At 39.5% G+C, this 72089-nt stretch overlaps 1 protein-coding gene across 1 annotated transcript; it reads left to right on the top strand.

Annotated features, from left to right (window-relative positions):
• Positions 1–1738: 1738 nt before the first annotated feature.
• On the top strand, positions 1739–19340 carry cxcl14 (C-X-C motif chemokine ligand 14). Its single transcript, XM_003223937.4, has 4 exons — positions 1739–2069; positions 3011–3116; positions 9995–10105; positions 18192–19340. The coding sequence occupies exons 1-4, from the start codon at positions 2006–2008 to the stop codon at positions 18205–18207; spliced, it is 297 nt and encodes a 98-aa protein (XP_003223985.1). The 5' UTR covers positions 1739–2005; the 3' UTR covers positions 18208–19340.
• The last annotated feature ends 52749 nt before the right edge of the window (positions 19341–72089 follow it).

Consider the following 72089-nt stretch of genomic DNA (forward strand, 5'->3'; position numbering starts at 1 on the left):
TTCATTAGTGGTCATTAAAGAGGAATAATATTCTTCCCAAGAACAATGCTCTCATAGACGTTCTTGAACTGAATAATTATCAGAATTATATCTGAGTCTATTTTTTTCATTGAAGCTTGGCTTACTCATGCAGTTGGCAGTGTGGCAGCTTCCTTTAAACACCACTGCTGGTTCATGTTGCAAGCTATTGATGCAGCTGGCCACCCATGTGATTTGCAGTATTGTGGCAACATATATGGGGAGAGTTCACAAACTGATGGCTCGATAACAGAGTAGCCACACCATAGCCATGCAAGGATTTCTGGCACAACACTGACTATATATTTGAACTTATATACGATGACACTGACTGTTTGAACAAAGTTTCTTGTTGGTATATTAAAACAGCAAGCTTCATTATAACAAGTCAGACCATAGATCCATCTAGCTCACTATTGTTCACACTAATTAATGCTCCAAGATTTCAGAAGGAGTACTTTCTTTAGACTTCTCTGCAGATACATGAAAGTAAACACGAGATCTTTTGCATGCATATCATAAGCTCTATCAAATAATTATTCCTTTTTATATAAAACTAGATATGTCATCTCTCTCAATGATTGTGATAACATTTAGGAGAAAGAAGTTAATAATCAACAAATAATCCCATATCATGGGTCAAAACCAGACTCCTGAGACATGAAAGTGCCATGCAGAAATTGTTATATCATATTTATGGCCAATTTGAAAATAAATAAATTTCAGATTCTTAGCAGCAATTTTCTCCATTGCAATTGGATTGATTATCATATTAAAATATTCAAACTAAAACCTGCATTTCCATGATATCTAAGGAGCCGAAACACTTCTAAAATAAAGCAAAGCTTATCTTATGGGGAATACAGTGAGCCCTCCAATTCCATAAATTCCATTATCCAGGGATAATTTTTAAAAATATATATCATAAAAACAAACCTTGATTTTACCATTTTACACAACAGACATCATTTAACAACATCATTGTATACTATGGGTCTTGAGCATCCACTGCTGATGGTATCAAGAGTGAGTCCTGGAACCAACCCCCAGCAGATATCAAAGGCCCACAGCATATTTGAAGAATCGTCCAGCATTCTGGGTCACCAAAACATATTGCAATATGCTAGTGACTCTGCCTTAAAGTTCTCAGAGGACTTTTGTTGTTTTTGCACATTAAGCAAGCGGGGTTTGCCTAAACACAAACATTCTGCATGTTCACCCCTACAAGAACCAGATACTGTCAGATTTTAGAAGCTAAATAAGAGCAGCACTACTTGGATGGGAGATGGCTAACAAATACCAGGTGCTGTAGACTATATTTCATAGAAAGGTCTGACAAAACTATCTCTGAATATTCCTTGCTAAGGAAAACTCAATGAAATTTGTGGGATCACCATAAGTTGACAGCCAAATTGAAGGCACTGACATAAACAAGCATATTGTTCTTAACAGCACCTTGTGAAGTTTTGGCCCTGCTTTTTCAAAGATGCAGTCGTGGTGGGAGATAGGGAGATGGGTAGGTAAGAGACAACTCTTACCCACCCATCCACTCACTCTGCCTCACCTTCTCTTTCTCTATAATGTGTGTTATTATCCCTCAAAATGCTCAGCAGTCTTCAGCAGAATCAGCTATTTTCCACTCCCTGTAAGTCCCTCCCCTTTTGTGGGGATTGCAAAATTGCTGAAAGTAATTGAGTCTCTCTGCATATTAATGAGCTTTAGGAAAGGGCAGAAGGAGCTGTTTTAAAAGAGGAGCAAAGCGTCCGTGCTCAGGCAAAGAGCAGCTGAAACTGACAGACTGCCAGAGCACAGCAACCGGGAGAGCAGATTAGAGGCAGTGACTTCCACATTCATAGCCTGGCTGGCAACACCAAGCCTCACTCTGACCACTGCCTCAGACCTTTTGAAAAAGAGAAAGAAGAGAAAGCATCTCATTCAAGGGAGAGCTGAGTGAACATACTTTTAGGGTCCCTGAGATCTTCGCATCATGAAGCTCTTGACAGTAGTTTTCCTCTTGCTGTTCATTGTAATCTGCTTTAACAGCGTAGAAGGTAAGTTACAGGTTCCTGGCGGACACCCATTTTATTATTCTCTGTCTGTCTTTTCATCTTCACTGCCTATTTATGTAGTTGACTGAAATGTATTTCTGTCCTTGAGAGTTGCATCTAGGCATTTAAAACAGATTTATAAAATGAAAAGTGCAAGGGGAAAAGGGCAACTTCTATATCTCGTCCCACTTAGTATTTTACTTTTTGAGTTTAAGGGAGCATTGTGAGCTAGAATTCCCTGCATTTAGTCTGAACTCTTTTGGATATCTATTAATCCTAACACAGAAATTCAGAATTCCCAAAGTGAATGGATTTAAACTGCAACAGCTAGATTCAGCAGTCTTCCCAAGTTTCAGTTCCATGACTTCAGAGGAGGTTTTGAGTTTATCACAGGTTCAGTTTTGATAAAGATTTGGGAGGTTTTTATTTGTTACCATTCGTAAATGAAAGAGGGCTAAGGAACTTTTTATGCTTCTTTTAAAAAGTGACAAAAGTAAAGAAGTGAAAAACAGCCAAAGGCATCTTTAATTAATCTGATTATATATGTCCTTAACATGGTTTTATTTTTCTTAATTTACCCTTGCCATTAAGTTTGATCACAGCAGGTGTAGTTTTAATAGGAAGGATTGCCACATGACTTCAAGCACTAAAGCTGAAACTCTGAGCATAATTAATTCAATGTTGGTCCTAATAAATCCAGTGGGTCTTACCTCTGAGCAGACACACATGAAAAAGGTGCATACCCAACTGACTTCAGTTAAATTTAAGGTGCCTCTAAGATTGCGGCATTAACATCTTGCTCAGATAGAACAACTTTTTCTACAGATGTTAAAAGTACAGTAGTTCATCAATATGATTAAAAGAGTTGAAGTGGGAGCTATATTAAGTGTTTGTGCAATGCAATGCTTTCCATATATAAATAAGGAAAAACTTTTTTCTTGTAGGATCAAAATGCAAATGCTTACGAAAGGGCCCCAAGATCAGATTCTCTGATATACAGAAACTTGAAGAGAGGCCAAAGTATCCATATTGCAAAGAAAGAATGATCATGTAAGTCCTGCTTTTTATGTGGGTATTGCATTTGCATTCAGGCTTTTTTCCTGTGCAATTTTTTTAAAACAATATTTTACAGTTTGCTAACACATTCAGTAACTATTCTGAAAACATCCCACCTTATAAGAATAATAATGCAATGCTATGCTTGCTTGTTCAAAAATATGTTGCATTGATTTCAGTGAACTTTACTCTCGTATAAATGGAATGCACTCTGAATTGGCTTAATGTGGAAATTGTGAATTAATTCCTGCAATTACAGATAACATTAGAATGCACATACAACTATCAATCAATATCTGTCTGTCGGGCACAATTCCATAAGCTGATCTTATTTACACAGCAGAAAAGTAACCAAATAATCTATTATAGAAAGCTGGAGCACAGTGTAACTCTTTAATCCCATTTTATTTAATGGTATTAAGGCAATTTAATTATGTGCAGGATGTTATTAATGCAATTTCTGTGTTGCAACCCTGAGCCCAGCTCTGTAAGAATAAATCCCATTAATCTCAGTGGGACTTTCTTCTACAGAAATATTGGGCTGTATCTAAGAAACTTTTCTTGATTGGGCTGAGTAACTGATTGTAATAAATCAAAGCACTTATTCTGAACTTCAGCATTACCTCTGCCTCTTTGGGGACATGTTTTAACATGTACCACTTTCAATGAGATCATTCCAATTCACCGTGAGACATGCTAATTAAAAAAAAAAAGATAAAAACTCTACCACACACACACGCATTACCATGTCATTTGTGTAAATGTGCTAAGCAAAGGATGTTAAATAAAAACAATTAGGATTCCAGCTCCAGCGGATGCTGCCTTCGGAACTAGTTACATAACAAGGGTAGCCAACTTGTTCTCTGCTGAGAAAGAGAGTGAATGCTGTGGTTCACCGTCATAGCTGGGTCTTGTTTCTGCAAGCTGATCCTAGAAACACCGCCACTCTGCTTAGGCACTCTCAGCAATAGCAACGCTGCCTGGAATGAGACTGTTCCCTTCCAAATTCTAAATCAAGTGGAGAATGGGAACAAACGAGGAATGGCTCCATGATCTTTATTGCTACATTTGACCATGTTGCCCCTGCATGGCAAAGGTCTATGAAATTGCGGACTGGCTGAAGAATGTTATTCCAAATAACCAGTGGCTTCTTGTGTCTTGGGCATCTTCTACAACCGTGTAACTAGAGCCAAGCTCTGGTTCAGAACAAAGCAACAGATCTGGAAAAGAAACGCGCCGGCTATAGGTCCCATATTCACTCAGGTTATACACAGTACAGAGAGATCCAAAAAGTATCTCTATTCAATAGAGGCTGTGTTCTAGCTTGGCTCTAGTCATTACTATGTGGAATTGATTGGGGAACCATTTGTTTGTCAGCCAAGTGGGATTCTCCAGGAATTCAGGCACCAATAGCTGGTGCATGCTTGGTATAAAACTGAAAAAGATAATTATTGGATGGCATGTTTTTCTCTACTGAATTTTGTCAAGGTCTGTCTCTGCAACATAGCAAGTGCCTGTGGTTTTATAGCTGAACACTGTTAAGAACCACTGAAATGATCAGTTCTCCGTGAATGAATATGAGAGAAACCTGACAGATACTGGACCAGCTCTACAAAAGGATCTTATAGGATCTTAGAGATTCACTGAGAGATCTGAAAAAGTAGACTGGGTGTATCTGAACTATAAAATTAATGAATTTTTAGAATTAATACAATTATTAATTAGAATTTTAGAATTAAAAGAACTAAGGACACCAATTTAACTGATGGCTCAATACTATAGAATCCTGATATTTGTTGTATGGTGAGGCACCAGCACGCTTTAGTAGAGAAGGCTAAAAACCTTGTAAAACTTCAAGCTCCATGATTCTGTTGCAGTGAGCCATGGCAATTAAAGTGGTGTCAAACTGCATTCATTCTACAGTATCAATACACCCTAGAGTCTGTGAAAACTTATGCTACCTACTATGTTCTCTCAGTATTTAAGATGTCTTTGTATGCTGATATTCCAGACTGACTCTGTTTGCCTCAGTTTTCTTGTTTGCCCTGAAGTTTCTGTCAAAAGCAAACACTTTTATACATGTGAGGACTTAAAACAAACACCTCAGGGTATTCACTTAATTTACAATGGTTCTCCTACCATAATGGAAGTAGAATTAGTTGATCACATTGATCATTATTCTCGTATAGAATTGTATGGATAGAGAAGTACCTTTTTTGAAATCTAGGCAATTCTAACCATTAAGATAGCCTGAATTTTCCTATGAGAAGTCCCAAGATCAATGTTGCCGTTAGGAACGTTGTAACTGTTCAATACTATATTTTCCACTTAAACTTATCCGATTCCACATTGTTATCTTTATCCTACTGTGTAAAAGATAGTTTCTAAATCTAGGGCTGCTGGAGTGTATTTATTTGCCTCAGTTCCTGAGCAGATCATTGGTCCTTTTTTGTACCCTTCCACATGCAGGGAGTAGCAGAACAAAAAGCATCACATCTGCCAGTGGCTCCGTAAATCTTCTGGGAAGTGCTGTTTAAAGAAACAAAAGCTCCTTACTAGATATTTTCTGTGGTCTTTCCATTTGTTATCTGCAGTTGGACTACCATGAAGAACAATGTTAACCAACATAAAGTTATCAGTATTTTGATGGGAAGTGTGGGCCTGCTTTTGGCTGATGAGATAGTCACATTAATTAGGATTCTTGTTGTTGTGCCTTCCAGTTATTTCATACTTAGGGCAAATCTAAGTAAAATTTAGCATGGGAGCCGGTAAATGACCTTGGAAGGCCACATCCAGCCTGTGGCCCACAGTTGGGAGATCCATGATTTATAGCAATGGTTATCTATCTTCTGATTTATTTCAGCTTATGATGACCCTATTGTAGGTTTTTCTTGGCAAGACTAATTCAGAGGAGGTTTGACATTGCCTTCCTGTGAGGCTGGGAGGCTCAAGTGTGACTTGCCAAAGGTCACCCAGTAGATTTCCATGGCCAAACAGAGATTAAAATCCTAGTTTCCCAACAATCTAATCCAACATTGAAATTACTAAACCACACTGACTCTTAATTATAGTTATAAGTTTGTCCTAAAATTACATGTTTAAGATTCTGTAAGAGCTGAAAGTTGAATTCAAATTGGGTCAGTTTTAAAAAAACATGAAAGTATATTCTCTGCACAAAAATTGTCCCTGAATCTATCTATACTAATATAACAGTAAGAGCCATCAGATATAAAAATACAACAATACAGCATGCAATCAAGCACATCAATGGGCAGTCATAAAACCAACACACCTAGCAACATAACTGAAAAGCATAGTGATAGCAGCCATACCACTGTTCAATGAAACAAGGGGATCAGTAGTCAGGAAGTGTTTTCTAAACAACCACCATTAAACAATACCCAACAAAAATACAGATTGAATATAAATCTGCATAAACCCAACAATCTATTACACCTTTGTCATGAGTCACTAAGATCTGGTACTCAGGTTATATTTTATCTGTGGATATGGTATGTCACAAAATTAAGTGTTTTATGATTTGCATCACATCATACACTTTGTTTATCATGAAAATATAGCACTATATATATACACACACACACACAACATAGCATTCAGAGTAACAACACAGCAGTTATGATAAGTTGAAATTTCATGAACAACTAGTGCAAAATGGGGAGAAGAAAAATGAATTTCAGAACATCTTTGACTTCATGATCTACTAAGCATTCATCTGGAGACAGAATTATCTTCAGACACCAATAGAAAGAGAAGCTCAGAAGATGAAAGTAGTGTTTCATTGGCATTTTAAAAATGGGCTCCTTAAGACCTGAGTGTGGGATCTGAAGCCAGAAAAAATATTTGCATCACTATTTGGGGACTGGAGGGGAACAATAGGAATTGACGGCTTTCAGGGAAGTAGTGTAGGAAGTTCATGAATTATTTCTGGTGTTTAGTCTCAATTGTGAAGGTGTTATTTGAAGGGCTAAATTCTAGTTCCCAAAATATTTCAGCACTTTTATTTTGTAATAAATGTTAGAGGTGCCATTGGATTGGGGGAAGATGTTCACACAGAGCTTTTCGGCTGCTTTGTACCAGCTCCCAACACTCACTCCATGGCCAAGAAAGCGGGCAACCCTTCCCTTCTTGTTCCCTCCTCTCCTTAACACAAGAATATGAGCCAAAGCTTCTATGGGAGTATCAGGAAATGGATGTTCCAACCGCCCTCCTCGCTCACCAGTGTGCCAGTGACCTCCTTTCCTGACAGGTCCTTACAAATTACCAAGAACCCATAAGGTACAGAGGTAGCCATTTTCGAGTCTGGTTGCATACACAGTTATGTCTCCATTACATCAGTAACCCATCAACTGACAAAGAGTTCAGAAATGTGCATCAGCATAACAAAAGCAGTGTGAAGCTTTCCTGCCCAAGCATGGGCTGCCAAGGACCGAAGTCTGAGCCTCAAAGTTTGCCTGCCTGATGGGAAAACCAAACAGCCCTATGCTCTCACAAATAAGGTGCCAGCAGAAGCTGGATCCTGAAAGGCCGTCAAGAAAACAATCACAAGCTTTTCCAGGATGAGTATGGGAGAGACGTGTGCTCCAAACCTTTAGAAGCTCAGCCAGATTTGGCAGTCGAAGGAAACGCAGAAGCCGTGAGGTACAAATGTAAATGAAATGCTCATTAGGAAACTTTCCACTCTCAGAGAAAAAGCAAGAAAACACACATGATTAAGGCTCTTTCAGTGTGAGATACACATCTCTCCTCCCCAGCTTTCATTACCCACTTTCCAGTAGCTATTAGGCAATCCAAAAAAAGTTGTTATCTTTTAGTGTCCCATCCTCCCTCCCTCCCTCCCCCTCCCCCCTTTCTCTCTCTCTCTCTCTTTATTTTGTTCAGTCTTTCTGTCATGGTCTAATCTCAGCATGGCTACTCAGAAGTAAGCCTCGCTGTGTTCTGCAGGATTTGCTTCCAGGTAACTATATACAGGATTGTAGCCTTAAGGTGAGACTATGGCCCCATCTACACCACCATCTAATGCAATTTGAATCCACATTCCATGGCAGCGTAGATGGAACCTAATTCCGTGGTTGTTCTTGCATATAAATACACATATAGTTACTCTGTAAATGCTTTATGAGATTGCATTTAAGTCTAATTTGAAAAATAAAGTTTGACTTGGTGTGAACAGCTCCAGATACCTCCCGAGTTATTAGCTTTATTACTGAAATGCTGTATGAATTCATGCATGGGATCAATATCCAGTTCCATTCTCTTGCATTCAAAGATATTATAATACAAAACCTTTTGTGAATAAATTCCAAGTCTTAGATAACAATATGCTTTTCATTTAAGCTGGAGCTTTTGTTCGAAAAAGAATCACATTTGGTAACATATGGTAGATTTAACATTTGATGGTAAAAAAAAAATCAGCTATCCTAAAAACTATTTAAATTGATATAACTACAGAATGGAGGGAATTTTATAAAATTGACTCAGAGTGCACCTATTTAAAACCATGTGTCTTGTCATGAAGTGGCCATTGTTCACAGGTAATGTGAATTGCTCTGCCATTAAGATGTTCTACATTCCATCCCAGGTAAGGAATTTTAAGGAGTACAGCTGGAATATAGATATATATGGGGCAGAAAACCTGTTACCAATAAATTCTGAAAAAGTCATCAAGTATAATTATATATCTGTTCAATGTAAGGCCGTGTGAGGATGCTGTACCACAGAAAGGCAAGAAGGCTAAAGCTTGAGGAAAGACTTAGGGTGAGAATGAGCAAGACAGGCAGACAGGAAAGCTGGAAGGAGAACAAGTCCTTACAGGACAAACCGTTAACTCCTGGCACAGATTCAGTCAAGACTGATGGTTTTCCAACTTGGCAAGGGCCAAGTATGACATGGAAACACGCATCACTTTAATAAGTCAAGTGAAGCTAAAGGGCTTTCTGTTAGGACAGAGTGACTCAAGAGTCTGAAAGGACATGACAAGTCCAAAAATCTTTGGCCAGCAGCTCTAGTAACCTGTCTACATGGAGCTCCAGAATCCAGATGTGAGTCTTCTTATTTCTAGCCCTGTCAGTTTCTGGCCTTTTACACACAGCTATCTGAATCCATCAAGAATGAACTGAAAGCATAAAATAGCATACTGGTTAAAAATATCCCCATACCAATCGTCAAACCTGCCTTAATGACCAGCAGCCATAATGATCAAGGGAAGTCTAGTCTGTTGGTGATCAGGGTGCAGGAGAAGGATCATTCCATGCCCCTTCTCCCAATGATCGGTGGTGGGAACAGGAGTGGCAATGGGGCCCTGCTTCTGATTGTTGCACCAAGGATTGCTCTTGGAGGGGCGGGCTGAAATGTCATTCTGCTCTCAGCATAACAGACCTCCATCATTCATTTTGGTTGCTGGCTCTTAAGGCAGGTCTATTGGACATTTGCAGTTGTGGCAGTACATGAGTGCTGAACATTTACCCAGCATGGCAAATAATTTTTCCAACCAAAGAAGACTGTAGCAAGACTATCCTCCCACCTGCAAAGCCTTTGGTCCCACCTACATCTCTTTGATGATGTCTGAGCTAATAACACATAAAAACAATTTGTTCAGCATTTCTGGTACTCCAAACATGACTGCAGCTGCTCAAACACTGTACTATTCATAAACATGTCATGACATCACACACAGCTCAGACAAACCAGTTTATGGGTGGTTAAAACCATAGCAATATAACACAAGGGGAAGGAAACATATCTGAGATCATTTGTACCCAACATCTCTAAAGACCAGGCTATTATGGTGTTTAAAAGTTGCTTAAAAGTAGAACAGCTAGTCTGAACTGACCATTTGTCTTTCATTTCAGAGTCACAATGAAATCAAGGTTCCGAGGTGGACATCAGTACTGCTTGCATCCTAAACTCCCAAGTACAAAAAGATTACTTAAGTGGTACACAATATGGAAAGAGAAAGAGAGGTGCGTATTAATCAGACCCTGCATGGGATAACTGAAATCAAATGTGTGCATTTAGGCAGTGATGATGCATCTTGAATGCTTGACCTGAAATCACAGTGACAGGCATGTTGGTGTTCCTGGCTTTCATTCTGTGAGTTCAATCTAGCTTGAAAGAAATAAGGCTCTGCTACCAAGTCAAACACCAGATTTTTAAAAAGGAAGAAAAAGAAACCTAACATTCCAGGTTACCATGGCCCAGTATATTTCTGCCAAAGGAGGTTCTGTTTAAAAAATTAAGTATGTTTTGGAATCTACAGATCAAACATACTCATGCATTCAACTCAGTTCAAGGTTTTAAATACATGATCTAACAAGTTTAAGACAAATTTGACGAAATGAGGTAAGACAAAATTAATTGCTGAACTGAAATTATGTTTGCCATTCCTCCCAAATTCTTGTTTTCCTTGAATGAAGGTCTTTATGACCTTCCCTGTGAGTGAATATCCTGAGGTTGTTCCCCTGACTTGTATTGTGAATGTACAGCTGCCGATATACATAGCTGAACTGTTAAACTGAACAAGCCAGCAAGGATACCCACTGTTCAAATTATTAACTTTTTCAAATTCTGTTTCCAACCAGAAATTTGCTTGATACTCTCTCTGCCTACTCCACCTCATGGGTTGGGGAAAACAACATGAGATTAAGTCCTACGTATGGTATTCTGAGAGAGCCAGTGTGGGTTGAGCATTGGAATATGGTTCAGGAGACCAGAGTTTGAATCCTCACTTGGCCATGGGAACCTGCTGGGTTAACTTGGACAAGTCATACTCCTTCAGCATCAAAGGAAGGGAAAGGCTAACACCCTCTGGACAAACCTTACCAAGAAAACCTTGTGATAGGTTCCTATAAATTGGAAAGGCCTGAAGGCACACAATAATAATGGTGTTCTGAGCAGCTTGCATGACAGAAGGGAATTTCAAGACTCATACCAAAGCCAAAGCAGGTAGCATACTATTTTCTGTTACCTTAGAAGGCACCAACTTAAATTCTTGAACAGCAGGTGAGCTTGTCCCTGAATTGAAGGTGTTTGCTTAGAGATACATTCCCTAAAGTTCAATGAGATTTACTTCCCAGTGAGCCTTGTTTTTCATTCTTCTCGTCATGTTGACATTCTCTCTCTCTCTCTCTCTCTCTCACACACACACACACACACACACACACACACACACACACACAAGATTTCCTTGTGGCAGCCCTTTAGAAGCTGGAGAGAATGATTTGTACTGCTAAATGTCAACTGTTATGTAACTTCATTTTTCCTTGCTTATTTTTGAAAGGCAACTATTTATAACAAATAAAAAGAAGATTCAGATTAACAGATTAATTAATGCTAAAGATTTGCCTTAGGGTAACAAAAAACCTTAGGCTCTTCAGATTTAAGCCTGCCTAGACAATGTCCAGATGCCATGCATCATACCACCGGCTGTGGTGTCAGTGATAATAGCTGGGGTCTCCAGCTTAACTCTTTAATTTTATTATTTTTCTGGCTTGCCAGATCTATAATGTCACTCTGACTCTGATGGATCATTGTGACTAGCTGAAAACAAAATCCGCAAATACAACAGAAGCTCCATTCGCTGATCTAAAGCTGCTCACATTATTACCTATGTCTGCAGAACACAGATACACCCAGCCCTGTTATTTATCCCAGCATCAGAAGGCACATTTTTACTTTCTCATTTAAGTTCATAGGAGTGCTTAAATATGCCATCTTTTATTTTTAAATACTGGGTGAAAACAATGAAATCCAGTGACCAGAATTCTGTATCAACTTTTGACAAAGTTGGGAGATACTCCAGAGCTTAGTGGAAACTTCAGAGTACCCTGGACTGTGCATCAGTCTAAACAGCTGGATTGCTATCCTGACAGACACAAAAGCATTGCCCTGTCCCCACTTACTAGAAAATCTGGTTCAAAGGGGTCTGGAGTTTCTCCAATGCAGCCCCGGAGTTTCCCCTTTGCTGTCCACCCAGCTGACCAGTCTGAGGGTATATCAGGGCTTCCACATTGCTAACAGCAAGCAGCTCTCTCCCAGGGATTTGTTGGCAATGTCACATTTCCGGCCTCCAATAAGACATAGTCAGAAATCTGACACTTCTAGCTAGCCATTGGGAGAGAGTTTGTTGCTGGCAGTGATGCAGCAGTTGATCAATTGGCAGTGTGAACAGTGGGTCAAGCTGGATTCAAGCTGGATCCACTTGTCTGCACTTCTGAAACTGGGATCACTCTGGAGCTTCCAGGAAGATCCAGGGTAAATCTTTTATTCCACTCATGTAGATTAGCACTTGAATGCAGCAATTTCATTGTGAATCCAGCCATGTGTCATGTGGTTCACTAAAGCAGCTAAACGCCCTAAGTAGTTAAGGGACTGAAAAAGTTGACATTATTTTTTGCCATGTAGGCCTAGCCTTACTTTTGAATAGTGGATATTTTCATTTATATGAGTAGAAACCATTGTTACTGATCAGCATCACCTGATTAATTAATAAAGAGTCTCTCACAATCATTAATGAAAAATTGTCACATTTCTTAAAAATCCCAAATGTCTTAGCATTTTTTTCTGAGTAGACAAAAATGCTCTATAGAAATATAACCTGTAAACCAATATCAGATATATCGATATTCGGAATAGCAAGCTATTTGAGTCAGAAGAGATCAATACTGACTAGGCTGGCTAGAAAAACTTTGAACCTCTGTAAAGAAGCAGAATGACCTAAATGTTTTTATATGGGAGAACATGATGCAATGGCTGTTTATGGGCAATATACTAGTTGAAAGGCTTCAGTCATTCTAACTTATCCTCCTGTAATTCTCTTAATTGTATGGGTTGGATCTGCCCCTGACATATCCAGGTGCTGTATTCAAGAGCTGATCTGGGGGTCAGTTTTGGAAAATAAGTTAGGTTGGTTAAGATACCCAGTCTGTAAGGATTTACCTATGTATGTCCAATAAAGAACAACTCGAATTGTGGTGCTTCATGCTCAACAGAGGAAGCCCAGTGGCGAAGTGCATTAAAGCACTGAGTGGAGACCGAAAGGTCCCAGGTTCAAACCCCGGGAGCGGTGTGAGCGGCCACTGTTAGCTCCAGCTCCTGCCAACCTAGCAGTTTGAAAACATGCCAATGTGAGTAGATCAATAGGTACCTCTCCAGCGGGAAGGTAACGGCGCTCCATGCAGTCATGCTGGCCACATGACCTTGGAGGTGTCTACGGACAACGCCAGCTCTTCGGCTTAGAAATGGAGATGAGCACCAACCCCCAGAGTCAGACATGACTGGACTTAACGTCAGGGGAAACCTTTACCTTTTACTATGCTCAACAGAGAAAACCTATTGCTCCTTTTATGGTGTAGGTAAAGGTAAAGGTTTCCCCTGACGTTAAGTCCAGTCATGTCTGACTCTGGGGGTTGGTGCAGAAGAGCACCTTCAGTCTGCAAGTTCAGCAGCTCAGCGCTTTAACGCTCTTTGCCACCGGGGTGTATCATGCCAATAAGCACCTATGACACTAGTCACTAGTAGTGGCCAGCCATTTTAATGATGCAAACCCAATATTCTGAAATGGGTTTTCAAAGGAGATCAAATATTAGTCATTGGAAACTCCTGCTTGCAGGAACATGACATCTCACTCCTGCATTTTTCTTATGGTACAGCCGTTCCGTTGTCATTTCACCTGCCAGCTTGTGTCTCTGTCTGAGGGCTTGTGTACTGGTGCACAAATCCAAGACAGTGTTAATATTTAACACCCCCCCCCCAAAAAAAAACAAAAAAAAAAACAAAACAAAAACCATTGCACAACTTACTCAGAAGACGTTTGTGGCATAAGAACAAAGTAAATGCTTAGTTATCAGACTAAATAGCCCAAATATTGCTCATAGGAGCACCCTTGCTTTTCTGCAGCTTGGATGAATAGAAGCTTATGTAAATAGCCCTTTGCCTTTAGCATCAGGGCTCATTGAACTTCTGCACACCTGCCCTGGGGTGGAACAGCAGAAGCAGATGAACTCTGAAGAACAAAGAGCCAGCTCGCATGCAAGCCTCTCTGGTAATACAGGCTTAAGGGACTGACAAAGCACTAAACAGGCAGTTCATGGCATCCAGTCCTGCTACCATAGAGGTCAGCAGGGATCTTGCCAGGAGAGGCTGGACTGAGTCTATTGGTTAGTTCTTAAATTAGGTGTTAAAGGTTTTTAAAGATCAATGCTATGGAAGTCCCTCTTTCCTTTCCCAGAAAGAATGCTGAACCTAATTATCATTCTGCTGTTGTAGTTTATTCAGATAAATGGTGGTGGTTGTTTTTTTGCATTTTCAAGTCATTTCTGGAGACCCTAAGTTAAGTTTTTCATGGTTTTTTGTGGCAAGATTTGTTCAGAGGGGGTTTGCCAAGATCATCCTGTGAGTTTCCATGGCTATAGTTGAGAATTTCAACCCTGGTCTGCATAGTCCTTTGGCATTATCACACTAATGCATTAATCCATTTAAAAGGCAAAGGTTTTCCCATGACATGAAGGCTAGTCGTGTCTGACTCTGGGGGTTGGTGCTCATCTCCATTTCTAAGCCAAAGAGCCAGTGTTGTCCGTAGACACCTCCAAGGTCATGTGGCTGGCATGACTGCATGGAGTGCCATTACCTTCCTGCTGGAGCAGTACCTATTGATCTACTCACATTTGCATGTTTTCAAAGTGCTAAGTTGGCAGAAGCTGGGCCTAACAGCGGAAGCTCACCCCGCTCTCTGAATTTGAACCGCCAACCTTTTGGTCTGCAAATTCAGCAGCTCAGCGGTTTAATCTGCGGCACCACCAGGGGCCCCATTATTCCATTACAGTCACATTATCATTGATAGCGGATACATATTACATTGAGCACCTCTGATATCATGTTTCTCTTCATTACTGCAGTTGCACCAATTTGCCATTTAGTGGTCCCACAGTAATACCTCCACAAATCCTTGAAATCTTCTTGAACTAATGCAGTCCTATTATATTTCAGTCCGATCATTATCATCATCACCACCATTATTATCACAATTGTGGAAATCTTGTATTTAAACACACAATAAATATAAAATGAAAGGAGAACAGCCAGCTTGGAAAAAACAAGGAGGAAGGGAGAGGGGGAGAATCCTTTCCCTGATACCACTTTACTGCCAGTACGCAAACATAGAAGCAGAAGGGACCCATTACACCAATATAAGTGAGGGGATTTTTTTCAGGATTGGGAGCTCCTGATGTAAGAATCACAGGGGCAGAATGCACACAGTGATGTGTGATAGGGGCTGTCACTAAAGATGATTATCCAGCTGCAGTGCCAATCTGCCTGCTTTGTGTGATAAAGTCCTTAGTCAAATACTCAAATCACTAGAGCACTTCTGGCTCTCATTTACATGAATGTAGTATCTCAAATTTTGCAAGCCATGTATGAAATACAGATAGTTCATATTTAAAACCACAATTCTATGCATATTTGCCTAGGACTATGTTTCAAGAGAACAAGAACTTGGAAATAACATTTTATCAAAAGTAGCTTTTTCTAGTCACTTGTCAAAGTTTTCAAAGGCATGTTTAGAGACATGTCACAGAAACTTTTCTATTGTAATGTTGCTTTTGTTTCAGTCTGAAGTTTCTTTTGTTTTTAAAAGTATCAAAAAGCCACTGAGAATAATAATAATATTAATAATAATAATAATAACAACAACTTTATTCTTGTATCCCTCCTCCATCTCCCCCGAAGGGACTTGGGGCGGCTTATACAGGGACTAGCCCAAAAACAACAACATAGCATTACATACAACTGTAATTAAAACAGTAATTTAAAACAATATAACAAAGGTATAAACAACATAACAGATACTTTAAAAGCCTGAGTGTCGATTGCTACATACAGCAGAAATGAAGATTAATGCAAATATGTTTTTGGAGTGAGTAATAACATATCATTTTCTTAAAAAACACACTGTGTAATGGCAACAATTTATTTCTTAAAAGTAACTTTCCATGCTCATCATCTATATATATAAAAGGCTTTTGGCATCACGGCGACTCACAAAACAACAAAACCCAACACCCCCCAAACTCTAAAATTGGCAACACAATCCATCATCCCTGCCTCCAGTAAGATACAACACAATCACACAAAAAACACAATCACAACATCAAAAAAAGGCCAGAACCCACAACAGGCAATGTGCCATGCTTTCTATATTTTGTAATATATATATAAAATACAACATAATAAATACAGCCAGACATTGGAGCTGCAAGGATATTCAGTGCAATTCAACCACACCAATAAAAGATTAACATTCGTAAAAGGTGACCAGGCTTTGAAACAGTGATACTACTCTGAAGCTGACCAACCAAAGATTTCCCCTAGGTAGCAAGCACCCAGGCTTTGAACCACCGAGACTATTCATTACCATTCTACCACCCCAAAAAAACATTCCCCTAAAAGGCAACTACCTAACCTTCCAAGCCGCAAGCCTATTCCTTTCTATTCCACCTCACCAAACAAGGATTCACATAAGAAAATGACCAGGCTTTCAGGCTACAAAGCTATTCACTGTTATTCCACCTACCTAACAAAGAATTCCCATACGCCACAGCAACGCGTGGCCGGGCACAGCTAGTATTATATATACGTAGAGTAATCATGCCTAAGGCTGCTCAGTAAACAGGGAAACCAAATAAACTGTTTCAAGGTTTTTGCAGAGGGCAGAAATGTGTCTGGATTTGTACATTCTGAATATCACTGTAAACTAGAAACGTAAGGAGGATAGAAATCCAGAGCTCTTGTATTTTGTCTGGCCCAGCACAACTCTTGATATATTCTTAAAGAGATATATGCATGATGACAGTAAGGAGCCACATTGCTGAATGTATTAGTGTAGGGATTCTGGGAATTATGATCAGGAATTATAATTATTTCAGGGAGCCCTCAGTGGTGCAGTGGATTAAACCGCTGAGCTACTGAACTTGGTGACCGAAAAGTTGGCAGTTCAAATCCAGGGAGCGGATTGAGCTCCCGCTGTTAGCCCCAGCTTCTTCCAACCTAGCAGTTTGAAAACATGCAAATGTGAGTAGATCAATAGTTACCGCTCAGGCAGGAAGGTAACAGTGCTCCATGCATACGTGACAGCCACATGACCTTGGAGGTGTCTACAGACAACGCTGGCTCTTCGACTTAGACATGGAGATGAGCACCAACCCCCAGAGTCGGACATGACTAGGCTTAATGTCAGGGGAAAAACCTTTACCTAACCTAATCATTTCAGAGAGAAACATCAGGAATGCATCACCAAGCATCATCAAGATGTTGAAAAAAGGGCACAGCCAAGCAACAGAAGGTTCAATGTTATTGATAGAGGAAGAACACATAAATTAGGAGAGGTTGCAACAGGTTTTTATTGCTTGAGCTTACGAAGAAGGGAAGATCCTACCCCAAAATTCATTGAGCGCAAACTACTCTTGCAATTTAAACTCATGGGTGCAGCAATTGCAGTAAGGCAATTTTTTTTTCATGTCAGGAGCGACTTGAGAAACTGCAAGTTGCTTCTGGTGTGAGAGAATTAGCCGTCTGCAAGGACATTGCCCAGGGGGTGTCTGGGTGTGTTTTTTTTATGTTTTACCATGCTTGTGGGAGGCTTCTCTCATGTTCCCACATGGAGTTGGAGCTGACAGAGGGAGCCCATCCATGCTCTCCCCGGGTTGGATTCGAAAAGGCAATCTTCAAGTCAGCAACGCAACCTTCAAGTCAGTAGCTGAAGAACTGGAACAAGAGAGGTTTAATTGTGACTGTTCCTAGTGTATGAGAGTAATTTCTCCAGACCCTAATGTATATTGGCATCGGACAGCTAATTCCCTTCACTTTGCTTGTCTTGACTTGCTGACCCAAGAAAAGAATCCAGAATCTGGAATTCAATTGCTGATCTGAGGAAGCTGCTGGATTGGTCTTATTTACTTCTTCGGTCCTCGTGGAGCTGTTGAGGTTATTTGTTTTTTAAATCAGCCCTGTCTGGAAAGTTCATTCTATTTGTTTCCCTTTTAATTTTTGCAGAGTTTATGAAGAGTAAGCAAGCACTTACTGGAAGAAACAGGATGATTTGGTGAACATGAGAAAGAGGCAGAAACTGGAGGAGATGACTTCTCACAAGACGCGACTCAAAACCTATATTGTTATAAAGCACTTTTTACCAAGGACCACTTTTTACACTTTATAGCTGTAAAAAAAAAATACCAGCCAGATTTCATACGTGTCTTTTACATGTTAGATTTCATACATACCTTCTTTGTAGTGAGAAATATCTTGAGACATAATCTTCATTTACAAGTTATCATTTTTAAAAAAGATCATCGGTTAGTTCATATATCACTATGACTGGAAATTGGGCTTTATAAGCTCATTCAGTGAACCATAATTTGTAAAAAAAAAAAATGTTCTAAAATAGTGCTTCCTCTTGGGAAACTTTCTATGCTATTGTAAAGATTTCTAGTAGCTGAATGTGTCCTTTGCAATAGAAGAGAGGCATGTAAGGTGCAGTTTTTTATATAGGATGATACACACTACGGCACAATTTCAAAAATAAGGTTTTCCAGTGGTTACAAGATAGATATAAGCTGTTTACTTTTAAATCCCTGCTCAGTGTGTGATATACAATAGGATAGCGTTTTCCTCTTCTTTTCTTTTATTTCTTTTTTCCTCTTTCTTTTGTATGTGTGTGTGTTTGTTTGTAAGGAAAAACATTTCTAAAGTGGTTTAATACAAAGAAACCCGCCCCCCTTCTGAGGTTCTTCTTAAAAGTTTGCACCTTCAGTGTCGGGATGTTTTAAGCTTTGGGAATATCATGTATGGTTCTTTAGATATTTAGTTTGAGCCTATTAAAATGTACCTTTTTACTGGTGGAAAAATCTCTGATGGGAAATGGATATATTTGTTTTATTCACATTTCTTCTTCCCTTTGAATGTAATACTTTCAACGGTAAGTAGTGCATTCCTCTTTTTAAAATATAAATAACAAAAACTACCTTTGCAATTGTAAATATACTACAGGAGATTTCCCTATATTCTCTTTCCACATAAAGTATTGTACGGCTAAATTATCATATGCTATTTAAATGTTTGGAATATTTAGGAAGTTGCATGCAGATTTCTTATTTCTTTCTATGACAAATGGAAAAAATAAAGAATAAAATACATTTAAAAGGACTTAAGTGGGTTTTCACTTAATCAAAAAGCCTGGAGCCCTATCAGTATGAATTTATGAAGTATGCTTGCAGTAATTCTCCAACTGAGTACCCTGTATTCATGTTGAAATAAGTAATAAACTAGGTTGCTGTGAGTTTTCTGGGCTGTATGGCCATATTCCAAAAGCATTCTCTCCTAATGTTTCACCCACATCTATGGCAGGCATCCTCAGAGGTTGTGAGGTCTCTTGGAAACTTGGCAAGGGAGGTTTATATATCTGTGGAAGGTCCAGGGTGGGAGAAAGAACTCTTGTCTGCTGGAGGAGCGTGTGTAAGAACCTACTCCAAAGGGAGAAGGCAGTATCTCTCCTGTATCTATATACATACTAAAAGCTTGGTGGGGTAATGGGATGGATCACAATATATGTAAGTGAGGCTCATTTTCTCCCTCTCTCTCACTCACACAAACAAATATTCCACCTATTATTTAACTTTGTCCTTTAGCAAATGCATTCCAATATGCTTTCCTTCCTTTTCCTGGTTCTTTGCTTCACTTTCTCATCCATTTTGCACCTTATTTCCCAATATTGCAGGAAAGATGGAAACATCTGTGCTGCATGCTCAGATAATCCAATTTTCCATATTTCCTAATTCTTTGATTTCTATAGGATACCATTCTCACCCAGAGAGACAGAGACACCAACACACTCACACTAACACACACACATGCTTGAATCTACTTTACCTGTAATTCCACTTTCCATATTTCCTAATAAACTCCTCTCTGCTTTCTATAGGATATCATTCCCACCCAGAGAGACCAACACATTCATGCACACGTACACACATCTACATGCATGTTTCAATCTCCTGTACCTATGGCTGAGTTTGTGTCACAGTCCTTCAAATGTGAAGCTTAAAGTGGATTCTTTTTGCCCCACAATCATAACCTTTTGCTGCTGGTCCTCTTCTGATCTATCACTCTTTCATCTTCCTGAGAAATTGATGGGAAAGCAGCATTAAGCCCCAAATAATGCCATTGTGACGACTCTAAGCTGCAAGAGCACTGGGAACCAGACACGGAGGCCAATAAACAATCTAATATCTTCATTAAAGAAATAAAAGAATCAAACAAAAATAAGCAGAGTATATAGTCCAGCAATAGTCCTTTTAGGAGAGGTCAAATATAGTCCAGTAATATGAAGTTAGATGTCCAGTATTAGAGTTCAAAGTTTTAAATCCAATAACCGAAACACACTCAAACTTCCAAGCAGTTTGAGTGGGGAAATGAGCAAGGTCTTTCAAGAGTCCCAGGTTCAATGTCCGAGGCTAGGATAACAAGGCAAGGCAAAGTTGGTCGTGGTGGAACTGAATCGCAGTCCAGACTTGGCAGGGAGACGAGACGCAACACCCGGTCTACTCGAGAGTAGCGCGCCGCAGGAACTAGAGACGGTGTTGGTTTCCCAACGGACACGTTAACACCGCGATGGCCAGCCTGCGCGCAGAACTTTTAAGGGACTTCGAATCTCCCCTCAAACCAGGTGCCTGAACACTTTTTCCCAAGGGAAATGGACTGAAGACAACAACTTGCCAGATGCAAACCTCCCTGGAAACTCTCAAGGGAATCGGTCTAATTGGCGTCTTCTCTCTCCGCTAATCGTGCACTTTTTCTCCTATTCTCCTTCTCCGAGTGGAATGTTTTCAGAAACAATCTCCTATCAAAAGGAGCACTCTCCGGGGAACCAGGCTCTGTTTCAAGGGCTTTTGTAATTAACTTTGGACTAAAACTGTCAACAGGGGACATCTGGAAGGGAGCAGAATCTTGCTGAGTTGGCACAAACCCCATATCTTCTTCAGTCTGATCCATAATGGCTGCAGGGTCATGACTCGAGGGTCCCTGAGACATCACAGCCATGCACATTGCAGCAATATAATAATAATAATAATAATAATAATAATAATAATAATAATAATAATAAAAATAATACTTTATTTATACCCCGCCACCATCTCCCCGTGGGGACTCGGGGCGGCCTACATGGGGCAGAGGCCCAAACAACACAAGAATAAAAAATAAGCAACATAATACAATCACAATATAAAACAGATAAAACAATACAATCTAGAGCAGTGGTTCTCAACTTATGGGTTCCCAAATGTTTTGGCCTTCAACTTTCAGAAATAGTAACAACCTAACAGCTGGTAAACTAGCTGGGATTTCTGGGAGTTGTAGGCCAAAACACCTGGGGACCCACAAGTTGAGAACCACTGATCTAGAGCCTAATGGAAACATGTGCCATTTGAAGTCCTCACCACTCTTACCAATAATTGTGGGCCTGGGGAGAGGAATCAGGATCCCTAGAAAATGTCAGGAAGGCCACTGGAGCCCCTTCCACACAGTTGTATAAAATCCACATTGAATTGGATTATATGGCAGTGTGGATTCAGATAACTCAGTTCAAACCAGATATTGTGGATTAACAGCCTTGATATTCTGGGTTATATGGCTGTGTGAAAGGGCCCTAGGTTTTTACATGTCCTTGATGAAAAACATAACTGGGAATTCAACAACTTGAAAACAGATGTTGAGTGAACAGTTATCTGTTTTGAAGACCTCAAGCATGTTCTAAATCATATTGGAGGAGTTCTACTATCATTAATAACAGGAAAAAACCTGTCTATATTTAAACATATTACATTAGTCTCATAATGATAGTGAGATAAACACTCTCTATTTCTTCTGATAAGATTTAGATGTAGTTGCTGGATTGTGGCTCCTGATTCTAGCCAAATGTCATGCTACTGCCTTAGCTTCCCTTGGAAGCTTGAGATTGCATTTCTTTAAGAGAAAACCAGATTCCATTGGTAAAATTAAAATCAAGGGATTGCTCAGTCAAAAATTAAGTACAACATTATATAGGGATGCCAATACAGATCCTTTAAAGGTAATTTGAGCCAGTGAACCAAACTGGAACTGCAAGGGAATGGCGCACTGGAGCTGATTTCATAGTGCATTGCAATTTAATATATCTGACTGGCACATGTTTGGTTTAACAACCTCTTTAGCAGTAGAAGAAAGTGCCTAGAAAATATTAGATGGAGTCAATGGATATGAATTTAGGCTAAGAGGTATAAAGGAAGACATATATAGTCTTATAGTCATATTTGCATACACATTGTTCCATGTATGACGACAGGAAGAGGAGGAATTAGTGGTGATGGTGATTTTAAAAATCTGGATTTCTGTTTGGCTGTTGTTGTTGTTGTTGTTGTTGTTGTTGTTCACTGCCATCAAGGACTTTATTACATGAAGCCATTATCCCATATTAATCATATGAAAGCAGATACATACCAGCATACAAGCTCAGATTGTACAAAGTAGGTCATGGGAATGTTGCAGGATTGGCAGCTATTCAGGGGTTTCCCCCCTCAATAGCTGGGGATGGATTCTTCATCGGGTTGAAGGAGAACGTCTGCAATGGTGATGATTCTGCTGCAAAACTGGTTTGCCTCCCTCATGTGATAAAGTCTGAAATCGGCTTTGACATATGCTAACACTATGAATGTGAGTCCTCCAAGTCACCTTGTCTTCAACTTTCCTGCAGACTCCAGACAGCTTTACCTTCTTTTTCAAATGCCTACTACCTTGTTAAGCATAATTGACTAGTGACAATAGATAACAACAAAATATACACAAACACTATTCAAGCACTTTCAAAATAAATGCTTAATTAATGGGGAGCCAAGAAGTAAACAAGCCAGTCTGCACAATCACATCCTTCAGCATTCAAAATCAAATGGAAAGCCTCCACTCAGACAGGAAACCAGAAAAAGAACAGTGTAATCAAAAGAAATCATAGTCATTTTTACTTACAATGTTACTACGGATTACTACTGTTACCCCCGTCACCCTTTGCTTATCTCAAACTAGCCGTTTTCTGCCTTTCACTTGTTGGCTTTGTCACCACAGTCACTCAATTCACAGGAAAAATTGAGAAGCAGACTAAAACTTTAAGAAGTTAAAATGCCATTATTGAGGTTCAGGAGATAAGAAGACAAAAGTAACTTCAGATACTACAGAAATGAATCTTAAATAAAAATATGTTGGAACTTTTGGATTTGTCCTAAATCTAACCTGTTTCTAGGTATATAATTTTATATTATATCAGAAGTGGAAGGATATTAACTGATTATTTTCCAATCTCCCACCATCAAGAGGGTAACCCTTCTGACCAATAAGGGACCAGAGATCACTCACCTTGCAAGCTGGTTCCCTTCTATACAAAGTTCAAGAAGACTGGAGGATTGTTCATGGCACAAAATCTGGATGTATGCTGGTGTTTCAATATAGTTTCCCTCTTTCAGTCCTCCTTTCATTAATTCTCTTAATATTATTTTATCCTCTCTCCCCTTCCCCCACACCTTTCATTTTATCATTACATATCATCTGGGCTGCATTCATTTTGCAATTATGCTATATCAGGTTGCATTTTAATAAGAGTGCCAGAGTAACAGCTGTGCTAAAAGTACACTACAGGATTTTAAAAAGAAGAACAACAAACATTTCCTAGCCTTTTGTCAAGTTTAAGTACTATGTGGAATTAGTAATGGGATGCAGAACCTGTCAGCACTTACATGTCACTTGTTCTTATATGTTCTAGGGCAGGAGTGACCAACATTTTATTAACAACTGTCTAGTGAAGTTTCACTCTTACTCTCCAGATGTGCACCATGCCTCAGCTTACTAGGAAGCCACTGGGACCATGTTGTGAGGTTCGTACTAACACTAAGAATTCATTAAGCAGGGCTAAATTACCATCTTATTGTAGTTACGGGCTTCCCATGGTCCATGGGTGTGAAACCAAAACTCCTAGCAATAACCTCCAAAAGTGATATTTTCTTCTTCTCTTTAAAAACCAAATGAACAAAACTGGCAACAAACAGAAAATTTCCCAGCCTCCTCCAAAAGTAATGTGCCTATGTGGATACATACAAGTAGCTGTCTCAGGGCTTTATTACACAAACTATTATTCCGCGATCATTGTGTTATCATTGACAATAGATACATAATGTGTTGAGCAATTGCCATATCACACTTTTCTTCATTAGTGCAATCAAGCTGATTTGCCACTCCATGGCTCTATGATGGTCCTTCACCACAGCCTTGTAATCCCACCTTCCCAAACTCCTGTTTGGGAATACTGAGGGGGATGGGGGAGAGAAGAAGACTTCTACCTCCTGATCTCACTTTAGTGCCAGCTCATCAGCACAGAAGTAGAAGGAGCCCATTGCACTAAGGTAAATAGTGGAAATGTTATGGGATTAGGAACTATTACCAGGATGGGAGAACCCTGGGAGGGGGTGGCAGAATGGCAGAGGGATGCACATGGTTTACGACTGCAATGCCAGTTTACTTTTCTTGTGCAATAAAATCAGTTCCTAATTTTGCACTTGTGTATGCTAAGTGTGGCTCAGAAAGATTCCCTCAGTTGTTCTGGGTTAAAGTAATTCATATTATACAGAGGTCAAAGCCATAGCACTGATGCCTATAGCACAGAAAAGTAAAGTTTTGATACTTGGACATGCAGAATCTACTGCCAATTTGGCCAGTAATGAAGCTGGCTCAGAGATTCTGAGATATGAAATCCAGGGATGGGCAAAACACAGCCTATGAGTTTGGATAGGAGATGTGGAAAGCAGGGATGGGATGGCATGCAGGGCTTTTCCACCACATTCCCACATATGTTTTAGGCTCAGGAAACGCTTTAAAAAACAGGAAATAAGAAGGAAGTGGGGAGCCAGAGTTGTGTATTGGTTTGAGCATTGGACTACAACTGTAGAACATGGTTCTAATCCCTGCTCAGCCATGAAGACCACTGAGAAAAAGAAACACTTTCTCTCTGCTTTAAAAGACGACAATGACAAGTATCTTCTGAACAAATCTAGCCAAGAAAATCCTGATATCACGATAGGCTGGAAACAACTTGAAAGTGACTTTTAGGCTCAAGGACTGCCCTAAAACAGGATATTAAAATGAATCCAGACCCTCTAGGTCAGGGGTCCTCAAACATTTTAAACTGAGGGCCAGTTCACAGTCCCTCAGACTGTTGGGAGGCTGGACTATAGTTTTGAAAAAAAAATGAACAAATTCCTATGCACACTGCACATACCTTATTTGTAGTGCAAAAAAGCCCTAAAAGATAAAGGCAATACATTTAAAATGAAGAGCAATTTTAACCAACATAAAGTTGCCAGACTTTCAGTGGGAAGCGCGGGCTGCTTTTGGCTGTTGTTATTGTGTTCCTTCAAGTCGGCTCAGACTTAGAGCAACCCTAAGTCTCAAATTTAGGCCAGGGCCGACTAAATGACCTTGGAGAGCTCCATTTGGCCTACAGACCTTAGTTTGGGAACCCCTGCTTTAGGGTATTTTGGGGCAAAACACTTTCTTTGTAAGGTAGTATGCCCCTCGAAATTTCCTAACCTCTTATGGCTGTCTACTCTTGCTGTAGTCCAACAGAGAACCATTTCCAGAGACAGCATTAACAAAGGTTATTCTTACTCTGACTCCTCTTGTGAGAATAAATATGCCTTCACCCAACTGCTTATCTACTTGTTAAATCAGATATAGCATGTTTTTAGCTCTACAATTATGAATTCCTTGCATCTGTTGAATTCTTGACTCTGTTGTTATAGGACTAAAACCAATGTTAGATTTACAATTATCCTGTTTGAATAAATCCATTAAAATAAAAAAGATTTACCTTAGCAGTGACTAACAAGCCTCACTCATTTCACCGGGTGTGCTTTAGAGAACACCAAGGCTAGTTTAAAAAAAAAAGATCTGATTGAGTTTCTAACCCTCTGAAGGGATATAGGACTAATTCCCGCAATATTGGATCAATTGGTACTGACTCAGAGCCCTTCTATACACGCATTAAAACCTGAGGGGAACCGGGTTAAAATGGGAGGGGTGGCTAAACAACATTTAGCCAAGGTGCAAGAGGAATCAGGAGGAATCCAGTTAAGGGCTGGAAAACACGTGTTTAAAAGATGCCCTTTAAACTTGATTCTTCCTGGGAAACACACACCTTTCCATGCCTGTGTATCCCAGCAGTCATGGAAAACATGTGCTTTCCTCCCCCCCCCCCCCCCCCCGGTGTGAACTCCTCCAGAGCATGTGCATTTCTGAAAAGCCCAAAACAGCTAATCATCTGTCAAACGGAGACACAGATGGCTCAGGGAAGCACAAGTGGAAAGCAAATACAACTGTCTCAAATTCTGTTTTTTACACTTGTTATTTTAAACAGAGCTTGAATTAACAATTGGGGGAAGACAGAGATCCGAGGGAAGTTTTTTTTTTATTTTAATGCTCTGTTATGCACATATGTGCATTTCTGGAGTGAATTTTTTAAAAAATCCACCAGATGTCTCCCTTCCACCCTCTATCTTAATCCACTTCAAAAAAAAAAAAAGCTGTGAGGACCGCAGGGGGACTATACAGTGGGGTGGACAGATCTGTGTTTGAACTTCCTTTGATGTACCACATTTTAAAAACCCACTTCTTTGTCCTACATTTTGGCACTGTCTGGAAGCGCCCTTAGTGGAGCTTACATACGTTTAGCTAGTCCCTCTTGATTTAATAGATTTAATAGATCTATCCTAGAGAGAAGTAATAATTGGATTTAAATAATAGAAATTAAATATAAAACAAAACCACATGGCATGCTAGAGTTTTCTATACTTGTTTTTGGAAGATGTGAAAGCATCATCTGGGATACAATTCTATTTACAAAACATATGTCACAAAGTTGGATGACAGGCATTTTCACAAATATGAGGCCCACAGATTAAATCATCACTTCTGGTTTGGTGACCAGTGATCTTACAAAGAAATAACATGTCTCTGTGGTAGGAGTCCTTCAGAACCCCTTTCAGCAAACTTTTTGGTTATTTTCCACCTTATAGCGTCATCCCCATTTTTTAATATAAATGAGTAGTGAAAAATTCTGGAAAAGTCAAGAAGTCATTTCCTTTTGTTGCATTTTAGTTAGTTCTAAAAAAGTATCAGCTAACTAGATTTTTGTCTATATGAAATGTGTGGTGGATATATAGAATAATTTGTATCTTCCTTCAAAATGTCATCGAGAAAAACTTTAGTCTAGCATCATATAGTCAATACAAGCCAGACATAACAAATACCAAAATAGCAACTGCAATTACATTTACTTAAGGATTTAAATGAATTCCAGCCACATCTACAAACCACGACAGGTTTAGTCAAATCATAGATGGTAAAGGCTATCGCACTGAATGGAACTTATTCCCAAGCAAATGCACATTCTTCATCGGGGATGGGCAAAGTTTGCTTTTGGGGCTTTGTGTGATCCTTAAACTGCTTTTATAGCCCATACTGCCTCCAGCCGCTCTGAACTGCCATCTTTCTGGGTTTTGTCTTTTGTATTAGGAGTGACTTGAGAAACTGCAAGTCGCTTCTGGTGTGATAGAAGAGTGAATGATGGGGGGGGGGGGACAAAAGGCTTTCCACAGGAGGAGCTGCTGCTACTGTAAAAAGAGGAGAACAAGCTGAGCCCAGGCTGCTGGCCACGTGGATGGATGAGGGAGAAAGCCTGAATTGTCACTAGAAGCCAACATGACTAAATGGGATTTATTGTATCTTGGACATGTCATGAGGCAACATGACTCATTGATAAGGAAAAAAAACTGCCCAGTAAAGTAGAAGGCAGCAGGAAAAGAGAGAGACCACAATGCAGACCCAATCTAGGAAGCCATGGCACTGAGTTTGCAAGAACTGAGCAGCATCCATGGAGGTTCTTGTTCCTTTTATTTGTGAAGCCTCAGCTGATTTTTGTGGTGAGCCCACTCTTGTTTTATGTAACCAAAAAACCTCTCTTTTTGAAACCCTGACATTTTCACAAAATAATTAAATCAGAATGAAGGAGGCAATACATGATATGTGCATAGCTGTTGGTACTAGTGCATAGATGATCCCCACCATTGTGTACATAGTGTACAGAGAGTAAACTATGAATCTGACCTTTCAAGATCAACCCAGAAGATCAATTTCAACCTCATTGGCTGCACAATGAGTACGGAGGTCTGAAGATAGCACATTTGTCCAAGAGATATTTTGTTTCTCAGAATAGTAACCTGAAATACTTTCTAAATGAGAAAATATGGAACCCTCAGCCCCAAAGCATTTCAAGACAATGCAATGTTGGGCATATGATTGTGTGTGGTTGAAAAGTACCTGTGAAGTCACCAGTGGTGGATGACACATCCCATAGGCTGGTGATATTGTGCTTTGGTGCAGAAGAAGCAGCCCCGACTCTTTCTCTAAAATCCATTCCCCAATGCAAACCCACCCAACTTCAAAATATAGTCCTGGCTACAGCTCAAGGCATCTTTAGCCTTGCTGGCTCACATGTGCTCTCTGGCAATTTCCTTCTGCTGAACATCTGGCTTAATTATAAACTTCACCTTCCCATTAAATGCCTTCCCATTCCTGGCTGGCTAATTAGCCTCAGCTGCTTTTATTAATATTTTGTAGTCCTCCTCCCAGTTTATTTTCCTCCAAGTGTTTAGACTGGTCAGAAAAAGGAAGGGAAGGGAAAGGAAAGGGGGAGAGAAAGAAAGAAGAATATTGTTAAACAAGGCTACACAGTAGCGGAGCCCAGTTACAGATCTCAGCAGGGTCCCATTTTGAAGTGGTTGTTTTTGTGTGGCTAGCAGTCTTTGATTCCCTGTGCTTTGGATAATAATAGCCCAACATTCTTTAGGATGAAATAACTAAATCATAATCAAGAAGCTTTGTTCGGTTTCATTAGGCTTCATTTCCTTACAGAAGGTCATGTAAAGCAAAGTTGATCAAATTAGCCTTCTAGCATTTCCAGCATCTGTTGAAAAAGAGGGGGAGAAATAGGAAATAGGAAATAGAATCTCAGGCTTTATAAGGGGGGGGGGGGGGACAACTCATTAAAATATAAACTAGCATGCTGAGCAAGAGCTGGTGTGATGTAATAATATGAGCGTTGGACTCTGGAGACTAGGGTTTGAATCCCTGCCTGGCCATGGAAATCCACTGTGTGATTTTGGGTAATAAATCTTGTTAAGAAAACATCATGACAGGTTTGCCTTGGGATTGCCACACAGCAGCAGCAGCAGCAACAACAACAACAATGACAATTTGAACACAATTCCTGTACATGTAGGTACAACCACATGCTCAGGAAAAGATCAGCATGGAGGTCAGCAATAAGAACAACTCACTGAGAGACACATATATGTGGAATTTACAGCTATAGCCCTTTTATAGTCTAGTCCACAATTACTCAGTGAGCAAGAGAGAGTGTTCTCTGTTTCCACTGCCCTGCATCCATTTTAAGTTTCCATCACATCTCCATCATTCTGAATCTTTCCGGGTACAGGCAGTCCCCACGTTATAAACATCAAACTTACAAATGACTCATAGTTAAGAGTGTGGGTGAGACAACAAAAAGTGAGAGAAATCTACCCCTTGGAAGGGAAATTCTCTCCTGAAAAAGTTATCATGGGAAAGAGTGTCTCCTCTGAAGCTTTATCACCAATCTGTTTTCACTACAAGCCTTTTTTTTTCAAAATGCAATTATCACATCGACAGAAAGTGAGGTGAAATTTTCTGAGCAAAGGCACAGACAGCCAAACAAACACCACAGGGGTGCTAGCCCTTCCCCATGTTATCCAAATATATATTTTTGGCTGAAGTTATACTTTTTGGCTGAAGTTATACTTTAAAAATGTACCTGTTCCAACTTACATGCAAATTCAACTTAAGAATAAACCTACAGAACCTATCGTATTCGAAACTTGCTGACTGCCTGTAATTGATGGATTGACTGATTGATGAGGCAAATTGTTCTTCTTGATTGCAAGATACTTATATTGTTTGTAGGTTTTTTCATTCCTTCAAAGAAACAAATGTACTTCAAATTGTTTTATAGGCTTCTGATTCAGAGCTGCTATTCTGAATCATCCACTTTTGTTGTATAGATTGGTAAATCCATGCTAATTCAAGCAGAATGCTTTCTCCTGGAGGGGAGGTGGTCAAAAAGCCACTCAGAGTGCTGCCCCCTCCCCTTTTTACAATGCACTCATCCCAAATATGTTGCTTCCTTTTACCCTGGTTTTTTTTAAAAAAAAAATGGAAGAGTTCTATGGCAGAACCAAGAAATTGTTTCAAACAGCTGGAAGCAGCCCCTCAGAAAAATGGAATTAGTGGACACACACCACTTGTTAAATATTTTTATTTATGAATCTTAACATCACACTTCATTCCTAAATTGGAAACCACAATAGATACACCATATATGGTGGCACAATGGGTGCTGGAAAAAGTACTGACTTGAAGGTTGCTGACGTGCAGGTTGCCAGTTTGAATCCAGCTCCCCATGCAGGGACATGAGAGAAGCCTCCCACAAAGACAGTAAAACAACAAAATATCCGGGTGTCCCCTGGGCAATGTGCTTGCAGATGGCTAATTCTCTCATACCATAAGCGACGCAAAGTTTCTCAAAGTCGCTCCTGACACACACAAAAATCTATAAACTACATCCATTATGTTTACTATCCTTCTTTGCAATAAAGAAAGAAAATTGTTCTATATATTTAAACCTATAGTTATAATATCTCCTTTTCCCCTTACATAATCTGTAAAAAGGTTACCATGTTGTTATAATTTTATAGTGCTTTTAAAAATAGGTTTGTCAATTTATTTAATTTATTAATTTTCCATTCATTCTACAATATCTGGACTCTGATTATTTTTCTAGTATTTTGCTTACACTAATCTTGCATCTCTTTTCAAATATTGTATTAAAATTCTATACTCTATTTTGATCTTATTTTCCACATCTAACATACCTAAGAGAAACAACTCAAGTCTAAATGTTATTTCTGTTTTCAAAATTGGAATTTGGGGTTTCATTTATAACACACCTTTCCTCCAACATGGTTGACATGCACACCATTTCTTCCACTAAGGATTTGTCAAAGTTTCACCCTCCTCTTCCTCAAAATAGGAAGATCTCTCCACTATCCCCTCCTCCTCCTCCTCCTCCTTCTCCTCCTCCTCCTCTACAATTCCTCTTTCATCTTTACAAAAAAAATACATTGAGGAGGAGAGTTATTTACTGATCTTAAAAAATGCACTGTTTTGCAGCAAATTTGAACCTGTTTTTTTCCCCACACAGAGCTTGTGGACATTAGATTTTTGATTCATGGAGTCTGCATGGCTAGAATTCATCTTTTCCAATTCACTTCTCCAAATTTTGGTCCAGTACTGCACCCACATTTCACTGATTCATGCAAGCCTTCTGCCTGTTGAGAAAGCAAGAAAAAAAGACAAAGATGTACAGGCAAATGCAGACTTGCCCAGTGTTTTTGGACTCTATCTACAGACAAAGAACCACAAACTTTAACCTTCATGTTAACACCCTGAAACTTAGTTACTGTAATTAGATTCTTGCTGATAAGTCTTAGGAGAGGGAGATTTATCTATCCTATGCCAAAGTGTGGTGATGATGGTGATGAGGGCAGGAGCAGCTCAGGACTTCATGTCAACCATGGACCTGTCCCAAGTAGTATCTGGTGCCACCCATGTTGCTGGACACACCCTTGACTTTGTTTTATTGCTGGGCAGGATGACAGTGTTCTAGGTGTGGAGGAATTTTCCATATTCCTATTGTCACGAATAGAGTGCTACTTGGTCAGATTTAGACTCTCTGGTACGTCAAGCCCTTAAAGGAGCGGGAGTATGGTTAATATAACACCTTGCATGGAGTTTAAGGATCCAGATAGATTCCTTACAACTCTTGGTGAGTAGTACAGGTGATCTATCAATGCCCTGGCTGAACTCTGGAACAGGGAAATTCCCAAAACAGTGGACATGGTTTATTTATTTTGTTTTATTTTTATCCTGCCTTTCTGCCAAAATAGGGACTCAAGGTGGCTAAAAGCAACCATTACACTATACAAATTAAAAACAAAGCAAATGCATGTAAATATGAATATAAAAATTAAAAAATTAAATCTTTGTCATGAAGCATAACATTAAAATACAATTAACATTACAGTTAAAAACTACATGGCCCATCTAAATTCCACTCAAGCAATGCCCAGCAGCTTGACTCTCTTCATTCCCTAAATGCCTGATGTCATTTGCTCACAGTAGAGTCTCGCTTATCCAATATAAATGGGCTGGCAGAATGTTGGATAAGCAAAAATGTTGGATAATGAGGAGGGATTAAGGAAAAGCCTATTAAATGTCAAATTATGTTATGATTTTACAAATTACACACCAAAACATCATTTTTACAACAAACTGACAGAAAAAGCAGTTCAATTAACAGTAACATTATGTAATAATTTTAATAATTTACAAATTTAGCACCAAAACATCACAATGTATTGAAAACATTGACTACAAAAACATTGACTACAAATAAAGATAGAATTGCATAAAATGAACTTATAGTAACAACATTGTCGGCAGTTAAATCTGTAAAAAGTTTAGTCCTGTGAAAATCTTTACAAATCTGTGATCCTTGCCTGCCTAGAGAAGCAGCTGTGGATCCAGGCGGGAGGCAAACTGCATTGGATAATACAAAACATTGAATAAGTGAAGGTTGAATAAGTGAGACTCTACTGTATATGCCCTTTCCCACAGAGTAAAGGCAAGTGAGCACCCTGCTTCATAAGCTGGCAGTGATGAAATGAGTGGGACAGAGACTAAGACTCATCAAATTAGCTGCCGGATTCACCAGGAATTGTGGCAAATCCGTCAGGGCCTGGTGGGGTGTGCAGGGAACCCATCGCCCCACGGCCTGCATTGCCTGACTTACCCCTTACCCCATGCCACAGGGGGAAGCATCCGCTGCCTGGGTTCCCCCCATTGTTGCCAGTGCAACATGGGAAGCCTCCTGTGTTGCCGCAGTGACGTATTATGTTTCCTCTTCACTTTTACCACAGATCCCTACTGGAAGTAGTTTGACATTGTGGGATGGGAACTGGCGGGCTCCATGGAGCAAGTACTTAACATCTACATTAAACTACTGGAGAGGTTATCCAGAGTTTTGGAGTTGGACGTCGCCAGTATGTTGATGCATAGTGTTGACACCCAGAGCATGCATTTCACTTGTCCTAGATGACAACAGAAAAGGACAACCACTTATAGGGTGATGCAAGTTCTACAATTTCAGTTTTTCATGTGGCAGTCATGAAGTGACTTTTTCCATGCTTACAATTTCTGAGACTATAATCTTGAAGGACATCTAGTGGTATTCTGTGGCATTTGCACATTGCTTTCACAAAAATATAGCATCTTGCTTTATTGTTATTATATCTATGGCCCCAACAGATGCTATGAGCCAGGGCTTCTGTGAATACACATGTGGGATTCCGAGGCATTACAGCAGCAGGATGTCCAGTAACAGGGCAGGGTGAGGTACATACAATTTTTATTGTGGGGACACAAGAAAAAGTTGAGTTGGTGGCATGAGGATGTAGGCATTGGTCACTCACTATAAAAGAGATTTCTGTGGAGAAAGGTTGTCATAGCTAATGACAAAATGGCTCCCAATTAATGTATTTTAATTAAAAAGTATATTGTGGAGTTTTCAAGAAAAAATCAATATTTTCCGCATGCATTTGTGTAACCTAAATAATAGTGACTAAAAAGTAAATACATATTATACAAGTTATCCTACTATATTGCATTTTTTTAAAAAAATATTAATTGTAGACACAAGTAGAGTAATCCACATCTCAATAATGAAATTCCACTTACATTTTCATGCAAAATAATGTATTTTATTTACTTAACCTTACCAATCCCAATTTCACCCTTACCAACCACTTGTGCTGAGCAGCTTTTCTTTCTTTTTTTCCCTCACCCTTTGCCCCCCACCCACTGGGAACAGTTGTATCTTCAATTTGAGTATTATTTGAATTGATCAATCGTGAAGAGATAGTGATTTAGTTCTTTATATTTTCTTTTTCCTTTTACTCTAGCTATCAGAGTTCCCTATTTTGAGTCCCAATTCTTCTTACAACCTGTTATGTATTTCATCCTCCTTTAAAAAAATATAATCCTGGAGCATACAGTCTGCTAAATATTCAAACCAATTTTTAGTTCTCATTTTTTCCTGCTCTTTTCAGCCCAAGGGTACTGTTACTTGGGTTGCTTCTATTATATGTTTTATGATATCTGCCCATTTGTTAGTGCTGCTTTTGGGGAGCCACGGTGGCACAATGGGTTGAACCCGTGTGCTGGCTGTACTGCTGACCTAAGGTTGGGTTGCTGACCTGAAGGTTGCCAGAATCTGCAAGACAGGGTTAGCTCCTGTCTGTCAGCTCCAGCTTGTTGGGACATGAGAGAAGCCTTCTAGCAGGATGGTAACACATCTATATCTATTATCATTTCTAATAAGGCTAGCTAATGGTTCAACTGCCAGTGAAAAGATAATTGGGAAAAGTGGTATCCTTGTTTTGTCCCACTATTAATCTTGATTGTTCTTGACCTAGATCCATTGATAAGTAATTCTATTTGATTGCCTTTATATTGTTCCTTAATTACTTCACAAAAATTCCCTCGGAAGTTGGACTCTTTGTTGGAAATAGCAAACTTTCACATTGTGGTCAAGATGACAAAAGTTATTAATAAGGAAGAACATGCGAGCACTTCATTTCGTGATCATAAAATCCTAAGTTTATATGGGTTAGAAATGGGAAATAAAGGTGGAGGAGTAATCAAAGGTAAATTACTGGAAGAAGGTACTGCTCTTTGGCCAGCTGGCACATGGAACTGGAATCTGGTCTATCGAAGAACATTTTTAATGCAGATTTCATATTTTTAAAGATACACCCTTCTAACATTCCCTTTAATGGAAGTGATAGTTTCCAATATAGTATCAATGCCCTGGAATACTTAAGCAAGTACTGAGCAAGTTATTTAACTTGCTATGTTAGGTAAATGATATGTGAATCAGAAGAAACTCTTAATTTTGTCCAGTGATTTAGGATTTTGAACTGCACTCCTGTATACCCATATACCCTGTATACTTTCATTAAAGTTGTTGATGTTATTGGGGTGTTGCTATGAAGGGAGTGTATGAAATGGGAGTGTTTCATCCACAAAATAATTCTGCCTGTTCAAATGCAATTCTCATTTCCTCCCCCCTTCTGGTGATTCTTGCTTACTTCTATGTAGAGATCACCTGGAACTGTGTCCAGTTCTAAGTGTCACAACTTCAGAAGGATATTAACAAGTTGAAATGTGTACAGAGGAAGACAACCAAAATGGTAAAAGGTTGGAAGCCATGTCCTGTGAAGAACTACTTTGGGATCTGGGTATGTTTACCTTGGAGAAGGGAAGGTTGAGAGCTGACATGATGGCTTTGTTTAAATATTTAAAAGCATGTCATACAGAAGATGGATCAAGCACATTGTCTGCCACTCCAGTGATTTGGACATGGAGCAATAGAGTCAAACTACAGGAAAATTAATTTCACCAAAACATTAGGAAGAACTTTCTGCTGGCAAGAACAAGAGCTTTTGATTAGGCAGTTCCCCAGATAATTTTGGAACCAGCTATGGTCCAAAGTCTAATCCTTGCACTTTGCTACTGCTCCCTACCCAGAGATATAGTGCTCTACTTTATATTGCATTCCATTCCTAAATATGTCATCTGGCTCTGTATTTTATCCATCAGCCCTGTCCTTGCTACTGACTTGCACTAGTCCTGTCTGTCCCTCAGAAACTGTTTACTACTCAGGCTATTGGTAGTTTGGTCGATGGTGTTTTATACTGTATTATGTTGTGCATTGTTTTATTTTGTCCTATTATGATGTTGTTTTATTGAATGTATTATGCTATAGTTTAATTATGTTGATCAGGCTTGTCTCCATGTGAGCCACTCTGGGCCTCTTTGGGGAGATGGAGGTGGGATACAAAAATAAAGTTGTTGTTGTTGTTGTTGTTTGTTGTTGTTGTTGTTGTTGTTAAACAGTGGGATATGCTGACTTGGAATGTGGTGGACATTCTCTCCCTCTGGTTTTTAAACAATAGCAAGACTTCCATCTGCTGAAAGTGCTTTGATCCTGTGTTGCCACGTGGCAGGAGGTTGGACTAGATGGCCCTTGTGATCTCTTCCAACTCTATGATTCTGTGATCCTATGATGTGTATAAGACCACGCTCATCCTTCTTCTGTGACTTAAAAGGTTCTCTGTCTGCTTCAATAAGTCAGTTCTGTGACAGAATAGCAGTTCTGGAATAAACAAGTTCTAGAAAAAATGTGGTTTTGGCTAAAGGGAGAGGGAGCAAGGCATCATTCCCTCACCACCACCACCCCGCCCCCCAAAAAGGGGAATGCAAGCAAACACCTTGGAAAGAACTTGCTGTGCCTGTTTAAAATTGATCACCACAAGGCTCCTTATGATCCAGCCTGCTTGTGTAAACCTTGGAATGAAAAATGTTTCTCAAGGCTTGCGGAAGGATTGTTGGATAGCAAGGGGGGAAACTCGCACCACTCTAATTGCCCTCCTTTGTTGCCTTTAATTAAGAATTCCAAAGCAGTTGAACTCTGTGTCTTTTCATGGTCAGAAACCTGCAAGGAAAAGAAATCTTTCTGTGCAGCCACCAATCACTGCTTTGTTAGGTTACTAGGCACTAAGTGTGCAATATCTGAACACTTAGCCCTCCCCAGAAGAAATGTTTGCTAAAAAGAAACCGGGGGCTAAACAACAGCCTCTATTTGCCCCACTAAGGTCTGGCTGTTCAGAGCGCACTTTAATTCCTGGAAGAAAAGTGTGGTTTCTTTCAGCATCAGTATATTTGTTACTCTGTGCTAGGTAATTATTATTCCTTCGTGGTATCATTGATCACATTTTTTCCCATTTCCTGCTGCTATACTCATGTGACTGCATTGAAATTACATTAGAAAATTTAGAAGTCTTCCTTCAGATGGTTTGAAGTATAACTCCCATAAACCCTAGCCAGTATGGCCAATGGATAAGGGGAGTTCTAGTCCGAAAGACTGAGGAGAGCTAACCTCAAGATAATGAGAGTTTTTCTATGAGAATGTTTTCATTGTTTTAGCAATCAAAAGACCATATTAAGTAATCTTGCTGGATCCAATTCCTTGGTTGACCACACTGGCTATAAAGCAAAACTCATTATTTGCTTGCTTGATCATTGTTGCTGTGTTCCTTCAAGTTGTTTCTGACTTATAGTGACCCTGAGACCACATCCACACAGTTACCTTCATCTCAGGAGCTCCCAGTTCAAAATAGAGGGTGGCCAAATAACGTCCCCTAAAAGCATGGGAGGAATTGCTTCAAAGCGCTAAAAATTAGATTTTCAGTTGCAGGAATATCCCAGTTCTGGCTGGAAAATGCAAATATTGGAATCTAAAAGTGTCAGATTCTGTTTACTAGTGTAGCCCTGACTTTGAAAGTAGTGGTCCTACAACAACTTTGTTTGTGTGCCACAAACTTCATTAAACTTGTGGAGGAACTACAGGAAAGGAGATTCCACCTGAACATCAGGAAGAACTTCCTCACAGTGAGGGCTGTTCGGCAGTGGAACTCTCTCCCCCGGACTGTGGTGGAGGCTCCTTCTTTGGAGGCTTTTAAACAGAGGCTGGATGGCCACCTGTCGGGGGTGCTTTGAATGCGATTTCCTGCTTCTTGGCGGGGGGTTGGACTGGATGGCCCATGAGGTCTCTTCCAACTCTACTAGTCTATGATTCTATGATTCTAGGACCAGGTTTCCCTTGCCAAGACAATGTTTTTGCTTTCTAGTCAGCTTTTGCCATCTTTTCAGGATAAAAGCAATAAGGAACAGATATGTATGACCCAGGAAAAGCTCATATGAACGATGTACATATTCATATACACATATATAAAGTTGTTGTTGTTTTTTTTAAAAAAAAGTTGGAATTTCTGTAGGCTGTGTCAAGGTGGGTATCTTGTGGCTTCTAAATCCTGGAACAAAGCAGCAAGTATGGATGTTGCAGGCACAGATCGTGGGATCACCAGGTTTGTGTTTGGACCTACTCTCAGGTCCTGGGGTTTTTTGTCCTACCCATTAAACCTGTGATTTGGTGCTGTTTAGAAGCACCTTGAGCCAATGAATTACAGAGCTTTTTCTCAGCATGAATTGTTCAGAGAGGGTTTCCTATTTCCTTCCTCTGGAGCTGAGAGAGTGTGACTCACCCAAAGTTTATTAGTTTCCTTGACTAACTGGAGAAACCCTGGCCCCAAATCATTGGATCCCATAGCTGTCATAGGAGCCGTGGTGGTAAAGTGGGTTAAACCATCAGCTGAACTGCTGACTTGAATGTTGGTGGTTCAGATCAGTGAGACAGGATAAGCTCCTGTCTGTCAGTCCTAGCTTCCCATGCAGGGACATGAGAGAAGTCCTCCGCAGGATGGTAAACACATCTAGGTATCCCCTGGGCAACATGTTTGAAGACGGTTGATTCACTCACACCAGAAGTGACTTGCCACAATTCGCTTCAGGCACGACAAAAAAAAATATAGCTATCATCTTTGCTAGCATGGATATTTGTTTTATCCTCATTCTAATTCCCTCCTCAGTTGCAACCTGGAGTTATCAGATTGACTTTCACCCACCGTTCCTCTTGGCACTTTTTTGAAATGGTCTTCTTCCTCACAACCTAGCCATTAGCCTAACAGCTAAGGAGAGTGTGTGTCTATATGTCTGGAGGGCATATCTCATTCCAAAATTGAGTAGATGCAGCTCCTCTGTTTTGTTCACGAGGATTACCAGGAGGTGCAAGACTTCCACTGACAGTATTGGCAAGCAGGAAGACTTAAACAAAAGATTACGATTCAGACATATGGGTACTTGGAGGGTCATAGCTGCATACAGGAATACAGGCTTATCTTAGTAACAAAACCTCTCATACAGAAGATCTGTCTTGCAAAATCTTTTGGGGTTTCTCTCCGCTCATCTTCCCAACTGCCAAGACACTATTTGGCAAAGAAGGCCAAGACCTTGTAAAAGTACAATTACAATGATTAAATAGCATTGAGCCATGGCACTTAAAGTGGTGTCAAACTGCATTAATTTCATAGTGTAGATGCACCCTTAGACATGTCATAGGGTTGTCTCATAAAACATCTATGTGGCTTGGACAGAGCATTAATTTAGATCTACTATTCTATTAACTGAACATGACATACAGAAAGATCCCCTTCTTGCCAGTCTGGCAAACCAGACCTTTTCACGGCAATGGAAAAGAAAACAAAGTTGTCAAACTGTGTTGATTCTACTTTATAAAATGCTCACAAGTATGCAAGTCTCGGTGAATTCAGGGCAAAGCTATATGTGTACAGAATATTACATTTTGTGTTAGGTTAAGCTCTCTTCCACATTGCAGTGGTAGTACTTTGATATCACTGTAGTGCTACGGGATTTGCAGTTTTGTGAAATATTCAGAATTCTCTTAGAATCATAAAATCATAGAGTTGGAAGAGACCTCGTGGGTCATCCAGTCCAACCTTCACCAAGAAGCAGGAAAATCCACATCCAAAGCACCCCTGACAGATGGCCATCCAGCCTCTGCTTAAAAGCCTCCAAAGAAGGAGCCCCCACCACACTTCCAGAGAGCTCTAGTGTATCACCAAATTGCAGGGTCCTGTAAAATGAATTTGTGGCAATTAAAGTGATACCAAAGTGTTATAAATGAATTAGCTAACAAAGGCCCTCCTAGCTTTTTGTAGAGGGAAGAGATTTGCAGCCAGTTTGGGGGAAGGGAAGATAATTTTCACAAAGTTAATCAAGACTGCCATCTACTGGCTTTTACATATCACTGTCGTTATTTTGCCAAATACAAAATAGTCAGGAAAATATCAACTGCTATGATATGCTATGTTTGACTTTTATCACACTCTCCAACTGTCCTGACTTGGAGGGAATAGTCCCAACTAATCTTCTGTTGTGCCAGGTTGTCATCTGCATTTACATTGTCTCACTTTCTCTGTTTTTCCCACTTTTCTCTTCAGTTTATTTCAGTTGCTGCAAACTAAGGCCCCTTCTAGACAGGCCCTACATCCCAGGATCTGATCCTAGTTTTTCCGCTTTAAACTGAATTATATGAGTCCATACTGCCAGATAATCTGGGATAAACAGAAAACCTGTCATGTTCAGTCAATAGAAGAGCCTGTCTGGAAGGGCCCTTGGTTCAAAGTGATACAGTAGTTTCCACTTAATTGACTTGGCAGGAGGGAGAAGAGAGGGAGAGGCAGAGTCCTGCCTTTCCCAATCGACTGCTGCAACCTTGCCTGCTCTCCCTGCTTAATAAATTAATTCATCTTGACCACCAATCTGATGTTGCTGTGGGTGCATTTACACTGAAAAATCAATACAGTTTAAAACCACTTTATCTGCCATGGCTCAATTCTATGGAATCATGGGAGTCGTAGTTTGGTGAGGCATCAGCACTCTTTGGTAGGACTGTGCACGGTGCCATTTTTCAAAATGGGATACAGGACATTCGGCAGATCTGGCAACCAAATGTCGAGAAATGGGGCAAGTGACGGGTCTTGAATTTACTTGGCCGAAATGGACTGAAAATTGCTGTTTTCGGTTCCTTTCAGCTGCGCTGTGGCTGCAACCATGCGGCCGGGGTCTGTCCCCCCTAGCCTTTCCTGAGCCAATCAGAGCAAGAAAGCAGATCACATTTCTTTTTGCCAAGCTGGTCTATATATACCAGGGTGAGCTCCTTCATTTTCCTGTGGTGTCCTGGCTTCTGAGATTGTGTGCTAGCTAGCTATTTGTTCTATCTCGCTGCATATTTTATTTATTTGCCATATTTAAACCCTACCCTTCCCATCCTGAAGGGTACTCAGAGTGATTCACATATGTATAGGCAACAATTTGATGCCTTACAACCATAACATTGAGCAAATAAAGGTATACACTAAAAACCCACCGTTAAACACATCAAATATTTAAACCAATTAATTAAAAACCATGCAGTCCAATATCATAATCCGAGGCCATTCCCATTATCATTGCACTGTTCCATTGCACTAAAAATTTTATCTGAAAGTTTGGTCCCACAGCCATATTTTAGTTGTTTTCTGAAGGTCAGTAGGGATGGGACTGATCTATGCTTAGGATTGCCTGCTTTTGGACTCAATTACAGTCTTTTCTTTTGGCAATTTAATTACATTTTCTTAGTTTAATATCTTTCAGTCCTTCTCCTTTGTACTATTTCGCTAGGGAAGTGAGGGTGAGGGTGTGTTTGGGGGTGTGTGAAAGGGCATTTTTGTTTAAATATTGGGGTGGTTTAGTGAAGGGAAGGGATAGCTGACTCCCTTCAGTCCCATTCGGAGAATTCAATCCCTCCCCAGCCCTATCTATCTTTTTGCTTCTTTACTCTGTCCTGCACCTCCTGCCCCCCAAACAATTCTTGGAAAAATTAAAAAATAAAATAAAAGCTCTTCTGAGTTGTTCATTCACCTCTTTGACTCTCTTTTATTTTTCTTATGGCTTCTGTGTGTGTGTTCCTTCTCTCACACAAGAAGCCTGAGGCCTATCCCTGATATAAAAAGTTATATACACTCTCTCACACATAACATTCTCTCTCTCTCTCTATCTATCTATCTATCTATATATATATATATACACACACACACACATACATACACACATACACACACATATATATGCATATATATATTGAGGTGTGGCTGTGTTGTAAGTGTTGCTGGATCAAGCGGCCAGGCTTTCAGTTGAGCGAAAGCCAGAGGGAGAGAGATAGGTACTGAATCTCAATCTAATCCTCCCATAGGATACCTTTTTGTGATTTTTTTAAAGGACATTTTATTTCTAGAAACTTTAAGAATTTCCTAAATATCAGTGGATGATCTAAGGGTTCTGAAACTTAGTGGTCTTGCAGTGGTAAATGTGTCCTCCAAGTGAGGTCATCCTTGTCCTGATGGTATTCCCCAAAATGACAGAAATGGGAGCCTCTGTATTTCCACCATTACCTTCAGTAGTCTGGATCTTCTTGGAGTGAAAACAGAACTTCGGACCAAAGAATGGCATTTTGCCCTCCCAAATTCAGGCAGCTCTAAAAACAAAAACAAAATGGAGCCAACCGAAAATCGGACAATGAAAACAGTATGAGGTTTACCCAAATTGCACACTCTTACTATTTGGCAGAGAAGGCTAAAGACTTTGTAAACAACAACTACTATGATTCCATAGCATGGAGCCAGAGTAGTTAAAGTGGTGTCAAATTTTTAAATTCTACATTGCACATACATTTTTCACTATGTCTCTCCTGATTTTCACCTGTGAGATGTTGGAAACTAAGTCTGATTTATTACTGTGGTTTTAGCTGGTAATACATTTTGTTAGCTAGTTATCATCCACCTTGTTTTTCTTTTGCAACTGAGATGCTGAAAGCAGGTAAACTGTGAAAGCAATGAGCACAATAAATAAACATTTCCATTGGTTACAACAATTGTGTAAACATTGGATTAACTGTAGCAAAAATGTTGGATAAAATGTATCTGAAAAAATTGTCTGAGGGGCAAACTAGCTTCTCATAATTTAAACAGCAACAGAGATAACAACAATAGAAAACTGTTTTCTTCTGAAAAAAGGCAAGTTTACTGGAACCCAAGAAAAGAAAAATGTCATCTAAACTCGGGAGGCAGGGTGTGCTGTGGGTGCAGAAAAGGCCCTCTTTAATGTTGCCCCCAGCATACTTTGAAAGTCTCTGACTTGCAGAGGAGTACTGTGGGCACATCTAGATAGACCGTATAATGCAGTTTGACAGCATGGTATTTATATGATGGATGTTGTGAACATTTACTGCAGCGTGCTTTAAGGATTTTAAACTAAAATAACCAAAGTGGTAAAATACTCCAAAACAGAGCCCTTAATACACATCAGTGTGCTTTAGGATAAACTGCATCATAAAGTGAATGTTTTTAAGGAATGGGGCACTTTGGTAATCTGCACTGGAGCATTATGGAGCAGGGGGGGACCCTGTATTCTCCATGGCTGTTAAGCCAGGAATGTTACAGATTCTGGAACTGGTTTCAGACCAGCCTCACCGGTGCATATAAGTAGTGCCCGGGCCTTAAACTGGTTCCAGGATTTTCCATCTAATATCTGCACACCAAACCCTTTCCTTCTCTGCCTGTTTCACACTGGCCTAAGTGGTCAGTGTAGATGTGCTCTGTATGCCTGAAATCACATGGGAAGAGATGTTTCCTGTGATGCCTTGAAAGATACTGAGCAGCACCTTGACTTTTACAGAGAAATAGACAAGTAGGAAATACTAGTAAGTCACATGATGGGGCAAAGGCAGCATTCAGCACTAGCATCCACTGGCATTCTTATGTGGATTGAGCAGATAGTGACAACTAGGTAACAGTCTGGCTGGTAAATTGCAGTGGCTTTTTTGTGCAGATGTTTCAATTGCTCTTCCAAGCATGAAGTGGGGGAACAGAGCTGTGCCCATATGATCTTGCACTGCCATCAAAAGAGCAACCATTTGAATAACGGGGATATTCTACTGACACAAGTGTCTTAATATTAATAGTTGCCTGCATAAACAGAACCTACCCTGATATGATACCCCAACCGGATAACCAACTCTTTCTATAGCATTCTGTACTCACTAAGGTTTCTGGGTAGCTTTCAAGACAGTCTGTTAAAATACAGGATATAGCAACTTCCTAAATCAAGATAGATAGATAGATAGATAGATAGATAGATAGATAGATAGATAGATAGATATTATTTCCTTGTTTTTAAGCTAAATTCAAAGATGATCAACAGAAAGTATTTTCTTGTGATTGAGAACTATGCTGTATTTAGATTCTGTTAGTCTATGTCAGCCCAATTTACCACCATAGGCTACATAATCCAACCCACACAACTGTGTTGAACTTCAGTTGGCTTTTGTAAATTACTGTGAATGTTTATTTAGATTTTTTGTCACTATATAATTCTTCTCTGTTTCTGTCTGACTATATTGGTTTAATTTATCAATGCTATGTTCAATTCACTGATATTAGGTTTAATTTGATGTTAGGTTTTTTGACACCGGTTTCATATGTGGGGTCTTGTTGGGATTTTATGCCAAAATGTATCTGTTTTATGAAGGCATTAAATGTATGCCATTTTTTTTTCAAATCCACCCTGAGTCCCTTCAGGGAGATAGGACGGAATAGAAATAAATTTTTATTTTATTATTTATTACTTGTTTTGCCTAGTCTGTACGCAACACAACAAATTTTAGTACAAATAGCACAATTTTTTATTTTAGATAATACTTTATTGTTTATACTTGTATAGGAAAAAAAGCCAAATACAGGTAGTTAAAAAGATGGTTTTATGCACACTGTCCCATGCTCTTCTTTTGATATAGATATAATACATATGATGTCCTCCATGCATTTTACATTTCCCCCAGAATGTCATATAACATCCCTCTATGCTTAGGATTTTTTCTGTAATTATGTGTTTAAGAAAATCTTAATTGTTTTGCTTGTTTGTTTTTGTTTAAAAAAAAAAACCAAACAGACATCATTTAGGATTTCTGAAAGTTACACATATCAAACTCATTTTATTTGGATTTTGATATAAATTTGTTAATATTATTTGTAATTGTTTACAATGTTCTTGATGCAAATGACAAAATGCTACAAATTTCAAAGGAAAGAACTGGCAAAAGCACCTTGGAATATTATTTGCCTAGGAAAACTCAAGGAAATTCATGGGGTTCATACAAGTTGACAGGTGACCTAAAGGTACATAAGCATACCACACACTAGTTGCCTTTCCATCCCAATAGGTGGCGCCCCCATCCACAAAAAAAAACCAACCGAGGAGCTGAATTCCATTGACTTCAATAAAATTAACTATTGTTGACTTACTTTAAAATAACAGCAAGCTAGAGCCAATAGCTATTTATTTGAAGTAACCAACTGTGTAGCATTTGATAATGTAATCGACTAAAAAGCATAGACCAGGTACCTCATTATGTCAAAACATTCATACAACTATAACATGAATGCTATGACATTTTAGCATAGAAGCATCTTGGGCTTTTAGTAAGTCACATTTTCCCATAAGCTATTGCCACTTGAGCAAGTAGCAAGACACCCCATGTTATTATGCCAGCAGGCCCTTTGCTGTTAATGGCATTCAGTAAAGACCTACAAGCCACTCTAAACACCTTCGCAGAAGCATACGAGAAGCTCGGCCTCTCACTGAACATCGAGAAAACCAAAGTACTCTTCCAGCAGGCACCAGCTAATCCCTCTGCAATGCCAGGAATACAACTTAATGGTGTCCCATTAGAAAACGTTGACCTTGGCAGCCATCTCTCCACAAAAGTCAACATCGACACTGAAATACAACACCGCCTGAGCTCTGCGAGTGCAGCATTTTTCCGAATGAAGCAGAGAGTGTTTGATGATTGGAACATCCGTAGAGATACCAAGGTAGTTGTTTATAAAGCCATTGTCCTCCTAACCCTGCTCTACACCTGCGAAACGTGGACTGTCTACAGACGTCACACTCAACTCCTGGAGCGTTTCCATCAGCGTTGCCTCAGAAAAATCCTCCAATTCTCTTGGGAAGACAGGCGGACAAATGTCAGCATGCTGGAAGAAGCAAAGACCACCAGCATTGAAGCGATGCTCCTACGCCATCAACTCCGCTGGACTGGCCATGTTGTCCGAATGCCTGATCACCGTCTCCCAAAGTAGCTACTCTACTCTGAACTCAAGAACAGTAAACGTAATGTTGGTGGGCAGGAAAAGAGATTTAAAGATGGGCTTAAAGCCAACCTTAAAAACTGTGGCATAGACACTGACAACTGGGAAGCCCTGGCCCTTGAGCGCTCTAATTGGAGGTCAGCTGTGACCAGCAGTGCTGCGGAGTTCGAAGAGGCACAAATGGAGGGCTTAAGGGAGAAACGTGCCAAGAGGAAGGCCCGGCAAGCCAACCCTGACCAGGATCGCCTTCCACCTGGAAACTGATGTCCTCACTGCGGGAGAACATACATAAAGAATAGGTCTCTTCAGCCACCTAAGAACCCACCCCCAAGACACCAGAGATGGAAGACAATCCTCCTCGAGCTATGAGAGATCGCCTAAGTTAGTAAAGTCTTGGCCATTAACATTTGAGTAATGGAATGGCATATGACTCTCTTTTCTGAATTACATTTGACTGTATGCAAAAAGCAATAGCAATTACATAACATATTAAAATGAGCACAGGTGGTCCTTTCCACTCTATGTAGGTCATAGTCCCATTAAAGACATTCACTGGGTTGGGTCCCATTGACTAATCACAAGGGTCACTGATAGCACAGAAATGTAGCAATTATCTGGGATGTCACACATTTCTGTGACTTCAGAGTTCTCTAGTTTCTACCATCCATGCACCTGTTGAACTGCTGCATTTTTAGTAGCCTGGGACATTCTGTCTATTCAGGCAAAATTGCAGCTCAGGTTAGATACAGATGCTTTCATTACATTCTGTCAATAAATCACTCTAATCTGTTCCTTGCTGTGTTAGAGGTATCTAATCTACAGTATTGGGGTGGGGGAGTCAGGCTTAGATATGGGTTGGTCTAGCCACTTCTAATAGATGTGTAAATAAATAATTCCCTTCTTCCCCAGCCAGCATCACCTGGCAATATTTCCTTGGGATGATAATATCTGGATGTCCACCTTGTCTGTAAGGCACCAGTTAATCTATATTAGATTATTATAATCCTGAACATAACAATACTAAAATTATAAACATTTTAATTAGATTTTTAACTGATTGGATCTGATTATTCAAGAAAGAGTTCTTTGGGGTCACGGCAATAGGTCCCTTTTAAAAAAGCAATTCCACTGATTGGAGGGGGGAGAGATTGGCAGTTCAATGCAGAAATTCTTGTACATAGATTTAATCCAAATTCTTGAATTTAGATTTGAAAGAAATAATTCAATTGTGGTTAGGTGTATTAGGCTGACTTCTAAATATCCTGCTTTTATCAGCTCTACTCAGGTCTTACAAACTCAGGGCCATGCTTACTTTATGGAGTTGGTCCACCTGTAATATAGTCTTCCTCTTTTCCACTGCTTCAGGGTTTTTCCCCCCAGCATTTTGCCTTTTCCAGTGAATTATGTTGTATCATGAAATGTCCAAACTATGCAAACCTCAGTTTAGTCATTTTGGTTTCTATTGAGAGTTTAGGATGGATTTTCTCTCAAATTTATTTATTTGTCCTTTTTGGGAGTCTACAGTAACTAGGAAACTCTCATCCAGGACCACATTTCAAGTGAGTTGATGTTTCTTTTTTCCCTGTTACCTTTCTTTAATGTCTAGCTTCACATTTATACATACAAATCTGAAATAACACAGTATGGGTGTCTTTGATGTACAGCAGTATCTGTATATGTAAGGATCTTCATAGATGCCCTTCCAAATTCTAATCTTCTTCTCAATTCTTGGGTAACTGATTATTAATTGAGCAAAAAAGAGAGGAAAATCTTGAACACCTTTGATGTTTTCCTCGTCAACTTTCATTTATGTCGCTCTTCTATGGTCATTATATTTGTCTCTTTTATATTCATATGTAATTCTGCTTTTACAATTTCTTTATAACTTGCAGTGGTAATTCCACATCTTTGGGATTTTCTGCTAGCAATATAAAGTCATCTGCTTAGATGTTCCCTCTAATTTTCACATCTTCTTTCTCTGAGGCCAATCTTATTTTCTGAATGATATATCCTGCTTTTTAATATAACAGATTGGGTGATAAAATGCAATCTAGTCAGACACCCACATCAATTGGAAACAATTCTCTGTCTTCATATTATATCCTGATAACAGCATCTTGTCCAGAGTATTTCTTATACAGCAGAACAATCAAATGTTGTGTCATTTCCATTTCTAGACTAATCCATTGTTTTTCATGATCTAACACTAATTCAGATACAGCTATTTTTCTATTTATTTCATTGTATTAAAATACTTATATCTTACCATTAAATCTCAGGATAGTATATATCTATATGCAATATTTTTATGCACTCAGCTATACAAAGCCACCTAAATACCCTAAAGGCACCAGTTCCCATTTGATCATGGAAGCTAAACAGGATGAGCCCTGGTTACTAATAAAATGGCTATCAGTAAGTCCCAGGTAGTGTAGGCTACATTTCAGAGGTACTACTAAAATAAATAGAACCAAACAAATAATATTAATAACAAATTTGTATAAAAATAAATATTAAATACAGGTACAAATTCCCTTAAGTTTATGAAGTCCTTTTTTGCCGTCAAGCAAGCACTGCGGCACAAAAGCTGGCCACTTTAACTATTACCGTTGGATTCTGATCTGCCAGCAAATGGTGTATGTAAATCTCATAAGTTCTTCCAGGAATGCTTTGTAGATTTTGGTGGATAAAAGTTTATCAGAAGCCACTGTAGAAGGAACAATATAACAGAACATGTCTTATCGTTTCCACTGAGCCAACACCATAAGGACATAAGCGTGCATTATAGGGGACTCTGTTATATCTCCCCTCTGACAAGGCAAAAGGTAATACATTAAATTTTTCTAGAGTGAATGCTGTTCTGTATTTTGGAAGAGCTAAGATATTAAAATGACTTGTTAACCTAAAAGACTGAACAGCATACGTTATCAAATGATTTGAAAGCACACACACACACACACACGCACACACACACATTACATTTGCATACAAAGTCTGCCAAGAACAGTGGTCAAACTGGCAAGTTTTGCACACAAATATCCAAGCTTTAAAAAAAGAAAAAAAAGAAAAAAAAACAGCTTTTCCTGCATCTGTACAAGTTGGAGAAGTCTTCTTATTTTGGAAAATAAAGTAAATAATAGAGCTGCCTGTTATCTTTTCTACCATGAAGGGACTTTCTCCCTTCGTGAATCTCAATCCTTTCACTGGCTCTCTTTGCACAAAGTGCGCTCTGGCTAAGTTGCCTGATGCACACAGAGAGGTGATGAAACTGACAAGATTGACAGAGGAAGAGCGCCTTCACCATAGTGCTGAAACTCATCTAAAGAATTTTTCAGGACTTTTTGCAAAAGTGGGCGGAAAGCTTGCCAGTTGCATCACTGCTCTTTGCAGCTTTTACATAGAGACAAATAATATACTATTAACTTTCTGAAAGTGGATGCCTCCGCTTCTTTTGTGCACACAAGTGGGAAGAAGTTAAAACAGCTTGGGGTGGTAGTTGTTTGTTAACTCCACAAATAATTATTTTGGTACGGGGGAGGGGAGATACATTCGTCAGGTCTCACTGGTCACAGTGCACTTACTTTTATTTTCTGAGAACAGGATACAATAAGAAACAGATATAGGCAGTATAAATACATACCATCAATCACTGTAATGTAACATAAACAATATATACAAACTGCAGTATATAATCTAAAACAATTCAAGAACATCAGCATACAAAATACAACATATTCTAGTATACCTAAAGCAAAAGATAAACTGTCAAGCTTTAATCAGCACCAAAATGGCAGGCTTTGGAGGCTTTTAAACAGAGGCTGGGTTACTGTCAAGGGTACTTTGATTGTGCCTTTCCTCCATGGCAGGGGGTTGGACTGGATGGCCCATGTAGTCTCTATTATTCTATGATTCTATAAATAAATTCCAAGAGGAGGACAGAAAAGACGCTATAGTAAAACACACACACACAGAGCCTGAGAAAGTTTATCTCTTTAACAATAATTTCCCAAATCCATTTTAGGAGAGAAAGTTCCAAAGCAACGTTGGTTGAGCTCTCCAATGTACTACTCCCACAGTGGGGCTCAAAGAAAGGTCTTTTCAGAAAATCTTTATGACCTGACAAGTATATCAGGAAAGGCACGTATTCAGCTAGGGATATAACATCTTCAGCTAGGGATAGAACATCAGGGATATAACAAAGCAGGTGCCACCTTTGATTAAGGTGGGAAGCATCACAACACTGCTGCATATAACATCCGAGGTTCCTTCCTATACTTATATCCATAATGTCATATTTATATTTTGTTATGCCTATAGTTTTCATTGTTAGGTTTCACATTTTTGTGATATTGCACAATGGATTTTTCTGTCAGTGATCATGCAGCAGAGGGGCACCATGGATGCCTGCCATAGATGCAGGTGAAATGCCAGGAGAGAATGCTACTGGAACATGGCCATACAGTCTGAAAAACTCATAGCAACTCAGAAATATATTTTATCCCCTTCCCAATCAGATACAGAACTAAAGAGATACATTACACAATTCACTTTGAATTATCAGAAATGTGCTTCTAGGATGATGATCAACTGCCCATTTAGCCCCCCAAGTATTCTGTGACCTTTGATACTACATAATGTAGTGCTATTGTTCCATTTTAATCACCATGGGTCTATCCTACGGAATCCAATGATTTGCAGTTTAGGGAGGAATATTTCAAATTCTCAGCCAGATTGCTCTTAGGCCTCAGTTCCAAAATTCCCCAGGATGCAGCCATGGCACTTAAAGTGGAACCATAGTGTTATAATTATGTAGCATGAATGGATCTTGTGCTGCATTCCAATATGGGACATTCATGATATTATTTCAAATAGGAAGTGTCCAAGCACCATACCTAAATATAGAGGATTGAGTTTATACTTAGGAGTATACCTCATGAAACCAATGAGGCACTTTTCTTTAATGTAAGCATGCCTGGATCCAACCTTTAGCTTTAAGGAAAACAGGTTATGTTAGACTCAATTCTAGAAAGACAGGTCCCTTGAACTGCAAAGCACACATCATTCAGAAAGTACAGATAGGGAAAATGTATGATTTTGCAGATGAAAATACAATTTATTAAATATGCCTTGTAAGTGCATACAGATGGGGGGAAGCAAACAAACAAAAAGGATAAAGGTTAGAAATCCCCCTTCCTGGCTTTTATGTTCATGGTGGAGATGGTATTTAATACACATTAGGTGTACATGAAATCTGAGTAGATAATGGAGAGAATGCCTGAAGCTTTGCCAGCAATGGTAGCCTTTAAAGCGTATCTCTTTCCCCTCCCTTTCTCTCTCTGCCCCCCTTCAGATGCAAAGCAAGTGGACATATGGCTCATCTCCATCTTGGGGAGGCGGTTCCCTTCCTCGCAAAGTTTCGGATTGTATGACAAATCACGTCCTAGGGAGAGAGACTCTCACACTGAGCCGAGGGGGTGAGGCGTGTGCCTCATTACCCCCAGACAACGGCTTCATTAGACTGGAAGGGGGGCTCGCAGCCCCACCCGCACAGCCCCACTGACCTCTCCTTCTCAATTTCCCTATTGTTTGTGCATTGCTGGTTATTGCTCTCCAAACCATATGGTTCAGCTGAACTTTTAAAAAAAGCATAGAGCAAAAAGATCTATGCCGTCTGAATTGGGAATTTTCCAAACTTCACTAGCAAGATGGGTATGAAAACTCTCTTCCAAGTGCACCAGCTCTGGGCATCCTTTAACACTGAGGGGTGAGGGGAGTGTCCTTGTCTTTAGAAACATCTATCCTGTAACTTTTAGGGAGAGAGAATTAACCTTTTGCAGTTTCAGTGAAGCAAAAGAAATTGCCATACTCACCTGGGTCCATACATCCATTTATAATTTTACCCTTTACAGCTTTTAGTCTGATGATCATGTTGAATGAATGCAATGTGTTTTATATCTAAGATGTCACTTGGATAACTCTGAATATAATGTTTTGATACAATTTCAGTCTTCCTTACGACGATGAAGAATTTTATTTGTATACCAAAACCAGAACTCAAGGCAACTCAAGATACCTCTCCATCGATCAAAATCCCTGCAGAAATACCACATTTTGGATTGCAGTCTCAGGATTGTTGCAACACATTTTATGCTTTTAGGCAAGTCCTCATTTTTATGTTGCAAAAAACATCTGGATCAGAACTGTTTCGGATACTGGGAAATAGGATTTCTCTCTTTACCATTCAGTCCTAAAGCATATGCTGCTATATGGGACTGTTTAGTCTCTAATATGTTCTGAAAAGCCCTTTCTCTCTGTCTCACCAGCTTCTCAAGGTCATTTGGTGAGAAGAAGGGAGAGGACCTTCTTGGTGGCTGCTCTCAGACTTTGGCACTCCCTCCCTGGGAAGGGCAAGATGCCTCTCTCCAGGGTCTCCTTCTGCTAACAAGTGAAGATTTTCCTATTCCATTCAGCTTTATAGGAATTGATTATGCAGACTTTTAATGGTGTCCTGGTTTAGTGTTTCTGTAATATTTCCTTTTAATGATTTTAAAATGCTTCAAACTGGATAGATTGTTTGCTCCCCCCCCCCCTCACACACACATGTTCAAAAAGCAAACCGAAAGCATTTCTTCCACATTTGTCCTGGGTCCCAGAAGTATATATGTATTGATGTTTTGTTTTAATCTGTACTGGTTTGAATAATTTCCAAACTACCTTGAGACCCATTCTTGGGGAAGGCAGGATATAAATGAATTTGCATTATCCCAAGTTTTTAATTAGTATGTAGCTGTACACAAAATGTGAATTGGAAAAAATGTGAATTGGAAAACTGATAGTGTGCAGCAGGAAAATTAGAAAGGAAGATTATATAAGTGAGGACATCATCAGAAGGGGGTCCAGAAGCCAGGGAGACAATGGTGGAAACTATGGGGCAGCACCCAGCTTCATCCCCTTAACATGGTTGGTCGTGGGTTGCCATCTCACGACATTTCCTTCAATGAGGATATGGGTAGTCACCTATATCCTCTTAGCATGCTGCCAGCACACTGCCAAGACAGAGCCCCACCAGAAGTAGCCCTGCATCCAGGAGCGGCCCTAGGTTTTTTCAGTATGTACACAAACTTAGGGCCACCCCCCCCCGCAAACTTACCGGTGGCGACGACCATTGGGTCGCTCTCCGTGGAACAAGGAAGTCCTTGCTATTCTTGCGAGATTTCGCGAGATCTCATGAAATCTTTGCGAGAATAGCAAGGGCTTCTTTGTCCCGCAGCGAGCAACCCAATGGTCGCCGCCGCCACCACTTGCGAGAGCGCCCAGCAAGAGCTGCGCCCGAAGCAGCGGCTTCATGGGCCTCCATTATGAACCGGCCCTGCCTGCATCATATGATGGGCTGCAGCAGACTCCATCCCAGCAGTGTGCTGGGATAGGGAAAAAGCCCTGACTGATGAGGTAGTAAACGTTACTTAACTGATCCAACCATGTTAAACAGCTTCTTCTTTCTGACCAGAATCACCTCCTTTTACCTTCATTTTTGAGCATGTAACACTTCATTATATTCTTGTAAAAAACTTTTTTGTAGCATAGTACTGAATTGCTGTTCTGGAAGTGCAATTGGCTGTCGTATAAATTGGACTTAACCTACCAGCTGAGTTTTGCTTTCCTAACAATCTTGTTGAAAATAAGAGTACCTCTGGATTGTTGTGTGTTTTCTGGCCTATATGGCCATGTTCCAGAAGCATTATCTCCTAACTTTCACCCACATCTATGGCAGGCATCCTTTCAAAGAGATACCATTTCTGGCTGCACAGATTTGATGAAATGATGGGAATGACCCTTCACTGATGTAGGTGTTACGATACATGATCCATTGGATTTGATTGTTATATTATCCTCAGAAGAAGCTGTCACTGATACACAAAGTAAGCAAAGAGTAATAGTATTCTATTAGCCCTTCTCTTTTTCAGTAGAGGGTGTCTAATGCAGAATGTGGGTAACAGAGGTATCTGCTTCTAAAATACCCTGAAACTTTTTAAAAATAATATTTTTGAAGAGGTTTCTACTTAAGGAAAAGCTAATGCTTCTGCTAAATCATATATTAAAATGATCATATTTTAAATGACCCAAATGCCTACTCTTGCCATTGCTCTGCCATATGTCTCCTTCGTTTGATCGGAATTTAATGTGCATCTTATTAGAAGTACTTGGCTTGAGCCACATCTGTGCATTAGCCAAGCTCTTGAATTAATTGAGCTTAAAGGTATCTTGGTTTGAAAAAGGATATGAAAAATCAACAACACAAGAAAGCTAAATGAATGACCTCCCAACTGGATTATTATTCATGCCTTTTGAATACTCATTCATTCTTCAACGCATCTTCTGTTTGTGGAGCAATATCCCACCACTACCATTTCTGGGGAGAAAACTGTACACATCAGTTGTTGATAATTTGCTTGCTGGTATCTGAGTTTTCAAACAGCATACTCTGGTCTAGTCATGCTTGAAGAGAATCACACTGGGAATAAGTAGGAAGGCTACTATCACAGACTTGCAATCATTTAAAAAAAAATGCAATGTCTCAATTTGGATTCAGATGTAGGCATGCATGACTGGGCTAGTGAAATCAATCTTTGTATTTCCATTGGTGAGTCTTCAGCTCCTACCTGACAAAAGTTGTAGTTGACAGAGTGTTGAACTGGGACTTAGAAATCTAAGGGCCCTTCCAGACAGACCCAAAGCGCAGGACCTGTCTCACTTTTACCTGAGGCATCCAAATGACACCTCAGTTAAAAGTGAATTAATACAGAGCAAACTGGATTTTCTCAGATTGCTCCGTGTTAATTTGACACCTGGAAAGATCTGGACCTTAAGCTAAGGTTCAGATCTTTCCAGGAGGTGGGCCTGTGGAAATTGACTCCTGGGACTGCTTCTGCAAAAAAAAAAAAAAAGTACCAGAGGGATTTACGCTGGCGGCAGGCCCCCCTGGTAGGGTTTTTTGGGGGAAATGGTGGGCTCGATGCCATCCTGAGTCTATTTCAAACCTTTGGAAAAAAAACACAACAATTGTTTTTAACTGAAACATGTTTCTGCACCTTAGTATAATGTAATAGTTTCAGCATTGGACTGCAGACTCCTTCACAAAGGCCCATGGGTTCACCATACGTGGTGGCAAATCCATGGGGGCCTAGTGGCGGGCATGCAGTACCCGTTGCTCCAAGTCCCACATTGCATAATCCCCATCCCACGGTTGCCACCCGGCTTCCCCTTATTGTCCTGAAGGCAACACAGGAAGCCTCCCATGTTTCTGTGGCGATGGTATATGCCGCTTGCTCCCCCCTTTCCCAGTGGAGCTCATCCAGAAGTACACATGCATTGTGTAATGTGCTCTGTCCTGAAAGGGGAGAGCAAGTAGCATACAATGGCTCTCCTCTCATTTCCACCACTGTCACAAGCACGGCTGATGGTGGTGAGGGAGAGAGTCTTCTTGGTGGTGGCCCCCCTTCTCTGGAACACCCTTCCTAGGGAAATTAGGCAAGCTCCCACACTGTCCTCTTTTCATAGGGACCTGAAAACCTGGATGTTCCAGCAAGTTTTCAAGAATGGTTAGTCCCTAGGCCCAGTCGCTAGGTAACCAGATAGCACTCTACCTGCACACCTTCCAATTCCCCGGCCTAATGACATGTTGCTGTACTATCCCTGGCCCAGCCCTTTTATAGTTGGCCACGTTGATCTTGTAATCCTAGCCATTGGTTTGCTGAACCTTTTACTGATGGAGCTATAATGAGTTGGGTTTTTAAAATATTTTATTTTTGCTTTTAGTGTGTTTTAACAGGTTTTTGTTATTTTAAGATGACACTTTGGTTGTTAAGATAGTTATGATGTGTTATATTGTCAAATATGTCCATTTTATTGTATTGTCTTTATAGTTTTCTTTCCGGGAATTGAATGTTTACCTTACACATGTTGGAAATCGCCCTGAGTCCCTTCAAGGAGATAGGGCAGTATACAAATGAAGATTATTGTTATTGTTGTTGTTGTTGTTGTTATTAAAGTAATCCATGTGATGAGGTAGTAGAGCTCTGAAAACCAGGGTTCTAATCTCTGCTTGATCATGGAAATCCACAGAGTAACATTGGGCAAATAATACTTACTCAGCCTCAGAGAAAAGCAAAGGTGAATACCCTTTGAATAGAGCTTGCAAAAAAAAAACTTGTGAAAGGTGCTCTTTTGGATCAAAATAGTCTAATGTCACACACCAACAACAACAACAACAACAACAACAACATTCATGGAAGAGGTGCTGCAGGCTACATTTCAGAGGAAAGAACTAGCAAACCATATCTGAGTATTCCTAGCATAAGAAAACTCTATGAAATCCACGGGGTCACCATAAATCAACAGGCAGCTTGAAGGCACATACAAATGTTCAGTCCTTCCAGAGTTTGGATATGTTACTTTTGGGGTGACACTTTCTAGCATTCCCAACCAGGTTAGTTCAGTCCAAGTAGGTGTAGCTGAACATTTCCAAACGATGAGTCCAAATACACCAGATTGGAGAAACTGAATAATGTGAATAAATGATTGGGAAGAGAGTAGTGTCTGCAAGAAAAAAATTCTCTTTTAAGGCTCCCTCTGCTTGTATCATACTTTCTAGAAGCTGTCAAAAAGAGGGCGATGGAACATCAGATTCTGCTAAGCTAATGCCTGAACAGCTATAAAGGAATGGGCAGGCCCAGCTGTTGCCTAAGCATGAGCTTTGCCCCCACCGTCCACTGCTGTCCGCACACTTTACCCCTCCCTCCCACCCTGCTTGCCTATCTCCTACAAAGATGAAGGAGAGCCCTCCCAGGATTGTGAGCTGCAACCAAACACAATTGAAGCACTGAAGGAAAGCATTCATTATGATTCCAAGCAATGGGCCTATTTGGCCTCCCCTCCTTAAAAACACACACACACACACACACACACACAAGCAGAGGAGAAGAAAAAAAATAAGAAAATCTCTTGTGGCTGCAGTACTTGAACAATGCCAAAGGAAAGGATTATGCCAGGGATTAACATTTTAAACTCTCCTTCCAGTTTTCTGACTCAAAGATCTGTGGGACAGTAATCGTATTACTGTCTTCTTGGGATAATTGCTTTGCCAAATTCAAATCTGTATTTTATAGGTTGATAGAGGGAAAGTTATGTTGCTTTTTTATTCCTCCAGGAGAAAATGCAGAATTACTTATTTCTAATCAGGACAATCTTTCTTTTCGGGCTTTCTTTTCTTTGAGCCTATTCGGTCCCTTTTCAGGTCTCCTGCCTCCACCTAATTCCTAGCAATTTATCCCATATTAAAACTTCTTTAACGGAGAATGAACAAGAAGCCAGCACCTGCTATGCAAATGACAGCAAATCCATCCCCACTTCTGGGAAAGGGAGAGGGAGAGAAGGGAGGAAAGGGAGAAGCAAGGAAGGAATTGGCATTCATCCCCCTGGAAGGTTATACTCAGTGGACTGTTTTCATATGTAAACAGCTTGGGAACCCTGACAGATTCATACATGCTACTCAAGAAAATTCTGCTATTAACATGGAGAAAAAGCTCTGTGTTTGAAGCCAACAGATGTCCCACCCAACCTTGCGAATGCCTTAAACATTAAACACTGACAGTGGCATTATTTGAGATTATTTCCTTTCCTCCCAAATGCTCAGGTTAAACTTGAAATGAACTGATATCATCTCAATATCCATACAGCTAAACTGTGAATTTTTTTGACCTGGAAACAAGATTGGTTTCTTCATTGACTAAATTTTGAAGCATAGCAAAGATCTCATGTAGGCAGGCATTTGCTTTATGAGTTTCATTTAATGTTCCAACTGCAATATCTGTCCATTTACATTGTACTGTACTGTTTGCGAATGCTATTGTATTTTGGTATTAGTTTTAATGGCTGCTTGAAGCTATGAATAATTTGTGAGCACCAGAAAGTGAAACGATAAATATGATTATCTATCTATCTATCTATCTATCTATCTATCTATCTATCTATCTATCTAGTCAACTAATAAAATACCTATGTTCTTTGAAAGTAGGCAATTTCAAAATTACAATTTCCTACCTATTATTTTTTTTAATTAGAATTGCCATTGGCAAATGAATTTCAACAAATACCGTACTTCCTTTTCTTTTCCCTTTTTGCTGTTATTTTTATTTTTTTTGTTTTTTTTGTTTTTTATTCTGAAAACCAGTTCTGGACATTATTCCATAGTTTGTTTGGTTGGTTGCATACTGCAAGTTGCTTCTGATGTGAGAGAATATGTCGTCTACAAAGAATAGACAAGCATCTTGAGCTCTGAGGATTACCTGGGAAGAAATCCCACTGGAGCACTGCAGGATACCAAAATATCTGGGAGTTACTCTGGGCTGTGCTCTGAGTTACAGGAAGCCTGCTTGGCTATCATTGCTTGACTGGCACAACCTGGAGATTGTAACCAGATACAGTGAAGACATCTGGCCTTGCGCTTTGCTACTCTGCTGCTGAATGTGCATGCCCAGTATGGAATATATCTCACCATGTTAAAACAGTAGATGTGGCTCTCAATGAGACATGATGCATTATCACAGGATGTCTACGTCCTATACTACTGGAGAAATTATACTGCTTAGTCAGTATTGTGTCACTTGATATCTGCCGGAAAGTAGCAGCCAGCAATGAAAGGACCAAGGCATTAACATCTACAGCCCATCCTCTTTTCTGATATCAGCCAACATGTCAACATCTTAAATCAAGAAACAGCTTCCTAAGATCTACAGAGAAACTCGCAGAAACACTACAGCAAGCGAGAGTCCAAAAGGGGCACCCTAAAATCCGGAATCTCAATCATTGGCTGATATCAGATAAGAAATAATAATAATAATAATAATAATAATAATAATAATAATAATAACAACAATATCTGGGCATATTACAGCTGGACAACATCAAGCATGAACATGTGAAAACTGTGGTCAGTAAAGAATACACACAAAGGGTCAGAAAAATTCTCAAAAGCAAGCTCAATGGAGGCAACACCATCAAGGCCATAAACACCTGGGCCATACCTGTCATAAGATATACTGCTGGCATTATAAACTGGACACAGATGGAACTGGACAATTTGGACAGAAAAACAAGAAAACTTCTGACCATTCATCATTCACTGCACCCTCGCAGTGATGTTGACCGGCTGTATCTGCCTAGAAGATCAGGGGGCAGAGGACTCTTGCAAGTAAAACAAGCAGTCAAAGAAGAAGAACATGCCCTGGCAGAATATGTAAAACAAAGTGAAGAACCTGCTTTGATTGAAGTCAAAAATCAGAAACTCCTCAAAGCACAGCAGACAAAAAACCAGTACAAGAAAACTGCACTACAAACTAGAGCTGACAGCTGGCACAACAAAACACTGCATGGAAAGTTCCTTGACAAAATTGAAGGAAAAGCTGATAAAGAGAAGACCTGGCTCTGGCTCACGAATGGGACCCTGAAGAAGGAGACAGAAGGCCTGATCCTTGCAGCCCAGGAGCAAGCCATCAGAACAAAGGCAATCAAGGCCAAGATCGAAAAATCAGCTGATGACCCAAAGTGCAGACTGTGCAAGGAAACCGATGAAACCATTGATCATATCCTCAGCTGCTGTAAGAAAATTGCACAGACAGACTACAAACAGAGGCACAACTATGTGGCCCAAATGATTCATTGGAACCTATGCCTCAAGTATCACCTCCCTGCAGTTAAGAACTGGTGGGATCACAAACCTGCAAAGGTTGTGGAAAATGAACACGCAAAGATACTGTGGGACTTCCGAATCCAGACTGACAAAGTTCTGGAACACAACACACCAGACATCACAGTTGTGGAAAAGAACAAAGTTTGGATCATTGATGTCGCCATCCCAGGTGACAGTCGCATTGAAGAAAAACAACAGGAAAAACTCAGCCGCTATCAGGACCTCAAGATTGAACTTCAAAGACTCTGGCAGAAACCAGTGCAGGTGGTCCCAGTGGTGATGGGCACACTGGGTGCCGTGCCAAAAGATCTCAGCCGGCATTTGGAAACAATAGACATTGACAAAATTACGATCTGCCAACTGCAAAAGGCCACCTTACTGGGATCTGCACGCATCATCCGAAAATACATCACACAGTCCTAGACACTTGGGAAGTGTTCGACTTGTGATTTTGTGAAACGAAATCCAGCATATCTATCTTGTTTGCTGTGTCATACAACGTTGTTGTGTCAATAATAACAACAACAACAACAATGACTACTACTACTACTTTATTTGTGTATCCTGCCACCATCTCCCTGAAGTAACTTGGGGCAGCTTACACACGGCACAGAGTACCAGAACAGAACATAAAATAAAACACAATTTAAAAATACATTTGAATAAAACATATAGGCATATTAAATGACAATAAAATTCCCTCCTGGGCATTCAGAAGACTGGGCAACTTGGAAGATGCCGAACAGACTGTGCTCTGGTACCACTAGATGCAGAGCCAACCTTAAGAAATAGGGCTACAAAGGGGAGCCCATGACATGCGTGTGTGGAGAACAGCAAACCACAGATCACCTATTACAATGCAGTCTGAGCCCTGCCACATGCATGATGGAGGACGTCCTTACAGCGACACCAGAGACACTCAAAGTGGCCAGCTTCCGGTCAAAGGAAATTTAGTATAATGCCAAGTTTTTAACTTTCTTTGTGTTTTTTTATACATTATAACTATATTCTCAATTCGCTTCTGACATGATAAATAAATAAATACATTCCATAGTAATTTCTGTCTTTTTGTCTTCTGTAATAATTTCACTGCTTCCTGGGTGTCTGTCTGAACAATCTGCACCCCACTTTCTACATATTATTATTCACAGTGCACATGCACACACACATATACACATGAAAAACGTAGGAGGGAATACTTTAGTTTCTCCTTAGTTTCTATCAGTGTTCTGGTTGCAGTGGAAGAAAATATAGGCAATGGCAAAACCACTTCTTCCTAACAAACCTCTAAAGGAGGAATAGGGCTGCCATATGTTGACAAGTGATTTGAAGGAATGAGCACACACACTCACACATAAAGTGTCAGTAACTGTTTAGCACTGATAGTACTTTACTGTCCCTCACCATTCATCCTCCTCCTCCCTCCTCCCTTTCTTTTGGATAACATGGATTAGTTCTGTTGAAACTTTTTAAAAGAACAGTTCATTTCCCCCCCTCACGTGGCCTAGCATTGAGCTGCAATCCTATCTCGTGCAGGTCTAATCCTATCAGGAGATCTCCTTGGAGAATCCCCTTGGCGAGCCTCTTTTATCCCGGGCAAAACTGCCAGACACAAGGAGCTTTCCACTCCAAGATGTGTCAGGTCTTTCTCCCCACACGACTGTGCTATTGTTTTTTTTTAAATGGTACTCTGACACTTTATAGGGGGTAATAAGGTTAAATTGCAACGATTGCCAATGCAACATTACCATCAGCATTAGAATCTCTTTGAAAATGGCCTCTTCCATCAAACTTGGGAGTAGGGAGGCTCTTTACACTGCCCTGTGTTTGGATCATTTATTTTCCACCGCTGAGCGCTTGACTGACACTTAAACTGTTACTCTGGCACAGATATTGTTTGGGTTGAAAATGTATTGTTTAGGCTGCTCATAAAAGAAGTAAGTTAAATGCCCTGCTCCCTCAGCCACCCCCTTCCCCCTTCCTAACACGCCCTTTGATAACCATAAAATCTACGGAATGGGAATATTGTTAAAGGAGACAAAACACAGCCACTGGTTATCAGTTGGTGTGGAGTCCTTGTTCTCTCTGCAATTTAAGAACAAAACACCAAGAAAGAGGGCTTCTTCATATTCTCTATATTGAGTCTATAGCACAGACCAGGATCACCCATAAGTGATGGATGTTATATTCCTGCATTGGCCGTGTCATCAATAGTCTGGGAAAAGTGGAAAGGGGTAAAAAACATCAGAAAGTGATGGTAAAAACTTAAGATGCGACAGAAGTCCCGTTCTTTACTCATGCTGTGAGTGTTTGAAGAAGAAGAAGAATGCCCCGGCACTGTAACACGCTAAAAGAATGAAGAAGACAAAAGGATTTCAAGAAAAAGGTTTGGATAGAATACAAGGCAAGTGAAACTGAAAGGAAGCAAAAGGGGAGAAAAACCCCATTTACAATGGAACAATGCATGTACTAATCGCTTTGATATATTATACAAGCCCAAAGACCCAAAACATTGTGTAATTATTTATAAATGACTTCTCCACTCCTGTGTATAATACTGGAGAAAGAATAAAACTGCGGGCTACTCTCTAAACTATTTCTAAATAGACCTGCCTGAAAAGGATGCAGGAAGGTTTGAAACAAAATAATTAATGGTTGATTTTATGGTTGTCTCATTAAAACATTTTAATTGCAGCAAGCAAAATACATTGTGTTCATAGGCAACAATCATTCAGGTTTGTCCTAAAAATGGGCATGAAATAAAATGAAGGAAATAACAGAAGTCTTGTTTCAGCTTTCTCACTTCCTAATGCCTTTGTGAATGAAAAGTGCAAGTGATGAAATTGGGATGTTCATGTAAATTTGATATACACACAAAATCCCTTGCCTCATTGCTTGTATGTACCACCCCAGGATGAAATATGAATTGGTTAGAAAAGGAAAGGTTAAGATTTTCTCATCCAGATTCTCAAGCGATTCATAAAACTTCAGAAATATGACCTAAAAGGGAATGTTACTTTCTTTAAAATGACTAATGAACTGTGATTTGCATCACTTACTTTAAAAATTAAACTGTGAATGTATGTTTTGCATCCCTTTAAAATGTAGAAAGTAAAAAAAATGTGGACCTTGTTCACACATTAGCATAACAACACAGGCAGCACTTTTGTGATCAATGCCTACAGCATTCAGTAATATCTGGTAGGATTGTGCGTGGGATTTGCGTGTATTTTATTCAACTGTAGCCCTGGTGCTTCCAGTCTTGAAGTAGGGTCCTCTTTGATGCTATCAAAAATGGAGTTGACTATGGCAGAAAGCACTAGTAAAGTGCATGCTTTGCCTAAAGAAATTGTTTCATAGATTTTGTTTTCTATGACAACACCAATGATGCAGGAGAGGAAGAGAAGTAGGGAGAAAGGAGAGTAGAGTTGAATTCGGATGGGTCAGTCTTCTAATCCTAGAACACATTTATCAGCTGGACTCCAATCACTGCTTTTAGGTCAAGTAAGTTATTATTGCTTCTACATACCTGTTATCAGGTGGTTCAGTCATTCTCTGTAAACTTTTCTTTGTCTGTAAACTTTCCTGTTGTTTTTTCCTTCCATTGCAAAAATTTCAGCCAATATTCATTTTTCGATACAGTAAAATCTCTTTCTTTTAACAATGATAACATTATCTTTGCTTCTTGGCAGAATTTGTTCAGGGGGTTATAGACATTTATAGTCCCCAATTAGATAGATGTATATAGGAATGGGACAAAATAATATTTTCAAAGAATAAAAAATATTTTAAAATAATGTGTTTAAGAATAAATGGAATGGAATTAATAGTGAGACATGATGTAGTGAAAGCAGTCAGAAGACACAATGCAAAGCCTTAAAATATCAATAAGATCATGGAAAACCTATCAATGCAACTATAATCCAAGTTTATACTACAAAGATAGAAAATAAGAAATTTATGCTAGTGTCCAGAAGGAAATTGATCACACATCTAAATAGGACATATTGACTACACCCAAAAACAGGTCCAACATTTTGGTGCCTTAAATGTTATACCTGTTTCTGGGTATATTTGACCTATTGATTCCAAAAATGGCACCAGTTATCAGCTCCAGTTTTTGAGATACAGAACATATGTCATCTACCAATTGTCATCTTCTCGTCCATAAGAAATCATGATAACCATATCTAAGAAATTAGTACATAGATCTTCCTGTCCCATAGTCAAAAAGCCTTTATTTTATGTTGCCTGGCATCTTTTAGAACAGCCATCAGGACACACATTAGAAATGTGCAAAAAAATATTTTAAAATGGTACAATCAAATTAAAAGTAGCAGTATTATTTATTTATTCATTCATTCATTCATTTATTTATTTATTTACTGTATTTATATCCTGCCTTTCTCACCCTGAAGAAGACTCAGAGCGGCCTTACAATAGACAATAATTCAAAACCACATAAAACAAGCATATAATAAAGTAAATATATATATTAAAAATATAAATTTAAAAGATATACTGTAGAGTTCCAGTTATCCGACATAAACGGGTGGGTGGAATGTCGGATGACCAGAATTTTTGGATAATAGGGAGGCCCTATTATCTCCTCCCGGCAAGTGCTACCAACTTAGGTCTCTGACTTAGTCTCCAAGGTGCTAGAATTCCCCTTTTTTATGGACATGCCAGTTTTGCCAATCCATTACAAGTCACTTTGAGGAGATTTGTGGTGGCCCTGCAAAATCTACAAGGCAATCAAGAGATCTGTTCTATCAAGCAGCAATTTACAAAGGTTATCAAGTGTATCAAGCAGCTGCTTCTTTGGGTGCTTTCAAACATAACAAAAATGTGGGCAAAAACGAGTTAAAATAACCCTCACATGGTGTCCCATTCCCCCCCCCCCAACCCAAACTTCAGTTTTTCTCTCCCAGGTGGCTAGTTACTATCCTGATTGTAATTGGGCTAGCAGTCAGCCACCACTCAACCTCAAATTTAGGCCCTAAAACTTATCTGAAAGTGACTGCCAAACATGGAGCCTGCTTATAAAGCTCTCCTGGCATGCTAAAAAGGCACATGAGGAGATGGGGGGATACGGAAAATACTTCCCCCACCCTCCCCTTCTTCTCACGTGCCATTTTTGCTCACCATGAGAACTTTACAAGCAGGCTCCGTACCTGGCAGCAGCTTTCACATAAATTTTAGGGCCTAAATCTGGGGCTGGAAGGAGAGTAAAGGAGCCTGAAAAAACAAGATTGCTGTGTTGATTGGGCCTAGGAATCACTTTATGTGGTCTCCGGGTCCAATCCCCACACCTTAAGATCCAGATCCAGATCTTAAAGTAAAGGTAAAGGTTTTCCTCTAATATTAAGTCTAGTTGTGTCTGACTGTGGGGGTTGGTGCTCATCTCCATTTCTAAGCCAAAGAGCCAGCATTGTCCATTGTTGGTAGACACCTCCAAGTCCATATGGCTGGCATGACTGGATGGAGCACTGTAACCTTCCACCAGAGCAGTACCTATTGATCTACTCATATTTGCATTTTTTGAACTGCTAGGTTGGCAGAAGCTGGGGCTAACAGTGGGAGCTTACCCTGCTCACTGGATTCAAACCACCAACCTTTTGGTTAGCGAGTTCAGCAGCTCAGTGGTTTAATCTGCTGCTCCACCAGGGGATCAGGATTTTACCAGATTTTACCAGGTATTTAATTAATGCAGAGTAAACCAGGGAAGCCTGGTTTACTTCACATTAATTTGGTTTTAACAGTAGCGTCGTTTAAGCACCTACAGTAAAACCAAGACAAATCCTGAGTTTTGGGTCTGTCTGGATGAGCCCTTTGAGTGAATTGGACCTAGCAGTGCTTTGCAAAAGCCAAGACAGTTCAACTGATTTTAGTCAGTTTTAACCAGAAAAATGACCCTGCTAGTTAACAGTGTCAGCAAACACAAGAGCCTCCATTCCCTTTTGTAGTCTTGTAACTACTGAAGTGAAAAGTAATTCTGATGTGTCTTCTGGAAAAAGACCCCTTATGTCTCTTGTTCACTTTGATAATTCCAAAGTGACAGTTCTCAGTGGACATGGACAACAGCATACAAGATATCCAACCATTTCAAGAAACAGCTCCTTAAAGCACACTCAGCTGCACAGTATCAATAAGTATAGAGAACATGTAAAGCTCTTGCTATGGAATAATCTCCTTAGCAACACATCAAACAGGGAGTCTTTTACAAACATCGCCGTTTAACAATATCCTTATATATTTTTGTTTCTAAATTCTCTTTGTCTACTCATTTTCTGTAAAACAAAATAAAACCATTGGTATTAATGTTACAATCCCCATTTCCACCTTTGTAGGTTTATTACTAGGCCTTTATATTTAATCTCATACTCAAACAGCTTGTCAAACCATCTAGTTAGTGTAAGTGGATTTTGTTGCCTATGCAATTGAACAAAGTTTGATGGTATGCTGAAATAAAGGAATGCATAACTTCTTTGTGATTTCAGTTAGATGGGATCAGATATAAGAAGTAAAATATTACAGGTTTTAATATAAAAATATGAATGTGAATATATATTTAATATCGATCCAAACTATTTCACTTATCATAGATTTACTATTTATTTTTATAAAGACCTGCAAAATAGACACAGTCATCACCATTGAATACTGCATGATTTCCTGTTTTTTAAACATGCACAATGTAGAGAAGCATTTAATAAAAACACTGTCTTAATTCCCCAACCCCAAACTCAGACACTTTGAACTGAACCTAGTGGAAAATCACTTTAGATTGGGACATGATCTTTCCCATCTTCTCATGGATGTTTTCATTGAAACAATTACAACTACAGTTAAAAAAAAAACATACAAGTATATTCCAAAGCTATGTATTCCAAAGTTCTCTACTGTTGAAAAAAATCTTTTTTCATGGAAAAATGGAGTGAGGGGGAATAAACAAACAGGTAAATCAAGAATTATTACACTGGAAATGGCTACTTTCACATTTTATTTAGTACTAGATCTAGTTAAATGCTAGCAATTCTCTTCACATATTTTCAAGTCAAATACCATCCTTGATCTTGGAGAAGTCAATGAGTCTTTGGCAATTGACTTCCACCCAAAGTAGGCCTCAAAAGTGTAAGTGGTATTATCTTTACTGGCTGAACAATTTATTCACAAAATTAGTAGACTGCCCGCTATTGAGAGAAGCTGAATTATTCATTGGGAATAAATTATCCTAGATATTTAGCACTTCTTTCTGTTTGCTAATGAATCCGTCCTCATTCTTTCAGTGCATTGGCTATTCATAAGTCTTCACTGAATAGATTCTGCAAACAAAATTCAGCCTATGGGTGGTTGGCAATTTTTTTCTATTTATGTTGTGTTGTTACTGATCAATAAAGCACATGGCTCCCCCCAACCCCACTCCTCGTCTGACCCTTGACTTGGATAAAGACAAAAATCTCTTTAAACAAATGACAAAAATGTAGACTATAGATAGGAACTGATGAAAGGAATATGCTTCCTGGGTCCATTTGGAGGCAAATGATCAATTGTGTGAAAAGCTGTGAAAGGTCTTACTGTTGTATGCATAGTTTTTATGGCAAATTATTCATCTGAAATGCAGTCAGCAAGTTCCCATACCTAAGAGCATTGTATACTTAGTATGGTCAATTGGACAAAAACATGTAGCAAGGAAACCTGACACTTTCATCACAGTGTTATTTTGAGCATTTCCCCATATATAAAATGACAATAAAGATCCATACTACTTAATATTCAGAGGATGTTACAATGGGAAAAAATAAACAAAAAAAGACATTTATACATTTAAAACATGATGAAAATTAGGTGCAAAAGTATTAACAAATAATAGTGTTGCATTTTCTGAAATACTCAGCCACTTCTAAACTGTATGTGCTTCTGATCAATCCTATAGTCTGGAAGGGCTTGGGCAACCATTAAGCAAGGGGAGATTAAACATTTGGGGTATCACTTATGGTAACGAACTACCAGTTATGTTCAACATAAGGCTAATAATAATAATAATAATAATAATAATAATAATTATTATTATTATTATTATTATTATTATTATTATTATTGTGCGGTTTTCTGGCATTGCATATTTCTGCCGCTTCTGTGATTGTTCATTTGTATTTTGATTTGATAGCCCACTTGTCGATGGATGTCCAGAATCAGCAGCATCCACCGCAGTCCTTTTTATCCTCGGCGACGACCAAGCCAGTATAGACTTTGTTTTGGTTTGATTCTCCATAATGCTAATGGGTTAGGTGCTCTTAGTTCCACTCCAAAGGTGAGACCATTCTGGCTTGGTTGGACCTGCCGGTAGTTACACTACCGCCACCACAGCTCTCAGCATCATTGGAGAAGTTAAGCCCCCCCCCCACACACACACACACAACAAGGTGGCACCTACCGGGGGGGGGGGCAGACTGTGCAGGGAAATCGACGAAACCATTGATCATATCCTCAGCTGCTGTAAGAAAATTGCACAGACAGACTACAAACAGAGGCACAACTATGTGGCCCAAATGATTAACTGGAACATATGCCTCAAGTACCACCTCCCAGCAGTAAAGAACTGGTGGGATCACAAACCTGCAAAAGTATTGGAAAATGAGCACGCAAAGATACTGTGGGACTTCCGAATCCAGACTGACAAAGTTCTGTAACACAACACAGAAGACATCACAGTTGTGGAAAAGAAAAAGGTTTGGATCATTGATGTCACCATCCCAGACGACAGTCACATTGACGAAAAACAACAGGAAAAACTCAGCCGCTATCAGGACCTCAAGACTGAACTTCAAAGACTCTGGCAGAAACCAGTGCAGGTGGTCCCGGCAGTGATTGGCACATTGGGTGCCGTGCCAAAAGATCTCAGCCGGCATTTGGAAACAATAGACATCGACAAAATTATGATCTGCCAACTGCAAAAGGCCACCCTACTGGGATCTGCACGCATCATCCGAAAATACATCACACAGTCCTAGACACTTGGGAAGTGTTCAGCTTGTGATTTTGTGATACGAAATCCGGCATATCTATCTTGTTTGCTGTGTCATACAATAATAGTAAAAATAACAATAATAATTGTGCGGTTTTCTGGCATTATATATTTCTGCCGCTTATGTTCATTTGTATTTTGATTCTGTAGCCCACTTGTTGATGGATGTCCAGAATCTGCAGCATCCACCACAGTCCTTTTTATCCTGGGCGATGACCAAGCCAGTATAGATTTCATTTTGGTTTGTTTCTCCATAATGATAATGGGTTAGGTGCTCTTAGTTCCACTCCTCAATTGAGACCTCTCTGGCTTGGTTGGACCTGCTGGTAGTTATACTACCGCCAGCACAGCTCTCAGCATCCTTGGAACAGTTAAGTCCCTCCATCAGAACAAATGCAATTAAGGCCAAGATAAAAAAATCAGCCAGTGACCCAAAATGCAGATTGTGCAAGGAAGCTGATGAAACTATTGATCATATCCTGAGCTACTGTAAGAAAATCGCACAGACGGACTACAAACAGAGGCACAACTATGTGGCCCAAATAATTCATTGGAACTTATGTCACAAGTACCACCTCCCAGCAGTAAAGAACTGGTGGGATCACAAACCTGCAAAGGTAATGGAAAATGAACACACAAAAATACTGTGGGACTTCCAATTCAAGACTGACAAAGTTTTGGAATACAACACACCAGACCTCACAGTTGTGGAAAAGAAAAAAGTTTAGATTATTAATGTCGCCATATCAGGTGACAGACAAGTTGACGAAAAACAATAGGAAAAACTCAGCCATTATCAGGAATTCAAAATCGAACTGCAAAGGTTCTGGGCATAAACCAGTACAGGTGGTCCCGGTGGAAATCAGCACACTGGGTGCCATGCCAAAAGATCTCAGCCGGCATTTGGAAACAATAAACATTGACAAAATTACGATCTGCCAACTGCAAAAAGCCACCCTACTGGGATCTGCACGCATCATCCGAAAATACATCACACAGTCCTAAACACTTGGGAAGTGTTCGACTTGTGATTTTGTGATAGGAAATCCAGAATATCTATCTTGTTTGCTGTGTCATACAATGTCTTTGTGTCAATAATAATAATAATAATAATAATAATAATAATAATAATAATAATAATAATAATAATCTGCCTTTCTTCTAATAATGGGACTTGAGATGGCTAACAGCATATTAAAATAATACAAGTTAAAAACCTTACAAAAATTAGAATAAGAGTATATACAATTTAAAAAATATATTATTGATACAAAAACAATTTGTAAAATGATACGTTAAACATTAACATTATTACGATGCATTTTCTTTTTAAAAATATTTTTTATTAAAAGATTTCATTATAGGATAAATTTGTAAAGACCTGGCCGAACAGAACTGTTTTTACCGCTCACTATAAGGAGAGCAAAGACAGGGCGAACCTGGCTTTTCTAGGGAGGGAGTTCCACAGACTGGGAGAAGCCACCAAGAAGGCCCCCTCCCTTGTTTCCTTGTTTGACTAGAAGGTGATGGGACAGACAAAAGGGTCTCTGATTCTCTGCATGCAATTAATCACTAATGCCTACTTAAACATAAAGGTCTTTGCCTATCAGTGAGAGGAGGGCAAGGAGACTGGACTGGGAGCAGACACTGAGAAGACCCTGCCCTGTGTCCTCACCAGATGGACCTGTGATGTTGTTGGAACAAAGAGAAAGCCTTCCCCAAATAATCTTAAAATTCAGGCAGGGTCATATTGAGCAATAAAGTATTCCCAATAACCAAAGCCATTATATGGTTTGATAGGTTCTAATGCGCACTTTGAATTGTGCCCAAAATAAACTCATAACCTATTTGAATTTGATTTATAATAGGTTCAGCACCTTGGATAGCAAATTTAAACTTCAGGAGGAAAAGCCCAATTCTGTGCCTAACTGCTTGTTTCTCCTTCCTACCTTCTGTTCCAATAAGCCTGTAAAATCTGTTTTGAACTTTTCAGGGAAAGTTCATGTCTATCCCTTTTGCATCTGTGTTATCATCCAGTGGCTCTAAGAACCTTCCATATACAGAAGGAGGGTATCGGATACAACCCAAAGATATGTTTAAAAATACACGATGTCCTCAGGAGGAGCAATTTATATTATGCTCCATGTGCCCAGATAATGCAACTGAGTCTATTTCTCATAAAGAATTGATCACGTATTGCATATAATTGGGAGAACATAAATGCTCAATGGTTAGAGTCTGGAATATCATGCTAATGGAAAATTAACTGAGAGAGTGAAGACCTACTAGAAATTGCTACGACCACTCCAAATTCTATGCAACATAGCACAATTTTATTAGTTATGCAAAGAAAAATGCTAGTCTCTCCTCCCATTCTTTATTTGCTAGTGTTTTGAAAAATACTCTATTATAGCTAGGTCAGCTAGAATCTTTATTGGCTGGATAGTCAGGAAACAAAAACTCAGTACACCTTATCTCAAATGCATTGTTTTCTGGTTGTTTTTTTCCATAAACTCCTTAATATATTATTGATACAAAATCTCTACATAACACATCAGCTGCTCTACCATGAATAAATCTCATCCAACATAACGGGACTTTTGGCATTTAGGTTACATGGCTGAAATTTTTGTTTCATTTTGCGAAGGAGCTGTTCAGATTTACACAATGCTATATACTTCAGTTCCAAATAGAGATGTAGGGGATTGGACTTATTAGTATTGTACTTGTTGAATCTTTAAAGCATGTTGTTATTTTTTACATCTTCCTAACTGCAGAATTCTGCTTACACTGCTCCACTACCTAGGAATAGTAAATGCAAAAAAAAATCTTCAACAGCTGGAAATCAAGTAAATATTTATCCGTAAATATCTGGAAAAAGAGCAAAACTGCTTTCTGTGTTTTCATCTTCCAAATAAATGTGGTGTAGCAATCTCAGAAAACACCCACTGTTCAAAACCAGAAGTTGTACTATGGTCTAAATGAATTGCACCAATATATATAAACAGCATGTGTACATGTGCTTTTTATTCCTAAATGATTTCATCCTTTTGAATCCCCAGCACAAGCACCTTTCATTCTCTAAATTGGAAAATTCTGTTGGACAAGCTAACCCAAAAACGTGTTTTAAGAAAACGAAGGGTTGAAGAAAGTTACAAGGATTTCCGAAT

This window comes from Anolis carolinensis, chromosome 2 (assembly GCF_035594765.1).
Source record: "Anolis carolinensis isolate JA03-04 chromosome 2, rAnoCar3.1.pri, whole genome shotgun sequence".
In the NCBI taxonomy this organism is placed as follows: Eukaryota; Metazoa; Chordata; class Lepidosauria; order Squamata; family Dactyloidae; genus Anolis; species Anolis carolinensis.

What these genes read in the sequence shown, in the direction of transcription:
- cxcl14 (XM_003223937.4), top strand. Translation starts at nt 2,006, where the DNA reads ATGAAGCTCTTGACAGTAGTTTTCCTCTTGCTGTTCATTGTAATCTGC. An exon ending in CTGCTTTAACAGCGTAGAAG is followed by an intron (nt 2,070 to 3,010) that starts GTAAGTTACAGG and finishes TTTTTCTTGTAG; the next exon opens with GATCAAAATGCAAATGCTTA. An exon ending in TGCAAAGAAAGAATGATCAT is followed by an intron (nt 3,117 to 9,994) that starts GTAAGTCCTGCT and finishes CTTTCATTTCAG; the next exon opens with AGTCACAATGAAATCAAGGT.